Here is a 71,201-nt window from a genome sequence, read left to right on the forward strand (position 1 = left end):
TTTAAATTATTTATTAATCATGGGAAAATTCAGTTTTCACTCTTCCACTCAGGTTTAGTGGATATACAAAGAACAACACACATTTAAAATCACAAATATATGAAACCTGTGCTTCTCAGTGGATTTTGAACTCAACAGTGAAGAAAATAACTGAATTTATATCTGATCTTAGGACATGTCTGGGATTGGCTCAAAACTCTGATGGGTCTCCAAACCGGCAGAGGACTGTATGAGTTGGTTGAATAAGTATCGAAAACTTGATAAAAATGGAGATTCTAGTGCGACTCTTCCCCTATGCTAAGACCATCGCTGGTATGAAACAGGCGTTTGATCAGGGTCGCCTTTTAAAGGACTCAACTGCAGCCAGAGCGAGGAGGAACAACGCTGACCCTGTGCCTTGGTCAACCTCGCCCCTGGTGATGATCATGCCTGGTCGCGGTTGTCGTGGCTACATGAGTGGTGGTGGTGGTGGTGGTGGTGACCCCTGCTATCTCTTTCAGACTCAGGCAGCCCAGACTGTGCTGCAGAGCCGGGTGGGTCCCGCAATGCCGCGCATGGCCATCCTGCTGGGTTTCATGGGGATTGGCATGTCCGGCTACAGCTCCCGTCAACTCACGCTGCACTGCAAGCCGTCGAGTCACCTGCTCAGATGAGATGGATTGAGATGGGACACACACACACACACACATACATGATTTTTTTTTTTTTTTAACCTTTATTCAAGCTCAGGCCAGCTCCTTCTCCCTGATTCAAAGCTTTAAGCTTATTAGCAGTCATATTGTTTCCCAAAATGTCAAAACTAATTATTTAACAGCAACATGGGAAGAAGAGCAGAGCTGAGGGAAGTAATAAAACCAAGTTCTATGCTTCTGTTTTTGTTTTTCTCTTTGCATCCCTGTTAATAATCCCTAATGTGTGGTTCAAGCTTAATGTCAACCCTGTTTTTGATTTATTGTGATTTTGTTGTTGGAGACGCTTGAGATTTTTGCCTTAAGGGTTCGCTACAGCAGTTAAGATATATCTCCCTGTTGAAAACTACCTCTCCTTTAAAGCATTGTGGCGTTTCTTGTATGTGACTAATATGCAGTAAAACAGAAGGGCAGCTTTTGATGTTCCTGCTGAACGTGGTTGATGTTATGCTTGAACCACAGCGTGTTCCCGACGTCTAATGCCTTATCATGGGAGTATTCTGTCTGAAAATTGATTCACAGGCTGAATAGTTAGACAAAAGTATTTTTCAAATACACCAGTGGTCCATAAAGACACTGCAGCTAAACTGAACTTCAAGAAATCTTCCAAAAATATTGGAATCACCATTACTTATCCATGAAGTAACACAGAGCCCCTCGGTCCCCTCCCCTTTCGGGGGACAGGTCGGTGTTGTGATGTCGTGATCTGTTTGCTCTTTTTGGATTTCTTTGGTAAGATTGTAAAAGACAGAACTGGAGAAAAAGAGAGAGAGATATTGCATCAGAAGCAGCTTCAAATCAGAGACTCAAGGCATTTATATTTCCAGTTGAATTCTTGGTTCTGGAGTTGACAGTATGAGTTTTGGATTTCACCTTATCTCACTCCTTATACCAGAGGAGAGAATACGACATTGCTTTCAATCTGTCTGGTTGCATTCAACACCGTGAAAATGCAAAGAGAAAATACTCTTCAAACAGAAGCATGAGAAATGTTTGACCTTTGATATGTGAACAATGCTTCTTTGCACTTTTTGTGTGTGTATATATATATATAAATATATATATACAACTTGTACATATCACTTTGATGCTGAATGAGATTAGTAGGACACAGCATGGAGTGCTACCAGCTTTTTTTGTGAGCTGGACTGGGCGACATCCGGCTGGATTGACACACGGAGCTGCTGTGTCGTTGTCAGGCAGAGGAACCAGGACAGCCACCCTGGATACCACCTGTACCAACAGGTGAATCCACCCGGATGTCTCCCAGTTGCACACCACTGTCAGACAACATGTTTGTAGATGAATGACCAGTATGGTCTCTTAACATAGCTAGATATCCTTTTTGCTGTACATCTGTCGTGCACAATGATTTGTAATGGAAAAGAAACCCAACTTTGACAGCATATGAATGTATCACCGACGAGGAATGAAAATTGGCAGTGAAACTGTGATTGTAAAAAGATGATTATGTCGTAATCGCTGTGGTTGAGACCACAGCTTGAATATATAAGAAAAGATTAGCGTGTAGAAAGGTCACAAGGCAAGTGCGTTGATACAGTGATCCCTCACAGATCCTCTTATGGTAGTCTGGTCTTTTTTAGACCAGCTTATACTTACATATGAGAGGGGTCGATGACCCTGAAATGGAGACAGGTAATAGTGTGACGAGAAGTGGTTTATTTACATCATTTGATCCAGTGGATTCTAATGGATGGATGCAAAGACAACAGGAGAGTGACTTTGTAAAAAACATAATTATTATATATTGTCACTATGTAACCAGTCTTTCATTCTTAGCTCGTTTATCATGTTGATTGACTGTTAATCATCATTGTGGTACAATGGCATAAAATGTCTCAAACACCACTTTAAAGAAGAATGTTTGTATGTTTGGGAATATTCACCCTAATCATATGACCACAGATTTTTGATTATTCCCTAGTTCGGGATCAATAAAGTACATCTATCTATCTATCTATCTATCTATCTATCTTTCTTCTTTAGTATTATGTGTTGTGTAAATGATTTGCATAGATGTATATAAACAGTACGAGAGCTCTGAAATAGTCTGCAATTTGATATTTCATATATATACTGAGTTAATTTAAGTTGTGTTTGCATTATACTTTAGGTTTGCTCTTGGTGACCTGAAGCATTATACAGTAAATGTGTGATAAAGCATCTTTGAACTTTTGAACTCTTTGTATTTGTTTTATGTTTGAATTACTCTGTATTCATAAATAAATCATTAAGATCCTCAAAGAAACAGGCAGATTTTTTTGTGTCTCCTCTCGTAACTTTGTGAAAAGTACAGTGAAGAATATTGAAGATTTCTGTCTTAGTATAAAAAGAACAAATACCTTTTTCATGCACTAGATGTCAGCATCGATTGCAGCCATTTTCTCACACGTTCAAATGGGCATACTTTGCAGTAGGTGACCTGACTGAAACCTGCCAAAGCAGTGTCACATGGTAAAGGATATAATGTAGGGCAATAGTTATTTCAACTTTACACTTTCTTTCCTGAAAGTTAACTTAAAATGATTAGTTAATTATTAGTTCATCAAAGGTTTGATGCTTGGGGCAATGTTTTGGGCAACTGTAAGGGCCAAAGAGATGCTTTGGAGGAGTTGTTTGAATTTTTTAAATTTTTTTTAAACAATGTCCCACTCCTGAGGTGTGTCGTTTATCTCTCTACACCTGGCAAGAAGTATTGTACAGAAGTTTTTATTCTTCTTTTCCTGCTGATTCTCCCCGGCTCAGCTCAGGCAAGTCGGCCTGCTCGTCAGACTCAGAGTTGTGACCCAGTCAGTCGAGGTTACAGTTGTGTCACTCTAGATTTACCGGGCGCTTTAGAGGTGGAGATGTCTTTACGGAGAAAAAATATATGGAAATATACTGGGAGCTCCCAACACCTACGGCGATGAAGACGAACTCGACCAGTGGTTGGAAATTTACTAACATAACATACATCGATGTGGTTGTCAGAAGCCTTTTGTGCGGAGAAATGCCCTTGTTTGCCCTTGTCTGCCCCCCTTCTTTTTTTTAATCAGGTTTCCAGCCACAGGGCAGAGAGGAGTCAGGAGTTACAAGGACAGACACACACACACACACACACGCACACGCACACACACACACACACACACACACACACACACACACACACACACACACACACAGTGACTCCATTATGTGTCTGTTTCACTGCCGTCTCCTCAGGAGGCTCTTGTTACCATCTCTCACAGCCAACAACAAAGAGCTGAATGTCTGTGCTACCGAAGAGATGGATGAGAAGGAGTGAGGGACATATCCACAGGTCTTTTACACATTTTTAAGCTTGATACTAGCGTGCATGCTCCTGTGTGTGTGTGTGTGTGTGCTCATGTGTGTCCATGCAGTGAGTTTGTCCCTTGAGGAGTTACTGTTTTGTCTCTTAGACTGTAACCTGACAGTATCATACCTGTATCAAATGAGAGCAAATACCAAGTGGCCTCATGTGTGATCTACAGATGCTTCTATGTTCATCTCTGTGACAGTTTCCTCAGGGGAACGAGGTCTAAAGAATCACTCCATAAATGTCAGAGTCAGGACAGTAGATTGTTTAGGATCTCAGGCTGAGAGTGAAAATGTGTGCAGTCTGTTGAAAAAATATATTTTTTAAATGATATAGAGGGAATTAATTGTGCTGTTGCAATCTTGGGAAAAACAGGCCTTGTTGACATACGTCAGTGAGAAATGTCTCGATAGATGGCGAGTCCAGGGTCAAGTGTCGTTGAGCAAGACCTCAAACCCCTAACGGCTCGAGGGTGGCTCTTCAGTTGCAGATCTTGACCTTTGACCTCCATATGGAGGTGATACCTGCACGCAGATAGAGAAGATTCTCTCTCAGGGGTCGTAAAGTCCATCCTGATCAATCAAATCAGTTTACTGCAAATGTTTTGAGCATTGTACATACAGCCTGTTTTTGATGGTGTAATGTAAGTGTTTCTGTCAAGAAAGGATGGTTATTGAAAGAAGCTACTTTTTTTTCATTGAGTACCCTCAATTGTGGGTGTTTTCAAAAGGACTTGACTATCTACGTTATATTTGTAATTTTATTAATCTTTGGTTCTCATATATGTTTTTTTTTCTTGGCCAAGATTCTTTTAAAAACTATATTCTTAATCTTTCTTGGAATACACGGTTTAAGCCGTGTGGTGGTTTTAGACAAAACATATGCAGAGAGGATTGGGAAACTTAGAAAAGGCCACGTGCTTCTGTCTCTCATGTAAACACACAAGCAGACACATAAACACACTTGCACACACAAGCTCTGTCATGACATTTCCTTTTTTAGCCCGGCGGGTATGTCTATTTGTTTGTGTGTCCTCATTGACGCAGCACATTCTCCCGCCCTTTAAATGACTCTTCTTGTACAGCGGAACAGCTTAGCCTTATTCCAAAGGAGCTCATGAAAACACCTCTCGTGTAAGGAAGCTAATTATCTTCTCTTTCAGCCAAGCTTGTGCTGTCATGCACACCCGCAGGAAATAAACACAGAGACATTAGCAGATACAATGCATACTATTTACAAAGAAGTAATATTTCAACCAACGATATTAGCTACTTTACTTATCTTTAATCGTCCGAATGTTTTGTTCCTGGCTCATTTATAGGGTGGCATGGGAAATAGCAGCTGGGTAGCTGCGTGATGTTGCCTGGCAGCTTGTTACCAAACATAAAGGAGATGTGTATGCCAAGACACATCCAATCTATTTTAGGACTGCTGTGCAAAATTAATGAGGCGTGACAGACAATTACCTTGTTGTGAACCTGAATTGGGCTTAAGCAGTTTTAATTACATGATAAATATCCCTGTGGAAGTATCAAACTGAGGATAAGACTCCTTCTAGCTACTGAATGGTTTGTCTACTGTACTAAATTACAGTAGGGGTCAACTCTGAAGCACATGTTTTCTCCTAACTCAAAGTTGTAGTAATGGCTCAGCATTTCAAATTCACGTCTTTTGATGCTCCAGCCACCTTCCCAACAGAGAGCAGTGTTTAATGAGCCTGTCACTGACTATTCTTCTCTGAGAAAACTGACAGGGCCGTTGTAAGAAAACAAACAGAGAAGAGTGAAGACAAACATTTTTGAATTCACCTATAGGAACACAACTCTTTTAACTGTGTGAACGTTATAAAAGTTAAAGGGTTTCCAGCAGAAAGTAATGTTTATTGTTAATGATAATAAATCTTTGTGATGTAATTGTCGAGTTAAGTGGCCACAGAGTATTGTTGTGCAAAAGTGTTTGAAGACAGACAATCTGTCAGACATCTCCTGTGGAAACACACTTTATCCTACCGATTAATTATTTTATGTTTTTAATAGAAGATATTTTGACTAGTCTGACATGTCGTGCCCTGTTTAAGGATTTGTGGATGTTAAAATGAAAACTGACTTTACATCAAAATCAATTCACAGAGCAAATCCACCATCATGAACACCATCACACTCAGGAGACTAAGTCTCGAAGCGCCATCGCTGAGAGTTGGCCTGTGAGCATGATTAAAGCTTTAATCTCTGTTCTTGGCCGACGTGTTTTGATGTGGTCCCATGGGTTTGAGAACCCAGTGACCTGTGAATCTCTTCAGATAGTTGGTGAGTCATGGTTAATCTCAGATGGCTCCTTGCCGTTGCTGTGTAACCACGACGAGCCTAGAAGAATGAGATCTCTGTCATGGGCAGGAATGTGTTTATTTAAAAAATTATGATTATTGCCTTCAGTTTTACTAATAATCCATCAGGGACCCAATTAAGATCATAGAGAAAATGATTCAATTAAACCTGCAGTAACTACATTTTTGCCACATGGGGGCAGCAGAAACAAGCTGTAAACATATTCAGTGACATACTGTACATCAAAATGATATTTGGAAGTTGTCAGCAGCAACAATTTACAACATTGTCTTGTAAAATTCCCTTTTCTTTTGTTCTGTTGATTATTTCTTTAATTTTCTGATGATTAAACTTTTAGTTGCCAAATTCTCCAGTATATTCACCAGCTAGTTATTAACTTTGTCTGTCTTCTGCCATTGGGAGCTGGGCAGGTGTTTTTTTTAATTTCCTTCCATATTATTTCCATAATTATTTTGCTGGGGGAAAAAGAGGGCAGAGAGAAGGAGCCAAAGCAGAAAACCCTGCAGACAGTGCAACCAAAACAATGAGCTGAAAGACTCTATAGCCAATAGTCAATGGTTATAGCTGCTTCAAAATTATACACTAACACTTGTGAACTGCAGAACTTTAGAGCTTCATCAAATTTTCTGCCACATAAAAAAACAACAACACTTGTTTTATTATCCTTGTGAAGTTCAGTAAAGCAATTAAATCAAGCCCCCTGCACAGGCACGGAACTGTTCCAGACACTCTTCAGGCCTCGACCAGCAGTTCAAACTCCACAGTGCATCTGTGTCCCGGAGAGACATTGGAAGCAAGTTGGCTAATCCCAGCTGTGTCCTGCCATGACTGTCTGACCCCTCAAGACCTAACCTGCTGTCTCAATCGTCCGAACAGCTGACGTTAGACTGGATGACGTGATGTTCCTTGACAATACACATACAGTACATGCCGACACTCATACAACCGACCAACCGAAAACAACAAAAGTTGAATAACCTTGTTGAACCGGCTGTGTCTTTCCTTTAGTAATCACTATTTTTCTTTGACATGCGCACAAGTGCACTCAGAAAAGACCTTCAGTACTGTCTCCTGACTGTGGTAACTGATAGGCACAATGCAACCACAATTAGATGTTTAATGGGGGTATTTGTTATATAACTACAGTGTTGCACATATCAACATCCAATGTGTTTGAAAAGATCTCTAATAAATTTCTAAAAATAACCACAACTATTACATACTATTACATGGTCTGGCTATGGTTAACTTATCCTGAGGGTAATTCATCCTCCTCACATGGTATGAAGGACAATTTGCTGTCATCCAGATGTATGGCATTCCAATAAGACAAGGGTTTGTAATTTGTAAAAACTGGTCCCTGTTAGGACGAGGACAGGTTAAAAGTAATGATTGGGAATGTAGATGTGGCCCACCAAGGCCACCGCGACTGTAAATAACCCCCGTATAGATACTGTGGGATTGCATGTCCAAGAAAGGCTCTCAAATGAACAGTTGACCCACTGATGACCTTAGGTGTCAAAGGTCACTGACCTGCTATTGACGGGTGATGGACATTTCCTAACAGTCACTCATGGCTCGTGTGACCCGGCACTAATGGAGAGCTGACACCAAACAACACACACAACAATTAATATGAACACTACTGAACTGATGAGCACACGCACGCACGCACACACACACACACACACACACACACACACACACACACACACACACACACACACACACACACACGCACAGCTACAGCGAAATTTTAAGACAGACTATTTTGGGATATTTAACTGTGCTATAAAACCAACAACTGTTTTCAATAAGCGTCTGGCTTGCTGCTCTCTTGATACTGATTGCAGCTGCCGTAATAGAATTATTGCATTGTTAAATCCAGATTACACACTTGAGTGCCGCCTTGCACAACACCCTGCGCTACTAAAAACGCCACAGTCTGAAGACGTTTACTTATCTGAGCAGAAAAAAGACATGAAATTCAAAGTTTTCTGTCTGTGTGTATGTGTGTGTGTGCGTGTGTGTGTATGTGTGTTCTTTGGTGTTTCCTGTACACATCAACGAGCTACTGTATAATGTGGAAATTGAAGCAGGAATTTAAGGGCCTTTGAATCAGGTGAGTGGTCTTAACTGGAGCTAAACTGTGGCTATTTTAAGAGGTCGGCCCACCAGCATAATATGGCGTTTGTTTCCCCTGGCGTCAGAGGTCTCTGAGAGAGGGAGGGGGAGAGAGAGAGATTTTAGAAAAATTAGTCACTAGTGGGCATAAAGTACAGAACTGTGCATTTTCATTTGGTGCAACAAACAGCCTCTGTTTACTGTAAATAGGAGATCAGCCCCTTAAGATTAACCCACCTTCTCCAACATATGACAAGTATTTACTCATGAATTCCTTCTTTGGATTTGTCTCGGAACATCTCACTTGGTAGATAAAAGTCAAGAGAAATGACCTTTGACCAAAACATCACATCCCGGTACTTCCACATTGTTCCAGCAATGACTTGCAAAAATCAAACAAACCCTAAATTTAGATTGGTTGTTTGTTCTCCTTTTGGTGCGGTGCTTTTCTGTCTGTCTGTACTTCTACTAAACGAGTGCCACGAATAGCTCTCTCAATCTTTCAAGAAAACACTGGTCAGATACAAGATTTTTTTCAAGACAATTGAAAATATTTTTTAAACTATAGGGTAACTTACTTCACTTGAGTATTTCAGTTTTCTGTAAGCTCCAAGCTTTATGTTTTGCATCACTGTTTACATGAAAGTTTTTTTTTCACAAACAAAATCTACGAACGCTTTACAAAATATGATACATTTGTATGGATTGGTGGGCCGACAGTCAACCGGTGTCTCAAATTAGTCAAGATTAACTCCACCAGACCAACCTGATGCTCGCATGGTTTGACAGTAGAAATGATAATCCACTATTGCACCACAGGGGTCGTTCTGTTGCATTCCAAAGTATATTGACACTTCATGTAAATTTTGCAAAAACAAATGATATGTTTAAAACCTATAATTAAGAAATATTCCTACTAGTTATTGATGACATGGTTTTGTTCTTCTCTCTCCAGAATAGGAACTGAGCACTTCCTCTACTGAATATACAGTTTATGCTGTGCAGTGATATAAAGTAAACCCAGATTTCTGTGTCGTCCCTGTGAACTGATGTTTGACTTGTTTTGTCCTTTTCCCTCCATCCACAGTGTTGATACAGTTTCTTCGCAAGATGTTCGAAAGCGGAGCTCCACGCGTGCATTTTTCCAAAGATGAGCCCTGTGATCGTCGCCCTCCCCCTGCCATGGCAACGAGTCCGCACCGGGAACATGGGGGATATGGGAGGAGCGACGCGTCGTGGGTCCAGGTGGTCGAGCCTGCGTTAATACGCACCAAACCAAACAGACGCCAGACGTTTACGCAACGAAAAAGAGTGCGCGTCATTAAAAATAATAAAAAAAACACAGGAAGAAAAGAAAGAGAGGACCTTCCAGCTCCTGGCACCCCCGTGAATGAATAAGCTGTTTCCAGGAGAAGTCTTCTAGAAATAACCACAAAGAGCCGAACGCGCCCCGGCACCGTGCGTCGCCGAGAAGAAACCGGACACAACGGGAACAAACTTTTTCTGGGGGGCAAAACTTTGTCGCTTCTTTTCTTTTTTTTTAACCAACTTATTTCCCCGAAGACCAAGACGGCTGGTTTCAGCGACAGGCGGAGATATGTTCAAGAAAAGCAAGAGCAGGGTGCTGGTGGATTACGCGTCAGAGGAAGACGACATGTCCTGGCACCACCATCACTCCTACAAGGTAACAATGACACGGATGGAAGGGAACTGTTGTGTTCCAACAGCCACAGGGTTGAAAAAAAGATTCCTTTTGAAAAACTAAATGATTTGAGAGCTCTACTTGTTCAGCCCATTGTTTATTACAATGTTCAGTGATTTTTTTTCCCTCTTTTAAAACAAATGCATTAACAAGTGTCCGGATATCCATAACGAGGCGCAGGGGTTCAATAGCAAAGGTATATTTCCAAAACAATGAATAGGTCTACATAATCACACACACACACACACACACTCACACACACAAACTATGAATTAAAAGTAGAAAATTATAATTATAATGTAATTGAATAAAGCATAATAAGTTGGGCACTAAACCAAACCAAAACCAGTCTCCAAAGTGGCCAAATACACTCATGCTGTTAAACTGTGATTGTGGAGCAGGAGGAGCAGGAGGAGGTCAAACTCATGTCATGTCAGCTGAGGATGAGCATGACAGACAATGTGGAGAGGTTAAAGAGGAGATGTCAACATTCAGAACTTGTAATTCCACATGGGAACAATGACATTTAATGATATATAGTTAAAAGAACAGTGTGAATACTTCAATTTGAACCCAGTCTCCTCCTGTTTCATACACACTCTCTCTAATAAAACCATAATTTGCAAGGTGAGCAGGAGCAGTGTGAGGTCTAAGAGTCTCTGTATCAGCACTTGCAAGCAGCTGGGTTCTGTCAAGGTGTTTGGGGGGTGACACACACACACACACACACACACACACACACACTCAAAGGCAAAAGGCATCCAGCAGTCCTCCTGGCTCATGAGAAATAACAAGCAGACATGTTTATTTCTTCAGCCTCTTGTTGTGAACTCCTTTCCAATGCAGACTGTTTCTAACCTGTGGATTAGATCCCAAATAAAATCTAACTGGACAAGTTGCAGGTGTTGCCGTCTAGTTAAATTGTGAAATTCGAGTGAACACAGATGTAAGTTTGGGCCGTGAAAACATATCCTCTCATGATGGGAGTCAAACATAATGTGCTGTCATCCTGCTTGTAGTGTTTGATCACCTTATTGTATGTGTGATAAAAGTCTTTTAAAACTGTACAGTGAATCACAGTTTTATGGGGAGAGTTAAGAGACAGGTCTGTTTACAAAGAGTGTGTGTGTGTGTGTAGTAAACCCATCTGTCGGAGGTGTACTAACTTGAGACATGTTACAGTGCTCGAGTAATAAGTGAGAGTAATAATAAAAGAGGCGACAGAGGTATGTCAAACAAAAAAGTCGACACTCTTGGATGCTTTTTAACGGAGATGAAAAGTAGTTTGTTTTTAAAATATTATGAAGTTGTGATAAACCATGGTCATTCACTGCTTATAACTCCATCAGTGTTACAGCAATCACTTGATGATTTAATGTATCATGTAGTTGGCGGTTGGAAAGACCAACCAACTCCATTTCCCAGTATATTTTCATCCGTTGTTGTGATAATGTCAAGATCTGTGACCCTTGGCTGGGTTTTATTGGCCGCGCTTTACTTTCCACCCTGGGAACCATCGCATGTGGTCCTCACCTCCGAAGAGCTGCTTTGAGATCAGCCTCCGTGTCCGTCCCCACCGGTCACCAGGACTACTTGGTTGATAGGGGCTGATTTGAGAACAGAGCAGTTTCTTCTCCTCAGAAATCCTGGGAAAGTCGTCGAGGAGGTCCTCCTTAGCTGCCATTGCCATTAAGCACATCCAAGGGTCAGGAGTGGGATCATAAAATGTCGTAAACACATAGAAGAGGCCGATCAAGCCCAGCAGTGATACAGGAGGAAGCCAGGATATAAAGTTATGATAACACAGTCTGGACATGCAGTCTTTTTCCTACCCAGTATTCAAATCGCACAGTTACACCGTCTGGTCGGCCTCATGAAGAGACTGACGTAGAAAGAGCAACAGATAGATGATCTGTTGCATTTTTGGATCGTGGGCACATTGCTTGAATACCGATTGAGCCTCTTTTGAAATTCTTGTGTAGATCCTGACGTCCCAAAAGTTAATCAAACATGCTCACATTATTCATGTCGTTTATTTTTTTTTATAGCCAACAGTTAAAACACAAAGAGAAGCAGGAAAATCTTCAGATTTGAAAAGTTGAAAACAGTGCGTGTCTGCCATTTTTTATTAAAAAGGTGTCTCTGAGGAAATAATCTTTACTCTGTAGTAATTGAAAGTAATAGCATTCATTTGTACAATAATGAAACAAGCAGGTAAACAAATACAGTAGAGGAGAAACATGTGTAAGCTGTATGTTTATAAAAAAGCAATACAATAAAAAAGGAGCCTATTTAAATACTGTCTATCTTTATAAAGGTTATAACATTTTATTGAGATTGGAGTGGGGAGCTGTGGATTCAACTGTGCTTTATTTGGTGGTGGTGTTGTATTACACTTTAGATCTACGCTTGGGCAACTGAGGATGAAAGGGGCCTTGCTCAAGGGCATCTTGAGCATTGCTCGTTCTCCCTCTCCACCCACATTCACCCTGGTGGTCCAGCGATTGAACCTGCGACCTTCCGCTCACAGCCACCGTGCTCCATATCTTGAGGCCAAACACTGTTATTTTGTCTGACTCTTGCACTAAGTAACATTTTCTTAAACCACTCAAAATGTTATGTGCACCTACAGCCATAGCAAGAAACAATAGGTTCCTTTTGCGTTGGGTTCACTCGGTGTTATCTCACCACACGTGTGTATCCGTACTGTACATCAGAGACCGACAGGTAGAGACAGACAGGCATAAGGGGATCACACAGCCGCAGACACAGATGTGAAGAGGAAGAAAAAAGGGGGAAGGGAGGAGACAATATGCAGGTTTTGAAGTAAATATCTCTAAAGGGCCGACAGCCGGCCCTGCGTCGCAGCTCTGCTTCGCCGCTCGCCCCCTCTCGTGAAGTTCAATGGGCTGTAAGAGGCAGCTGCGAGCTCGCGGGAGGTGCGAGCACTTGTTTGCGTGCGGCTTAAGGCGGTAACTCACCTGAATACTTTGGTAACACCACTATTATTCCGCTGGCGGGGGCCCCGCTTTGTGAAGTGGCTTCATGAGAGCGCAGCTCAGTGCTGAGCACTTCAGACGGCCTCACATCTAAATCATTAGCGGTGACGGAAAAGAAGAAAGAAAGGTAACGCTGAGTGGATCATCTGCTGGGAGAGATGGGCTTAACACTGTGGAAATCAAACGTTTTCAATCTGTGTCTTGGAAGCGAAGATCAAATCATCACGACCCAACGAAACAAAGTCACTCCTCCCCGCTGTATCTTCGTAATGAGTGTAAACACGTGAGAAAGGCGTTGTTCCTCTCATCTAACTCTTTACTACTTCTACATATCAAGTGGTGTGTTTGGTGAAATCCACCAGTACTACTGGCACAAAGCCCCACTGGGTGTGGAGACTGTGCTGTATCGTTGGTGTGGGATGGCTCTTTAAAAATCCTACTATTGGTGCTTTGGTATTGAAATTCACCGGGCGTCCTTTATTGCCTAGTAATCTGACTTTTTTTTTTTTCCCAAAGACAACACTGTCTGCACACAGACACAGTCAGAGAGGCAACGAGAGACAGATAGAGAGGGGGAGAAAAAGGAGCGCAGTTTTCCCGAAACACTACACTCGCTCCCCCTGCAGACCAACCCCCCAACCCCTCCCCTGCCCTGAGTTTTCATCCCCTCTGTTCCAAGTTGTTAATGCTTTTATGCTCTTAACAGTAGTCGGCAATCCGCATGTGAGAGTGTGTCTTTGATCCGCTCAGGTGGCGGAGGCCGAGGAGACTCTGCTCAGACATGTCCATCCGCCAGTTTCTCCTCCTCCTCTCCCTCTCGCATGGAGACGCGCAAGAGGTTTGAAGTTCTTATACGGCTTTGATCACTGTACAGGAATTCTGGCTCCACGGCAATAATCTCCGGCTCAGCTGCACGTCTGATGACTTGTCGCTGCCCTTTTTCTTATGGTTTTAAGTTTTTGTTTTTTTTTAATCCCGTGGGGCAAGTCCAAATCAAGTCAAATATGTTCAGGGGCAAACTGCGGGGCTACAAATACAGTAAATAGAAGACAAAAGCAGTTTGAAGATTCATTTTTTAAAAATGAATATGAGCTACAGTAGGCGTATTTATAATATTTATTATATTTATTCACTGTGGACATATAAATCCAGGATTCATTAAAGTTCAGGACAATCCAAGACTCAAGGATATGGATGTTCCAGAGTATGTGGTTCATGATAACTCTCACTGATTGGGTTTTTGAAAAATCGTTTTTTATTAGTCATGTGAACACAACTATGTTGAGTATTGGTATAAAGGTAATTATGTGTTTAATCCAAAGAAGAGAAACAGAACTAGGAGCCAAGACTGTCTACTTAATATCTGATCATCAATTTCTTCCTGGTTTGTGGTTTAATGAATGCTAGTACAGGGTAATCCAAATACTGTTATATTAAAAAAGTTATGATACTAAGAAATATACATTTTGTTAATGTCTGTGTCAATACAACTCTTTAGTTGTTGAATATTTACCAGGGTATCCTTGTTTACTCAACTCTTTTGCATTATTCTATTGTTTTTGCCTATTTCTGGGCAGCAACAGGTGTCACTCTACTCCGCCACTTTTATTTCTGTTCATACATACAGACAAGTCTAAAAAGTGAGGACGCAAGTTGTTCAGGTCTTTGAATGCCGACTGTTAAAATAACACAGCGCTTGATTATTAATATTCAAATCAATCGTGTCTCTCTCACATCAGCTGAGAAAGATCTGCTCCACGTCGGGGTGTGAAAGACCTACCTGGAGCTTTCTTCCTTCTTATCAGAACAAAATTACAAAGTGCCTGTCTTACAATTAAAAAAGGTAATGAAAGTGGAACACAACTATTTTACAAAAGATATATCATAAAATGGGTAAAAAAGAAGCTTGGGGGACTGAAGCACAATGGAACCAAAATAGCTCTGCCTGTATTGTACTGTTTTTTCGTCGGTCGTGATTTTCTTTTCTCTCGCTCATTTGTCCAAATCTTTCCCCCTGAGCTCAGTGGTTTCCTCCGGTCTTCCCCCAGTCCTCCGTCCACCCACCCATCTCTGCACCTCGCCTTCCAAACACAGTGTGTTTGTTTTACGGCTCAAAAAAGGTTTCCCTCTCTTGAACAGGAAAGCCTGCACACACTCAACACTCGCGCATCCCCGCTCGTAAAGGGCTTGATGTTGTGCGTTTGTGTTTGGGAGGTTGCTATTTGTGTTAACTCACCGCTGGTATGTGTGTGTGTGTGTGTGTGTGTGTGTGTGTGTGTGTGTGTGTGTGTGTGTGTGTGTGTGTGTGTGTGTGTGTGTGTGTGTGTGTGTGTGTGTGTGTGTGTGTGTGTGTGTGTGTGTGTGTGTGTGTGTGTGTGTGTGTCCCAGGACAAAGAAGGAGAGGAAGATGAGGAGGAAACTGCCGCTGGTGTATCCAAGGTAAAAAGCACAGCTTCACAGCTATTCGGACCCGACACACCTGAAACACAGACACAAACACATTATCTGCCTCCAAAGACTCATACTTAACACTGTTTTACCTTTTGACAGTGACTCCGCTGAAGATATGCACCCGCCCGACATACTCTTATCTTCTCCCACACTGACTGAACACTTCACATTTATGACGTCAAACTCATTCTTGTGTGCCTCTGAACGTTTCTATGTTATGTCACCAAAAAGAGCCACGTCCTTTACTGTAACTGAACTCAGCGCCACACATACATGCACACACACATCCAGAGGCAGGTTCTTCTTGTCAGATGACCTGGGTTGCACGTCGGGGCCGAGGTAAGGAGGGTCAGAGGCCAGCTCCGTCTGCAGTGTTTATCTGTAAACAAGCCAGCCGCCGGATACCATCGTCTGCTTTCTCCTCGGGCTTATCACAGGAAAGCTGTTTTGTTTGTTGTTATGGTGCGTGTGTCCCTTTATCCTTATCCTACAACCTCATGACTACTGTAGGCAGAGGGAAAGACTTTGTGAATAATCGGATTTAATTCACAATTTCTGATTCTTATATTCGTAGTTTTGATTTCACCCCCGTCTGTTTGGTGTTGTGTGTCGGTCTGTTTGTTTGTCAGTAAGCGTTTGGCAAAAACTACGAAACAAAAAGCACGAAACTTGGAAGAGCCATACATTTTTCTCGGAAATCTGGAGAAGTGGGCTAACATAGTGAGGTAGGGCGCTTTTTGAGAAGAATCAGGCCCATTTAGCGGCAATGTGGTGCGGATTTGGCACCACAAGGCATCTGTTGGGCCTCACATCAATTCACACTTTACTAAATCCCTCACCAGCTAAAACAATACCTACGTTTTTAAAGGTGCAAACCGATTTCACAAGTTACCAGTATGATACTAGTAATTCTTTAGCGCACACACAAACTATGGCGATTCACAAACACTGTAGCCGCTGCAACCCAGACTTGTCTTAACTATCAACAGCTGACTGTTGATGGTGTGAAACTCAACACAGATGAGTGTCAGAACCAGATCCAAGTAGTATATCTTTAGGGTTAGGTGCATTTTAAAGTTGGCACTGTAAATTGTGAAAGGAGAAAGTGCTTAGCTGGTTCAGCTTAGTCTACGTCCCTGTAACTGCAGCTGTGCCCAGTGTGTGAATACCATTCTGTGCTGTGTCTTTGTTCCCGAGAGATACAGTATGTAAGGTTTGACGTGTGCTGACTACAGTGTGAAGGCTGAGCATGTAAAGCTAAAGAGAGAAATCCTCAAACCCTCACAGTCTATTGTCTTTGAGCTCCGGCCGCCCGCCTACTGTATGCATACATTCTGAAGGTGACTTAGTTCACAGGACATATTTCAGGAGCTGTCCTGTTTGTGAGGATAGGGGGTGGCTGGGCCAGAAAGAAGGGAAGGAAATGCAGCATTCTCTCGAGGAGCTGGGCCTTTAGGACGGGAACAATCGACGTGGAAGAAAAACAAGGCTGAAAATAGCCGCGGTCGGCCCAGACGTTGAGCAAGGCTGCAACTCCTCCACCTTTGGTTGTTTTGTGCTCATATTAGGACATACAAAGTGGCAGTGCTGCAAGTGCTCACCTTAAGCTATGAAAGGCTGATTCAATTCGAAAGCAGATGTCCCTGCGTCCTGTGCTGAGCCATAATCTGATTCACTTCTATGCCAGTGGTCAAACTAGCAATTAAGTGTAAGATATTTATAGGAACACATTTAATGTTTCTTCTGCTGCATACTTTATACGTTGATTAATTGATTTGTCTATTAGAAAAACAGTCCAATTAGATGATAAGGAGTTCGGTTCATCAATTTATAAAGATAATGTCAATCTCGGTAAGAGAGTGAATGAGTAGTACCCAAAATGTCAGACTATTTCTGCAACTCATCTATCAAGTGAAAATACCAAAACATTGGCTCATTCCAACTTCTCAGAAGTGAGAATATGCTGGTGTAACTGCTATGAGAAATTGTGATAGGGAGCTTGAGATATTTTTTGGGATCAATTCTGATCAATTAAGAAAAAGTGACAGAATTGGTGATGGAAATACTTTAATATTAGATACTGCTCAACTTACTCATAGCAGAGAGACACTGGGAAAATCAACAAAGCTACAAAGACTGAATCTGAACCCACAAGCATGTGAGCCATATAACCACCGAAGCCAAGGTTTTAAAAGTAAAGACTGATAGCTGTTTCAACTAAACATGAAGTAATTAGCTCTCCTATCTATGACAATATTTCCAAAATGAAATCCCTCTTTAATCCATAGGTTTTCACCTCAGGGGTATGGATGGAAGAATTTGGCCAAACAGGAGCTCTTTTGTTCTGCCAAGTGTGGAGATGTAAGTAAAGCTCCTCCACACAGGCAGCCTCGGTGAGCTGCTGGGTTTACCTACTTCTTGGCTGGAGAGATTACTGGGCATTGAGCCGCTTTGGGTCCAGAGGCCTGCAGCAGGTTAATGCTGAAGCGAAGTGAATGGTGAATGGACTGGCCTCTGTATGTGCACGCATGCGTGCACATACAAAGCTGGAATTTTGATACATGCAGACACACACACACAGACACACACACACACACACACACACACACTCGATCTCCTTTGGCACTTCTGGCTTCTTGAAGTACAGCAAATCTGTTCCACGGTTTACACCTGATGACAGGAAGCGAGAAAGGGAGTGAGGAGAGAGACAGAAAGTGTAGAAATTGCTGAGATGAAAATATGAAATGTTTTCTTTGACGATAATAAAAACTGGCGGCGTTCTTGTCCAAGGGCATGTTCATTATTATGGGAGGTGAGCAGGGGAGGATATGTTTATTTTCATTTTATCAGCTAAGTGCCTGTCTCCTTGTGAGATACCAAAATGAATAGAGATGTTTTCCCTTCTCGAATCCGATACCTTGCATATACAAAAATAACAACTTATATAACTTATTTTTACCAGCTGTATGCTACAAATCCTCTATGGAAGTGATCATAGCAACTACAAAACTAAATCTACGCACAAATAACAATTCCTGTGTTTACAAATCCGATAAGTGTCACACAGTTTGGATGTGAGGAGAGATCATGAAGTCCATGTTGAAGAACTGTAACATTTTGAAGCCCGATCTGTGACCTAGTCACGGATCGTATTGTTCGTGTTCCTGTTTGGTTTTGAAGTACTTTCATGTCCAGCTGGTTGTTTGCTTGTCGGAGCAGCTGTCACACACTTTGATTTGAGCACCTCCTCAATGGGTGAAACGGGGGGGGGGGGGAAAGGAGCAGTTTAAAAGAGTGTCCAGGGTCATACGTCTTCATGACCTACGGCTGCTAAATAATGAGAATGTTTTGATGGCGTCAAAGCGAAGGCAGGCATGGGGGTCGAGCAGGGGTTGAACGTTGTGACCTTGAGAGACGTCACAGAGAGAAACGGAGCCAACGCTTTGCTCCCTAGCCGCCGAGGAGGGCCGTGTCTGTGTGCCCCGGTGGAAAGCTGTAAAGGCAGGGAGGAATTCTGATGTGACGGGGGAGTCCGGAGGAGTTCCAGAGGGAGTGGAGGGGTCTCGCTCTGGAATGTGTGAGACAGCCCTTACCGATCTCTGCCACTCGAGCTCCTTCTGTCTGCTCCGTCTCTGTCTGGTCTCATCCACTGCAGTGTTGTGCAATTTCACACTACTTTGCGTGCAACATTCACAACATTTCATTTTAAAAGTTCACAGTGCCAAAAGTAACTCGTTCATGTTCATGTCTTGCATTTAAAAAAAAAAAAGAGCTACTCTGAACTATTCTCATTCACTAGAGCCTATTCCTACTCATCCAGTCCCCAATATTGACACTTCCAGACCTAAAATAATCACAGACAGAGATCACTTGTAAAAGCCAAGAAAAAAGTGTCAGTATATATAGGACAGAGGCAAATGTCACTGCCACTGATAAATCAATGTTGTTCAAATGTTGAGCCTGCCTACTAGCATTGTCATGTCCACACAATAGTCCAGCACATAGACGGCCGTCAACAAAGACATTTTCTACCAGCCCCAAAATAATATACATTTCAAATGGATGGATATATGATTTAGGTATAAAGGGGTGCACATTGATCAGCATGAGGCTTCTAAATTCTTGTGAAGCTGACTTTTGAAATCGCCCTCTTGACGAATCACTCCCGAGCAGGCGTCGCAGATAACACGTCGGACATGTGCCAGATGAGCTGCCGCACTTTCCAATCAAATGCTCTCTTGTCTGCTGGTGTCTGTCAGGAGGCCAAGGCGAAGAAGATCGTGTCCAAGAAAGAGAGGAGGGAGAAGAAGATGTTCTCCTCCAAAGACGACGAGCACTTCTTGTTGACTGGAGTGAAACTGGCTGACCGCAGGGGGTGAGGTTGCACGCACTCGGCTCCTGTGGGATTATTATAACTGATACACCGATACATCGCCTGCTTTAATATTCCATTATATTTTATATATTGATTGTATGTTTTATTTGTGCAAGTTCCTCCGGCGTCAAGATGTCTGCTCCACACTCGTCCCCCGACCAGTCAGTCCTATTTTTAGTCGAGATGGTGTTTGGGGTGTACTGGTTATTTATGCTGAACTTTTGTGTCGACAGCAGCTTTAATGTTTGTTTTTCCTGCAAAGGTCTCACAAGAAAATCAAAGACGACGAAAAGGAGAAAGAAAAGAAGGACAAGCCGGAGAAGGGCCACTGTTTCTGGGAGAGCGTTACCATGACAATGAGGCAAATCTCACCCACCAAAAAACTGGAGAAGATGGAGGGCTGGGAGCCGCCTCACCTGGAAGACTCAAGCGAGACTGTGACCGATGACGCCCCGGAGAACAAGAGCCCGAAAGGGGACTCGCCGCCGTCTCTCCCCGAGTCTCTGGGCCTTCCATTGGAATTGGCCTCCTGGGGGGGGCGGGGTCCGGAAGAGGATTCTTCCCGCTATGCTAACCTGTCGGACTCCAAGGATTCAACAGCCGCTGTCACGTGGACGGCCCGCGCCAAAGTCAAACTGGCCGGCATCAGCAGGATGAGCAGAGGAATTGTGTCCGACGTTGCGTGGGAGGGGTTTAAATAGTAGCCGTGTAACTTGTTTACCATCAGTAATGAGGATGAAGACCTGAACCAAATATCTGCCTGTCTTCGAAGCCCAAATTTTGGACAAAACCGGTGTTATTGCCAACTGCTGTTGAGCTGCTGTACTGTAGCATAAAACATGAAGTTTGTCCTTGGTATTTTAGCTCTGGAGTCCTTGAAGACAACAAAATCTTAGTTTCATCAATTGGCCTTTTCGGCAGGACTGCCACTTTTTGAATCACTGGCATAGATTGTAAGCTAAAACAAATGAAAGCCTTAAACTACTGTACCATTGTAACTGTGGTATCCGCTGGCCTGACGTGTAGATATTTGATTGAAAAATGATTTTAATGTAATTTTTGTGGCTGTTAGTATTATTTTGTATTAGAGAACTGATGAAGAATATGCAACCTTAAGATGTTCTGATGTTGGCATGGTTTTCAGTTCTTTTGTGTCTATGCAGTTACAGAGTGTGAGGTTGAAGCCGTAATATGTGTGTGTGTGTGTGTGTGTGTGTGTGTGTGTGTGTGTGTGTGTGTGTGTGTGTGTGTGTGTGTGTGTGTGTGTGTGTGTGTGTGTGTGTGTGTGTGTGTGTGTGTGTGTGTGTGTGTGTGTGAGAGAGTGAGAGTGTGTGTGTGTGTGTGTGTGAGAGAGAGAATCACAGTTGGCATGGCTGAGGAGACTTGGAGTTCTGCTGTTGTATTGGTAATATATTTGGGCAATGCTCCATTCACACCATATCGGTTGTAATAATTATGACTTTCTTAATTTTTATATAGAACTCACAGCATCATCCAAGTGTGATTTTTCTGAAAGCCTTGATATATCCAACTTGCCACTTACCAATAGTTTTTTTCAAATCATCAAACAACAAAACATGAATGTTATTTAACAAATTCACATGTTTAAATCTGATGCTAGATACTTTTTATATGCACCTGTAAAGTGCCTTGTTTCAATAGAATGACATCATGTGTTTGCTGTAAATTTGAGTCAGATCATCTAGATCATCTGAGCACAAACTTGTTTTGCTCATGGCAACACACCCACACAGGTGCAGGTGCGTGTGTACCTGTGTTGCATCTGCTCGGAGACATTACCCAGTTATTAGCTTGACCAGCAGGAGGCGCTGCAGTGTTTGTGTGCATCATAGTCAGCTGGTTAGTTCTTGAATGCAGTGTTTGCATATCTGTATATTGTATAGGATTGAGACAATGTAGGCTGATTTCTTTTAATTTAGATTTTCTTTGAAGTGAATGAGAAAAAAACTTTTAACAACTCATGGCACTGGTCTTCGCGTCTCTCTTCTTTCCTTTTTGTTTTAATCTGTTTAGTGAATTAGCTTGTCACTGAATCCTGCTTCAACACAGACATAGGTCCACTTCTAATGATTCCTGTACCCCTGCATTTATTCACAAACAGGCTGGGTTACAGGTTCTCAGAGCAGAATAAAGCTCCAGTCTGACAGTCTGGCTCTACATTTTTTAACCCTTTTTCAGTTTGGAGTAAATACACAACATTGCTTGACTTAGTGAACTTTAATGTTAACACCCTGATGGGTTTCACTGATACAGTGACCAGAACAGAAATAGTCCATCAACAAAAGACAATTCAAATTGGCCCGTAACTTGTTAAAAAAACTGTACACACATATTAAATCCATAATTTTACTGTATTTTATTTTCCAAAGTACTACCCATCACATTCCTATTGCCTTTTAGGTTAGAGGAAAATTATACTTGAGCGTAATAGAAAGAAAATAAATCATAACATTTTGCTCTTGTTCGTTGACACTTTTCCGCAAAATTGATGGAGGATATACAACTATATCCAGGAGGCCCCAAAAACACCTTCAACCTATTTCCCATAACCCAAAATAAAAATAAGAGCAGAGGCAGTTTTTTTTAGAAATATTTAATTGTTTTCATGAACTACTTCTTCCCATGAAAGTCATTATAGTACCATAAAGAGCAGTTCAACAGTAAAGGATTATTACAAAAGTCAGAGGAAGGATAAAAAAAAATTTCCCCACGTAAATAAAGTTTTACTTTTTTTTCTGTCAGTCACTTGACAGATTTGATAAAAGTAGGTTAACCGTACAAATTTTTTTACAGCAATTTTTTTTAAACACTAGTTCCTTTTAGTCGGTTTTTAATATACGCACAGCAAGAATTCACAAAGGAAAACATACAGTATGTAAACAGAGACTCAAACAAGACATGCATTCGGTTATTGCAGGACAAATGCCACCGAAGCAAAACAGGGGAAAGAGCAGAATAGTCTAACCTCATAAATAAACCATCACCAGGGGTCATCTTATTCTGTCACACTGTAAATAGTGACTTTTTCTTAAAAGAAACTAAAACTTACTTACCACCACTTACCTACTGTAAACATGCTACAACCCCTTTTACATATAATCCCATTTCACAATACTCATTACATTTACATTTTAGTTTTTCTTTTCTCTGTCAGGAGCTGTTTTTTTTCAAGAAGACAAACGTGGAAAGAGGAAAAACGAGTTTCTCTTATATTTCACCTGTTATTCTAAAAATCAACAAACAGACACATTTCACCTTCCTTTTGTCTTATGGAAACATTTGTGCGTAAGGAAGAGTAGACATTAAAAAAGACAATTCTTTCATTTGAAGCCCTTTGTATTTCTGTAAAAAGCCTTGTACACACTCTTGGTTTTTTTTTTACGAAGAGACGCTTCACAAGAAGAACAACACAGAGGGTTTAAAACTTGAAGAGGTCAATAAAGTGCTGCGGAGAGATTGGCATGAGGCAACTGTCTGGATCATTGGCTGTGCACGGATGGCCACAGTCCTGAAACACAGTCGACGAAAAAAATGTTTTTACCAAGCGTGCAGAGAGGAAGTTCCTCAAGCTGTTCGCAGACAACACCTTGATGCATGTCACTGTGATGCATTAGTTGTTAGTGTGTGGAAAGTGGAAAGCCATGCATCGTTGAAATTAGGTGGATCGCACTCGCACCACATTAACAAGGTTTTTAACCTGGAGTGTTTTTGGGCAGTGGGGGAGGCGTAAACAGGATGTAAACACATACGCAGACATGTTATCACCTTTTAACGTTAATATGGTAAAGCTGCAAGCGAGCAGAGTAGTCAGTTCATCCATTTTAACATAAAATTACTATTTACAGCTGCTTTAATTTTAAACCCACCAAGTGTAACTAGTGTAGATAACTGCACCAACTGACACAACAGTCTTGCAAACAAGGTGAAGAGTGAGCTGTAATCTGGTTAACATACTGTATCTGACCTAACTCTTCACTGACATGTTATAATAACTGTTATAAAAATTAAAGCATCCAGGTTTCATAATAATTTGTACTAATGACATTAGACTTACTGACCAAATAATAATGTTGGTTGGGTTGTGCAATAGAAGAGGTCTCTCTTTCGCCAAATTTCATAAACTTCACTTACTCTGAAACATATTTTTTTCTGTGTATGCACGTGGTAAGTAAAAGTAATACTGAAATCTTTAAATTATGTTACATACAGCCTTAGTTGATTAACACTGGCTGATTGCTTTTGATCAGACAAAAGAGCAAGAGAATCATTTGTGTTAAACTAAATGACAACTGAAATCTTTACTTTTAGAAACAAGAACTCAACATTGAGTGAAACCACAATGTGGTTAGAGGCGATTAAGAGAGTCAGCAGAAAGAGTGACACTGTTTACTAAACAGCACCTTGAGCCTAACGTGATGACATCAGGCGGAACAGAGAACAACAAAAGACAAAGCTCGTGCAACAAAAAGATAAGCCCCATGAGACAAACTGTCAACTGAAGAAAAATGAAAGGGCATGATGGGACAGAAAAGTACCTTGAATAACAAAGCCAGGTGACGATCCTAAAGGAATCGGTGGGAAAGGGAACCAGGAGGAGAAGCAGGAAGAAGAGGAGACGAGGGAGGAGAGGGATGCAGAGAGGGCAGAGGTTAAACAGCGTAGGGAACCAACCAAGAAGGATAACCAGATTATGGGTAGCAATTAATCAAAAGGAGGACAAATAAGGATTGGATACTGTAGGAAATGTGGTATTTTAAGTCTTGCCTACACATTATTAACTTAAACTCTTAAGAAATGTGATCTTTGTCTTACAAGTGGTGAGCTCTCATTTGTCACTCAGGTCAAACCAGTCATTTGTTTGACCTCTGACTGTTATGTGTGAATATATGAGCACATTAGTTCACGGTATCCACTGTGTTGGTGCACAACAGAAATTAGCAATATCAACATCATCATGTGCACTTTTATATGTCACTTGTTCCCCCTTGAGTTACTAGAAAAAAAAATGTTTTAAACATTTTTCCACGCTGGCCTCGAGAATAATTTCAAAAAGTGCGAAGGCATTATCTGGGTTCTTCTAATTTCAGCAAACATTGAAAGTATAAAAATGGGATTCAAAATAACACCTTACTGTCTGTCCAAGGCAGCTATCATCGTGAGAGAGCCTGTGTGACTGGGTCAAAGTGTATCTGAGACTTGTCCTCAGTGTACCAAACGATAGTAGTGTTTAGTCTCTTTGGACGAGGAAATACAAAGTGTTCTAGTACAAACTCAATACTCGATTTGATAGACTCTCCTGTCCGATGTATATACAACGTAAAAGATATCAGGTCTGCGAGAAAAATCTCTTTGAGCAGTGCAGGTTTAATTTACTGTAAACTCTTTGTCTTCTACCAAGCTTCAGAGTTTTCTTCAGTATACAGCTGTAAAAGGTGAGAAACGTAACAGCAACAGCAACTTGCTCTGAACTCGTTACTTTCTTTCAAACAACTGGCCATATAGTGTTTGCCACCCCATGGGATATGAAAGTGGTTGTGTGTTATGTTCTTGTTTACCTTCCAGAAGAGGATGCTACAGTGTTTGCAGAAGTGCAAGGTGTCACCGTACTGCTCCTTCATGGGGTAGTGTTTCTGCAGAGTGAAGTACATCAGCTTCCAGTCCACGTTGTCACTCGTGGTCAGGACCAAATTCCTACAGAACTGCTTTTGTGCAAGTGGACACACGCACACACACGCACACACACGCACACACACAAAAAATTGTGTACATGTGTAAGAGAGAGCGAGAGAGAGAGAGAGAGAGAGAGAGAGAGAGAGAGAGAGAGAGAGAGAGAGAGAGAGAGAGAGAGAGAGAGAGAGAGACTGACCTCTGTGAACTGAGTAAAGTAAAGCAATTCTGCACTCTAGTGGCCAAGAGGGGAACAAAGCAGCCTGCTGGGGCAGCCACCTTTTTAAATTCTTAAATATTAACTACAACTACTACTACTACAACATCAACTACTACTACTACAGCACTACTATACATTTTAAGTATGAATGTTCTGTGGTTTTAAAATCACAGTTTCACCTGGAAATGGTCTGGAAAAGTTCCAATACCTTGTTCTCTCACCTGCTTGTCTGAGAAGTGAAAGTGGCACAGTCTTTTCCACAGCATCGGGTCCTCGCTGAGGATGTGCAGCGTGGGCGTGGCCTTTCCCAGGTTAATGATGTCATATGCATCGGAAAACTTGTAAAGGATGTGGTTCTGCATGTATATTGGCAAGTCGTTGAATGACATGCCATTGGACATTTGCTGTGGGAAAAAAAGTAATCACGAATAAATACAATTAGAGATGTTCAGTATGGGAGTTAATTAGCACAGAGACACACACACACACATTTTTTTTTCAGCATTATGGTTTTACACTGAGGCTGATGTTTTACTATTCACATGCAGTTAATTTTTTGTCAGTACATCCCCGTCCATATTTCATGTTGCTCCTCAGTCAGCTTATGAGTGGATGCAGTGCATACATGCACCGCTGTGTGGAAACCACGGCCATGAACCACAGCTGTGAAGAGGCCCAGAGCATCCTGAAACAACTTTTGGGATGGACAAAAACAACACACACATACAGGCACACGTACACACAAATACAACGATCCACTTCCTCTACCTTGGGGATCTGCAGGCTGTTGAGCTGCTGCTGCCACTTGAAGATGTTCTCCAGTCGGCACAACCAGATGTTGATGTTGCCCACGAGGACGCTCCTGCCGACATGGACAGTCAGATTGTGCAAAGTCATGCTCAAGTCCTGCAGTAGCTCTTTGACCAGGCGAGGATTGTAGTGGTCCTCAAGGACTAGAGCCCAAATTTGAAAAATTAACAAACAAAGAAAAAAAAAGGGAAACACATATTTATTCCTTCTTTTCCTTTTTCTATTTCCAGACTTTACTGAAAAGACTGATGAAACAGTGTTTAGGTAGTCATGTCCCTGCCTGCGAAGCGAAGACAGGAATGTGTTTTGCGTATATGTTTTGTGGTACCAAAATGGCCTACAGGTACATCTTGGACTGTGGGGGTCAATGACCTACGAACAGATATATCTTTGGCACCACATCTTGGAAAAGGGGTCAAGAAGATGTGGGACAGATCAGGCCCTTTCTGACTGACCAGGAGGTCCGAGTGGATGATTAGACATGTGGGGCAGGACAAGGCCCTCTGTAGAAACCAACCTATATAGTGCAGGGCTGAACGAAGGAGTGGCAGATCCCAGATCTCATTCTGCATTGCATGCTTTCCCTGTATTCTGGGGTTATTTGTCGTACGATGAATAAATCCAGCCATTAATGACTAGTCAAACTTATTGTTCCTCTCTTGAGTCACCAGTCACAAAATAATCCAGTTTCATTGTGTACATCTGGTGGACTGAACCTCAGTCTTCATCGTCTCTTTGCTCCACTGTGCAAGCCTTGCCATTTGTAAAAGAAATGTTATTTCTTCATAAATATAAAGATACTTTTACTAACATGGTACAGGCCTAAATTCAAGTGTAGGGTCGGTGCAGCTACAGGGTCTGACATTAGAGAAACTGCCTACAAGTCATCTGGCAGCACAGTCTGTTAACAGAATAAAACGAATCTGTCATTGTCATCCGTCTTACCCTTTCGTACAATCTTTTCCAGTATATTGAAATAGTTTTTCTGGGCAGCTCCACTCAAAGAACGCAGTTGATATCTGGCTATTAGCTGGAAAAGCTGTGGACGAGAGACAGAGCAAGAGTAGTTAGAGGAGGACAAGTGCACAAGTCATGCAACAGTTTCAAAAGGCTCGTGAATCAAGAGGTGTGATCGTCATCACTGACTTTTGCGACATAGTTGAATCTTCTCAAGTCTTGGATGGCACTGGAAAAGTCTAGACGGTTGAGCGCTTCTCCTAGCGTGCAGTACCCGTGTCGCTGAATAGACGGTATGCACAGAGTTTAATAAAGAATTTGATAAAAATAAATACTGCCGTTTCAATGGGCAGGTAATAAATCCTTCATGTGAAAATTGTAGTAAAGGCTCCTGCACTCACTTCCTTTGTGCTCCCTCTGTGCACATAGATCCATTTATCGCTGAAGATGACTAAAAAGCACAATGAAATTAAAAAAACTTGTTTGGTAAACATATTCATGTACATACTGCATATTACATGGACAAAAATGACAAGCACCTGTGCAATTTAATGCAAACCAATCCGATACCCTTGCAGCAAATACTACGTTTGAAAAGACGGTCATACGTGCAATTTCTGGTTTGTTCCAGATGTGAACAAAACAGAAAACCAGGGGTTTTTAGGCCTATAATTATACAATTAGTAATTTTTTTATATGCTCTAAAATTGATAGATTGGGGGCATGTTTATAGTATTCCACCTCTTTAAACTGCAACTGTCTGTTCAGATTAAAATTAATGGAGTCAAGCTGTAAGGTTAAAGGTTCTCAGAGACACAGACACATGGACTGTGTTTTAAGAGGCTGACTAATCTTAATAACGTGTGTGATATTTCCCAACCCTGGGACTCCCAGGTGGACAGCTCTGCCTTATTCTACTTGCCCCCAAATTAAATACAACCACAAGAAACAATTATAGATGGTCACAAGTGATGGTGCTTGTTGTTGTGGTGCACAACATGCCGTCTATATTAAACAGAAAGTCTTTCAATGTGTGCATTTGACGGTATGAGGACACTGGGTGACCTAACTCTGAGGGGGTGATAGTGGACAGAGCACAGAACCTGAAATGTCAAACCTGTTTTTAAAAAAGGTTTGACAACGGGGTTGAGTTTGATTTATGGTCAGAAAGTCATGGATGGAATGTTTAAGTCCTGAGCAATATTTCCCACAAGTGTCAGGACGACTCACTCATTGATTTTTAACTGAAACCCCCATATTTAGTTTGTGCAAACACACTCCAAAAGCAAACTATTGGACACTACTAATGTAGAACTTAAAATGTAAAATTCGCAATTAGACGTCAACACTGACAATTTCAGTATGGCACTCTCAGGTGATAAATTACAATGTGGACAAAAAAGTACGTAAATGAAGAAACTTTGGTCACCCCTTCACTGCCGTTATGGCTTGTGACTACTGATGCCTCTGCTCTGCTTATATTTCCATACAACACACGACAAAGTCGTTTGAACATGCAGCGACAGTAAACGTTGCTGAAACTCACACTGAGATTTGGTGTTATTGTTGTAGAAGTCCTTTTTCCTCTTTGTTGTGGTGAGCTCGCACAAATCTCCGACAAACAGATTTTCTTTGTTGTCACTGCAGAGCCTGTTTTTGGAAAGAGGAAGTATGGGGGGAATTTTTGTTAATAACATTGCATTCTTGTGCGACCAGTGCACCTTAAACACAGTGCAATTACAAACCACTGAAAAGAATGTGCTCTGTGGCTGTCTTTCCAGTTTAGGTGAGCTTAGATTGTCTGCATATGGCGGACATATGTCGGAGTCTGAGAGACAGATCGTAGATGGGCCTGTTAAGTATTATTGTCATTTCTGACATGATAGATCTCAGCTTGAAACTCAACTTGATAAGTGATGACATGGGAATGTCATCTTATCACAGAGAGAATGACTTATGAAACGGTTGGGGCAATTGGGCATTTATTCTAAGAAGAAATACAAGGGCTAGGTTCTGTTCTTTAACTTTCAGGAGCTGGGGGAAAAATAATTTCTTCACCATAATTGTCAGTTACACTATTGTGTGATTTCAGCACATGTTGGATAAAGAAACACATTTCCTTCTTCAGCATCATGTGTGAAGTCATGGCTTTGCTTGTCTGACTGCGAAGGGGTGAATGAGCTCCACAGTAATCCCTTGTCTCTATCCATTTATCCAATTGCCCCCCTACACACACACACACACACACACACACACAGATGCAAGCACAGTAATCTGTCACAGTTAATTAAAAGGGAGGAATGATAGCCTGACTTCGTTGCACAAGTTGCATGTGGAGCAACATCCTCTCCAGAGCCAATAAAAGACACCACACAGCAAGAGGTTCAGGGCGGATTTGTGGATATTTAAAATATATCCTGAAATACATGAGCTTATGGAGGAAGTATACATGAACAAGGGAGAATACAAATAAAAGTACGGGGCTGACATTTAACCGTTTCCCACCCTTTTTTTTTTAAAGCACTGTACATAAGTGCAGCCGAGCAGCATTTACTACTGTACTTGACTACGAAGTAATCAAGGCAGTTAGATGATAAAATATCTGTCAGGCAACAGGACAGCAAACTGAGCCGGCACTCACACACATCCCAGCACCTTTTTCGGTCTGTAAACTTGAATGTTTACAGATTAAGGGTGACAGAGGTTTGTTGACATTCAGAGTCGCACCATCATCGAAACTACCTCTGTGACACTTCGTACCATGTCGGTGGTGATAACAATGCTCCTCTTTGTTTTCTGAGCCACGTGTGCTGGTCTGCCAGACGTACCTCTGATGAAGTCACTATCCCTTCTGAGTGAGTTTACATTTGGACAGCAGCCAATTGGAAGAGGAGATGTCACTGCTCATTGTCTTAAGCCATGAATAAAACAGACTGGTGACAAGCTAATGTGATACTGTGAGGTACCGTTTTAGTTGGTTGATCAATAGAAAAGGCAACACTGGACTGAAGGAGACATCACCGACTGGTGCTGAGATTCCACTCTTAACTAGAGCTGCAACAGTTAATCGATTAATGAATTAGTAATCAACTACTAAATTAATCGGCAACTATTTTGATAATTGATTAATTGGTTCAAGTAGTTTTTTATGGAGAAAAAAAGTAAATTTTCTTTGGTTTCAGCTTCTGAAATGTGAATATTTTCTGGTTTCTTTGCTCCTCTATGACAGTAAACTAAATATCTTTGGTGTGTGTAAAAAACAAAACATCATCTTTGTTTGGGAAACACGATCGACATTTTTCACCTATTTTATGACATTTTATGGACCAAACAACTAATCAAGAAAATAATCAACAGATTAATCGATAATGAAATAATTGCCATGCACTGTGTAATCCCAATTTTTGTCAAGAAAACAAACAAACAAAAAAGCACCCTATCTCACAATGTTAAAGGTGAATAAAAGAATCCTAGATCCACCGGATCCATGTTAAAATAAAATGTTTTTTTATCCCCTACTACCCACCAGGTTCTGTGGAAATCCGTTCAGTACTTGTTACATAATCCTGATGACTAACACACAACCCAAATAACGGGCGAATATGTGACCATCCTTCGCAAAGGTAACAATTGCTGTAAAAAGTAACACAATGCACATATATTACATGACGTAGGAGAAGACTGCCTATATGTGACCACGCATCACCATGTTGGCACGCTTCAAAGCAGTTCACGTTTCCTGCAGATAACAAGATGAGCTCTTCTGCTGGGAGGCAACCCAGACTGCCCACAGGCCCGGATGCAGTACACACCAGAAAGACTGAAATAGCAGAACGTGTTTTTAATTCAGCTGCAGTTCGACAAACACTGCTCTTTCAAGTCTGTCAACACACTCGACGCCTTTGGAAGGGACAGTATTACAAAAGCACACAACAGGCATTGCTTGAACTATTATTGTCAAACTACTCTGTTATTCTTGTGCACTTCTGTCAGAAGAACTGAAGCCTGTACTTCGAAGCAGGATTTGTAGTTAGTGAGGTAACGTTGGGTTTAACCATGGGTTTTCTGGCTAAGAACAGTGGCTCACTTCTTACCAGGGTACACAACTTTGTACTCAAAACATATATAATTGTCTACCAAGTACCAGGAAATCTATAGTTTTCCATAATAATAATAATAATAATAATAAATTTCATTTATAGAGCACTTTTCATGGCTAAAAGCAATCTCAAAGTGCTACAATGACACAGGCATTTGCAGGTTAACTGTGTTGCAACTGTTTACACAACTTGGTGTGAATATGTGTGCACAATAAACATCAAAGGTTCATGGAGGACTGCTTGCAGAAGAAAGTGAAACTCAGTTCACACACAAACACCTGACCTTCATACTTTGGTAAATGAAGAAAGTAAATCAAAGGCTAAAAACATCATCCTCAGTTAAATTGTCAACTTCCACTTCAGCTGTTTTGGATCTTTGCTCTAACAGGATACACTGTCAAGTTGGTCTCATGCAAAATTACCCTCTTCAACCAACCAACCATATGCCTACCTCTTTCTGTTGCCATGACGCCCATCTGGCGACAACAAGCTGCAATTGTGGGAATGCAAATGGCCTCATCAAAGACTCTTTGCAATGGCCCTGATAAGAGTTGACTGATATACCACTGGTATGATCTGCTAACTCTCAGCCACATCCTCCTTTTTCACCCTGGTCTGGTGAGCACTTCCACTGCAGGCCACTCACGTAGTCTGCACATATTCAACTTTAATTCTGTTGCTGAAGAAAAAAAAAATGGTTTGCTGCCAGGTATTAAGAAAAACTGAGCTCACAGAGGTGACCAACAATCCATGCTCACTTATTTTATTTTTTTTAAAAGCTTATATTGATCAGAAAATCATTCCCCATCATATACGATAAGTGATGCCATGCAGAAGTCAGAAAAGGGCATAAAATGTACCCCTGCATCCTGTAGGACTATAGACACTACTTGAAACTTATGTAGATCAACCAAGAAGATATCATTAACAGCTTTTATATAAATCATTAGTCTTGTGGTATAAATTACATCCTTGATAAAGTCATTATGAAATGGCATAATTACAATATAAAAAAGTGAGCATAGCCTGAGTGGGGTTCATACAGTCTGTGCACATCGATGCTTTTTATCATCCCTGTATTTCCTGTCAGATGTCTATTTTCGTCAGTTTAATAAAAAGTAGAAATCCTCTCAAAGTTCCTTTGAGTTTTTTTGTGGAAGTTGGACAGTGTCTGACAACCAATGGAACCTTTAGAGCAGGGGTGTGGAATGTCCAGCTCCTGGGCAGTTTACGACCTATGACACAATTTGAACTAGTCTGCAATACAATTCATGAAAAAAAAGCAACTCCAAAATACAAAAGAATTTGAGTTCTCCCACAGATTTTCTTTGTTGTCACTGCGATGCCTGTTTGAAAAAAAAAAAAGGCTGTGGCATTTTGGACAAACTGTGATCAGACAGGTGTGAGTGGAGCCAGAAGAACCAAGATGTTAAAATATAATGATTCACACTGTCTGCCATGGAGAAAACACTGCAGATGGCAGACACAAGAATCTGAGAGACAGAATCATAGGTGTGACCGTCTCTGTAATCTCTGGCTACAATTTGATTGTAGACAATTTGAATTTTAATGATAAAAATAGATAGATCAAAGCATTTTGGCTGAGAGCCTCAACTTGAAATGTTATGACATGGAAAGTTTGAAAATGAGACCCAAATGAAAACATAAGTGGGGGCATGTTAAAATACATTAGACAGAATATCTATGTGTGTATGTTTCATGAGAGTGCAGGACTGTATCCTCTAATACAGGAGAATGACAGCAAGACCACTGTAAGATCATTTAAATATCTCAATTTAATGAATGTATGTGTTTTTAAAACCAGTAGAAAATATAATATCTTATTATGTTCAATAGTTTAGTACAGTCATAAAAACTGCAATGGCCCTTGATTTTGGTTGGTATTGATATTGGTATTCTGTATTTACATGTATTTGTAATAACTACATACTGGTATAACAATTCCATCAGAGGCAGATTAAGGTGACAGTTGTCAACAAGTCATGATCTTACTCGGTCAAGTCTATCTCTCTGTTGTTATCCTCCAGCTCGTGTCCGTAGAAGACAGTACTCTTCCAGCCCTGTTCTGTCTTTGTCCAGCTCAGTCCTGGCGACCTCCAGTCCTTGCCCAAGAAAGGCATTATACCTGGGGGGGGGGGGGGGGGGGGGGGGGGGATAGTGAGTGGAGAGTGTTGCTGCCATGCCAAACACCTTGGGGGGGGTCAACCAGCAGAGGAAGGCCATAATAATTAAAACTTTACAAGTAAGTGAATAAATGAATTGAGGAACGAGAAATGTAATCACTGCTGAATATGTTCACAAAACCTGAGATAGAATATTCAAGTCTCCAATATTCAAAAGTTTCTCAATTCAATCCCCCAAATTAAAAGTCAACATGAAAATATTATTATTCTAATAATAATAATAATAATAATCGACAGATCAGGTGACATTTGATCAGAGTAAGAGGGATACTTTTATCTGAATTTGTAAACAAGTTCTTATTGCACCAACTGGAATTTCCAGAACAACAACAACGCTATTAAACACTGACATGCAAAACCTGCTTAAGGAGCCAGACTGCTTTAATAACACACCCGACAGCAACTGTGACGCATGTTTTTTTCTGCCACGTTGACAAACAAGTCGCTTGTCAACGACGAACGATGGGAAATGGAGAAAAACAATAAAGATCAGATGAGGTTGTCAGTCGACTGTCACTCGACTCTTCGCATATGACAGCGACAGCAGGACATGTAAGAATCTTACTTATACAATAACACAGCCGGAGTTTAAACAATATGGCCAAACAAACCTTGACAGGCAAACGACTCCTTTGTGGTTTCGCCTTTCTTCCACCTCTGCCTCTGGCATCTGCTACCTGCCGAGCTGAAACATTGACGGAAGTAAATACGGTGCGGACGGAGTGCGGACTCTAGAATTCGCCCCCCCCCCCCCCCTGCTTCTCTCTGATTGGACGACAGGTCGGTATTTGTCTTGTTGCTACCCAACATCCCGCCGCTCATTGGCTAACCGCGGCCGTCACTCACTTTCTTTCTTTGTATTTTTCTATCCACTCTGTTTTGTTATGGCTTTCTCCTGCACGTGACAGAGGGACGCGCACATGTACTTATGTTTTGATTTTTGAGATGGGGGATGGGAACGGAAATAATAATAATAACAACAACAAAATGATAATAATAACAATAATAATAATAATAATAATAATAATAATAATAATAATAATGTATTATTCAGCATATGATTAGCATGCTGGTGTTTTCTTTCTGTTAAACGGGGTATTTTATCAAGGTCTCTGTCATTACGTTACTTGAACGCCCCTGTTCTGATGTGCTCAAAACATATGTATCATTTAAAACATTATCATAACAATCAGGACTACCGTATTTCTGTAAAAAAAAAAAAAAAAATACCAACATCTATGCATGTTCATTAGTGACATGCGAAACAAGGTCTGAATAGCTGCTGCCATCAGATATAATGCTTGGTAGGAGAAAAAAATAGATTGCAAAAATCTGATGCTTTGTCTTTCTCAGATAAACTAAAAATAGCACTTCATGCAAAGCATCCACCCAAGACTGGTTTATATGAGGTAGTTGTATGTGGTTTCATTACAGACACATGATTGTTATGACTGGTCAGACAACACAGGTTCAGTCTTGTTGTTAGATACTGCCCCCTTAAGGCTCGGTACAGTAAATTCAAAACGTTTCCACATCTACTGTGGGACATTTTAAATACTCTTATCTATTCAAATTACCTTTCCTTTCAATTGCAACCGATCACTCAAATTAGTGCAGATTTTTGCCAGAACTTGGAAGGAATAAAAAATTCAACACATCCAATAAACTCAAACGCAAGTTTATTGGATCTTCACTAGGCAATTCAAATTACTTGCACCTGCCCAGAATATAGGACGAGATGCGCACACAACTTTTCAACAATGTTTCTGTGGAAAAAGTTAAGCAATGATTACCGTATGCGAAAAAATATTGATAGCTTTATTTGTGTGGGAACTTTATATACTTTAACATACTTCAGTTAAAAACAGAGTTACAGAGACAACACATCCTGTCCATCCTGGACATTTCAGTTGTTATTTTTCTTTCAGTCTGTGGTGAAGTTGTCTGAGAGCTTAGTAACACTTTTACATAAATACATATCCTAATAAAAGATAATACAAGCCCACAACTGTGCAAGCAGTGTATATTATCAGTCACTAATCGCGCATTCTGCATTTGAGATACATGTCTAAAGTACCATTTTTGTGAGAGAATCATCAACTGAATAAGAAGTCACTCTGAGTTCTGGAAAAAAACAAGCGGAGTAGACAGGATATGACTTGCCTTTATGTAAAACACTCTGTCAGGCTCATGGAGCAGGGAAAGGTGTGTCTACAACACAGGCGCAGCTGAGTAATGTGTATCTACTCACATACTGTGGGTTTTCTGCATATGCTAGAAAGAAACTGTGTGTAGTAATTCCTTTCGCTCAAGGAATCAACAAGAGGCTGACCGTTGCTCTTTTTTTTTTACCTTGCACACTCCCGAAACTTAGATCAGCAAAAGATATTTGGCTAAAAAGACAGAAAGCGAGAAAAGGTGTTGAAGAGACAAAGCAGGCAGAGCTCGGGTGTAAGTGGAGATAGAGTTATACCGGGTCACTATGAATGCATAAGATTATAAAGTACATTCCTCTCACACAGGACTCGGGAATCAACTGAAATTGTGGCTGGAAAATCACATCTTTCAATACTTTTGGTCTGACTGCCGTCAAATTTTATGATTTACCAGAAACACTCGACCACAATAACATGTAAAAAGCACAGTCACATCAGTCATCATTAGTCACCCGTAAGTGTTTTTGGCAAGATTTCTCAATGCCATAACATGAGTTCTACATCTTTATTTTGAATTACTTTCTGATAAGTCGCCCTTCATAAAGGGTTTACCCTTGACAACTAATGTCTTTTTAATTGATAATAAAGAATGTAATATTCTTTTTTGTAGATCAGGTATAAGGCATTAATAAAAGTGAATGATTGAGAATATTTGTAGCAGCATTATTACCAAAAGGAAGGATGGATGTATTTAAAAAATTGAAACCCAAGATTTGGCCTTAGAAGCATCTTTTAACAGACCTGTAAATCATGAGTAAAGGATTCATCAACTACGACTAAAGCCACTGGTTGCAACTTATAACCCTCCTGTTTAAAGGTTTCTAATTGGAGAGTAGCACCAAAATATTCAAGTATTACATACTGATATTCAAACATTTTTGAACTGGAAATAGAATTACATTTTCTGTTGTGAACCAATATCAATGTTTTAGTATTTTTGGCAAGTGGCACATTTTTGCTAAGTGTCACTAGGCCTACTGGTCAAATTGAAATTTGAGTCAAGGAATACATTTTAGTTTTAAAGACCAAACAACAAGTAAACGAACATAATCAAGATACACACACACAAACACACACATTACAATGAAAGTAAAGGCATAATTACTTCCATTTGGACAACCACAGCCATGTTTGAGAGAGTCATTGTAAAGATACATACAATAAATGAACATTAAATCTTTTCAGATATGTCCTCAAGAGTATATAGATGGTAAGTATGGTCTTGTTCCTGGCTTTGTTTATAATGTTTTTCATAATTTTATGTTCAGTCTAAGGTAAGCAGGGGTATCTGTAGAAAAAAAAGAAAAACTTAATCCAGGTCTCGTAATTTCTTCCCAGAGTCTATGGAATTTTTGCAGCTGTACAGCCATTTGATAATCCGTGCATTGCGCTCAATGACTGACGTCCCCTGACATATCTTCCCACGCAACTCTTCCTGCAATAATCCATCGCTGCCCCCACTGCTCCTGGAGAAGCCGCCATCTGAAGTGGAGACGCTGGCACTCCGGATGTTTATCGCAATCTCATCCGAGCGCGCCGAGAAGTTCTCCTTCCCCAAGGACTTGATGACCTCACCGTCCAGCCCACAGTACCTGAAGAATGCGTCGAAGTCCGCAAAGTTTTTGGAGTACCTGGAGCTGATGTCAGAGTGAGAACGACTGACACCTTTGCCAGACCTGCTTTCAAACTCTGGGACAGTTAGGAGAGCGGCTGTCACCTTTGTCCCAGGCTCAATCCTCCTCTCTGAGCGGGAGGCAGCTCCGTGCGGGCTACATTCCTTTGCTGGTCCCTGATGTGTGGTGATAGCTTCCTTGTTCCTTTCAAACTCACATTCCTTAAGTAACGGGATATTTTTGTTCACAGTGTTTATCAGCAATTTACGTTTTACATGGTGTTTCCGGTCATTTGCTGCACCCCGCAGTAACTCACATTTCTGTCTGTAAAGTAGAAGAGAGTCTGGCCGCTTTTTGGAGCTGGACCGACGCACCTGCCCCGGTGAGCAGTTCTTTGAACCACCTTCAGCCTCTGTTGAGTTACTCCCCGTGGCTAGGATCCCACCACGGTTCGAGCTCCGGCTTGAAGACCCCATGCTGCTCACAGAAGCCGATCCAAGACTGATCACAGACTCCTGAGTTGAGTTGACCACCAGCTGGCTTTTGACGTATCTCAGTTTGCTTGCAGCAAGCCTCTCCACAGCACTCACACGTCCCTTTGTCTCACTCTCCAGCTCCATTTGCTTTCGAAGGTATTCGGGACCTTTCCCAAGGATTTTTGTGGTGTCACTTGTTGTCTCCATTGTGGCTTTCAATGAATTTCCAATCCAGGTATTTGCAAAGAGCAGGTGATCCTTTACAGCGTACAGCCTCTGGAGTAGGTGTTGTGGGGGTGAAGATTCCATTCAAGCCCGTTCTTTGCCTGAGCACGTATCACAACACATTTCACCTTGTCTGTACAAACACATCACTTTACCCCACCCATCCTGAGTAAGGCAAGTCAAACCAAACACAAGTCTGTTCAAAGTACACCTGATACCATGAAAGCTGACACTGCTGCTTTTTTTTTTTCTTCTTTCGTCCTGGTGGGAATGTGAGTTTTCAACCTTGTTGCTCAATACAGAACAAAACCCCACATTATCTAATAAACCATACTGATGAATAATAATCTGCAAATCCTTTAATGACTCATTTACTAGAGACACTGACTCATCAGATAGTCCTTCTGCTTATTATAATGTTTAATTGGATCCTAAAATGTATTAACTTGAAACACTCATAAAATACTCAAGACCATTAGTGTAATGGGCTTGCAAGCCTGTCCCATTTTCAGGCCATGACCCGGTAATACCAATTTTAACACCTGGTAGATTCCTGCACTCCAGCATGCTTGTTAATATAATGAACAATAAAAGGAGTGAAATAGGAACAGTTTTGTATTGTGGAATGTGTAGTTGGGCTCTAGTGTACTCACACATTGATGAGTGTCTGCACCCTATAATTTACACTGTGTGTGCTCTGCCAATCATGATAAAACCCATTTGAGTCAATTTCTGGATGTGCTTCAAATCTGATGAAACCATTAATTATTATTTTTTAACAAATAAGTGGGTCGCCATGGCAGCAGTGCTACTTTCCCTAAACATCTTGGGGTTCATCTGTGAATATAGTACACAACTGTTAAAAAATGCAATTCAGTATGGAAATATGTTGAGCAGGAAGTACACACCTCAGAATTCATCCTGCTACTTCCATCAGCAGACACATCATCAATTAACCCTAGTGACCCAGATGCACTGGCAGCCATACATGCCCATGTCATAACACTGCCTCCACCATGTTTGACAGATAATGCGGTATGCTTCAGATCACGAGCTGTTCCTCTTCTTCTCCATGCATTTCTTTTCCCATCATTCTGGTCCAAATTATTTTTGTCCAAAGATTCTGAACTGGGCAGGCTTTTTCAGATGTTTTCTGGCAAATTCTAATCTGGCCTTCCTGTTCTTGAGTGTTACCAGTGGTGTGTAACTTGTTGTTAATTCTTCTACATCCATGAAGGATTCTCTTGATTGTAGTCTTTGACGAGGATACGCCTACATCCTCAAGAATCTTCTTGGCTTGATGTTGTGAAGGGGTTTTTCCTCATCAAGGAATGAATTCTGCGATCATCCACTTTAGTTGTCGTCCAACGTCTTTCAGGCCTTTTGGCGTTGCTGAGCTTTTTTTAAAAGAATGTACCAAATTGTTAATTTGACCACTCCTAATGTTTTTGCTATCTCTCCGATAAGTATTTTTGGCCTCCTTCACTCAACACATCGCATCGACACTCTTTGGACCTGAGGGTTTCTATTTAACAGCTACCAAATGCAATTTCAACACTTAGAACCAACTCCAGACTTGGAATCTTCTAAATTTGTAATGGAATAACAAGAACCATGAAATTGCTTGTCAGTCAATTATTGAATTACTTACTGAGACTCTGAAAATGGAGGAACCATGTGTAAAAACAGCTCTAATTCTTAAAAGGTTAATGCAACACTTTTGTTGAACCAATTGAATTAAACCTGATACAATCACATCTTGAGTGCTTCATTTCAAAACCATTGTGGCAGTGTACAGAGGCAAAATTACAAAAATTGTGTCCAAAAACTGTCCAAATACTTATGGACCTGACTGTGTATATGTGTTTGCGTTTGTGTGTGTGTGTGTGTGTGTGTCGGTGGGTGTGTGTGTTTGTGTGTGCTTAGTGAGCGAAAGCAACAAGTGTGTGAGGTTACTAAAGCTTGTACACGTTTTTATAATACTCATTTGAAACTACAAAAATCCCACGCATTAACACGGTATTCAGAAAGTATGTCGAAACCCTCTTGGCTTACAATGGCTGCAAGATCAAGGTTTGAATGCAATGGATCGAAATTAAAGAAGAAATTTGCAAATCCCGTCATAAAAACGAAAGGGTAACAACTGAATCCCTGTTCTCTGCTTCCTTGTGTAATTGGAAACATTCATTGAATGTCAATGTAAAACATCTGCGTCAAACTGAGCCACAAAGTTACCAATCGCCAGGTTGACTTGTTCGAAAGGCAGAGGGCAGCACTTGAATACACCGGGTGAAAGTCATTAGACTGAAGTATTGCATGCCTTCGGCTTGATTACCTTACAAGACTGAATCAGATTCAAATCCTTACCTACTCTCTTTTAAGAGCAAACCTCTCCCACTGAATTTGTTACTGCAATGAAAAGCAAGACATCTTTGTTATTTTTAACAAAAAATAACATTATCTAGTTGTTAGTTTAAAGGAGGACTGACAGAGAAATCAGTGACCTCAAGACCTTTTATTGTTTCCTTTCAAAATCCTTTAAGTGGACACATGTTTTTTCGGTGTTTGTACAAAATCATCATACCACATCTGGCTTTCGTGTTGATTGGATTTGTTCAGCCGTGTGATTTCTTTTGACTGGCTTCCCTAAAATCAGTGCGAACTGTTCATTTGGGGATTCGGCAGTGTTTACTTATACTTTATCCTTCCTTGATCTCCGCTTCAAGTGAATCATGATGTCCTTGAAATAAGTTCTGAAGTCTGATGTGTCTGAAGTCTGATGCATGCAGGAGGTGTCACTATGATTAATGACTCCTCAAAGGGATGACAAGGTTAAGAGGCTGTGGAAGGATCAGGAATATGAGGTGGACACGTATGTTGTTGATAAATTCCTTTAAATATTTTTTTTCAGGAAATTGTCTTATTTTGATATATTTGCCTATTGATTTAGGTGGAATCATTGCTATGAATCACTGCGCAACACACTTGTCAAAAATATTATATAGCTTTATAAACACGTGTCTGCGATAATCAATATTTTTATATTGACAAAAAAAACTGTACACTACCTACCCAGCACCACACAACAGACACACAAAGTCAGAGTCTGATATTTCCCTCAGAGACCAAATTTTTTTTTGCTTAAAGGTGACAGATTATTGAATTTACACCTCCTGTTGTGTTCTTTGGCTCAGGGTTGCGGGCAGACACGCTCTCACAAACTCCTCTGTCACATCTTTTGGAAGAAGATGTTGGAGTTGGAGAAACAAAGTGCAGCAGCACTGTTTACGATCATTTAACATGTCAGACTGATTGATCAAATCTGCTTAATTGGAAAGGAAGAAGGGAGCAGACTCAGGGAGAGAGAGAGAGAGAGAGAGAGAGAGACAAAACATGGACACCATCAGTTATTTTACCCCTAGAGCCTTCTCACTTTTATTCAATTCTTAACTTATGTTGCTGGTTGGGAAAAAAAACATATTCAACACTTGCAGGACTGCGTCATCTGCTAATTGTGTTTTTAATGATTCATTCACAATAATAAACATCCATCCTTGAGGCGTGAATGAATCTGCCTGACTCGAATAAAAAATGGATTGCACATTATTAGACATAATTGCTGCAGGCATCCTTGACTTTTATTGTTTGAGTGTTATGTAAAGTACCTGATAATTGGTGATTATGCATTCAGTGCTAATTTCCAGGAATATAAGGTCAACATCACCTCCCACTCAGTTAGTCAGAGGCTATTAATCAGTCTCATCTTACTGTATGTCTGAAAAGAACTGTTTGGAAAAACACTGAACTGTTTTTCTATTGCACATGAAATATTTTAAATTTCTCATTTCTTATAACTTTTTTCTGTGACAGAGGACAGAAACCCTCATGAAGAGAATACATTTTATTGACAGAAGAATGGACATTAGGAGGTGAAGACATTTAAATCTGCTCTTATCAACATTTTATACTTGCAAAGGATCAAATAACAATATTTAGCCTAGTGTGAAAGATGCCACTCATAGTGATGGACCCACAGAGAATTATCACCTGATGCTCAGCTGTACCAAGCATTGTCTCACAGGTGAACTGTCTTGGTCAGAGTGCCATTACATGCTGTTTTATTACAATCGGGGCCACAAACATCAATTGAATAGATGTTAAAAGTTAAAAGGTCTCACCGGTGCGGCACAGTAATCAGCCAGTGCACCGGAGGTAGACCAACCATGAAGAACTAACATACAGACAAAACCACTTTTTCCACTAACAGAAAATTACCAAAACTACCATGAGTACCACAGCAGACTTTTATGATATTAATCTCCTTGGCAGAGGTAACAACATAAAATAAGCGACAACCAGCACTTTGCCTTGCAATTGCCAACATGGTGCTGGACTATAATGTGCACAGGAATGACCACAGCAGCAGGAATGAAACTGACCCACCTGTGCTCCATGAACCTTGCCAGGCCAAATTTCACCTAGGTCCTTGTGTCACCCGCTACGTTAACGTAACTGTTTTGTTTTTTTCTCCCTGCTCTCATCTGTTTTCAACCAGAGTAGGCTGCTGGTTTCAGTTAAAAAGCTCCCAAAACCCCACTTTTTCGCTACCAGCCCAGCACCAAACAGCAGACAGTGTTAGTGACAAGATGGTGAAGCATTTACCTGCTAAAGAGCCAGATATTTGCCTCAGGAATTAGAGGAAATTCAGAACAGAGCCAAAACGGAGTGATCATTAGACTTAAAGGGGCAGTAAGCGATTTTGGAGAAAGCTTCTCTCTCCTTGTTGTTGTTGATGATTTTACATGCACTGAGCGGCCGAGAACCCACCGACGGGATAGCCCCGATGGGTCTCTGCTCACACCGACCCATGCAAGGTTACCTAAAAGGCATAAAAACCCTGTCGTCCCAGCAGCCTCACTCTCACTCAAGATAGTGTTATACCCCATCTGCTAGTACGCGAGAGACAACTTGTCCACGTGTTTATTTTGTGGACAAGTGAACTCTCTTAGAAGGTGTTCGTGAAGCTCTGTGCTGACGCCTGTGTCCAAAACAATACGCGTCCATGGTGTCCACAGCTGTGTATGTGAATGCTTGCGAGGTAGAATACTTGAGGCCTTATAATTTATGCAAAGGCCCACGAGGGTCTGCGTGACTATGATCTTTAAAACATTATCTGAGGCGCTCAATATTGATTTCCAACCCAATGCAGTAGCAGTTATATTCGGTATCACAGACCGAAAACATTCCATAGTAAGAAAAAAAATTATAAAAACATATTGGGCTTTGTGACACTGCTTGCACGTAGAACGATATTATTACATTGGAAATCAAAAAACCCTCCCAAAGCATCTTTTGTGGATGAGTGACCTGATGCACTTTATACAATTTGAGAAAATAAAATACTCACTTAGGGGGTCAAGGGACAAATTGTACTCCACCTGGGACCTGATTTTGACATACATAGGGAAACTATGTATGTTTCCCTATACATATCGGTGTAGATTGATGCAGGGCATGTCAGCATATAACATATAGTGTTTGTGAGTGTGTATGTGAACAAGTACATAACGACGTTTGGCACGGCTAAGTGTGTTGTCCTTGCTTACTAGTTTATTTATTTATTTTTATTTAAGATGTATCTATTTATCTATTTTCTTCTTTTTGTTATTCCAGGTGAGTGTACTACATGTTCAAATGCGTGGGGTGGTAGGGACGTATTTGTTGTTTGTGTGTGTATGTAAACAAAAAACAACAAAAAACTATGGATATGCTTGCTAAAGTGTTCATCAACATTTCCAAATAAAAAAATTATACAAAAAAAATCAAATAGTCTGGTGTAAACAATAGTTTCATCATTTTCTAATTAAAACAGGTTCGTTATTTATATTTCCATTTATTTTGAATATAAACAAGAAAATCCCAATTTATTAGATATATACATTTTGCAGGCTAATAAGCATAAACACAAGTGCAGTTTCTTTGAAAATACTGCCACTCCACTATTTTCTGTATTCATATTGAAGTGATTAAAATCTTTCACTGTGTTGAGAAATTGCAACACACTGGGGATAAAAACAGTTACATTAAAATATCAAAAACAAACTTTGCAAGTAATGAGAGCCATACTTGAAGGAAGAAAGCAATATATGTAGTCTCGAATTAGTATACATAGCAAATTATTCTTACATCTTAAATTATAGTAGACCTGGATTTCACAACGGTTAGTTCTGCATTTGTACTTGTCTTAGCTTATACATATGTATGTCCAGAACAATTCCCTATACATTTAAGCATGTCATGCACAAATAGTTGGGTTGTTGCTCATTACCAACCGACTCTTCCATTCACATCTGCAACTGTGAGCGAACCCTAAACATCCTATTCTCTTGGCAATTGGGAACTAATGGTTACATGTTGCCCAGATTATAATAACACTTGTGTTTAAAACAAATCCTTGCATGACTAATAGACTTTGAGTGCCGTGTGAATGTAAAGCCAACGGAATTAAATGGAAGCATGCCCAATAGTCAATTGGATTTTCTGTACAAGAACATCTGTAAATTCATCGCTCAAATGCCTCATAATGTGGAGAAGATGAAAAGAAAAAGGTGGAATGTCAAGTCACAAAAAGGGGAATGGTTGTAATTGACTACACATCAAAGCAGAGCCAAGAGTCAAAATTTGATGTGTTTTTCACCATACAAGACAAGTAAAATATTTTCAGAGTGCAAATTCCTAATGCACGGTTTATTCCAATATGCCCCCTTCCATTCATCCATGATCTATTCCACTTATTCTTTGAAGGTGGCATTGACATTGGGAGGCAGGCTACAGTTGATCAGTCCATCACAGAGATGACAAAATGCTTGTGTCAAATAAAGCACTACATTTATTGTCTGCTATTTTATTTGAGTGTCCAAACAATCCCACAATCCCGCAATGCAACATGATGACTTGACAGTGATAAATAGGCGATTTTATTGGGAGTAGTGAATGAGTTTCTTACAAAGCCTACTTTTTTCGTTCCATTGTGCAATTTTTGAGGGCTCTACATAGTGGATGAATTTACTCAGTTAGAATGCAGGTCCGCTGAGAGTGTGCTGTGCTCTGCGTTGCAAGAATGAGTGCAGCCCTAAAAATATAATTTTGAAAAACACACATTTAAAGACAGAAGCTCAGGCAATGTCAGGTGCAGTTACATGTGGATGACACGTAAGGGGTCCAGCTTGCTTTTTTATTGTGGTTGGCTCCCCTACATACAGGGTTATTTTATTCAGTTGTGCTTTGGACTACGTGTTCCACTGGGCTTCGCAACACCTGGTGGCAACACCTTGCTGAGAACCCAAATACATGGGGAAGTTATGGCTAACGAAGCATTTGTTGTTGGTCCGGGATGCTGGTCTATTAGCCCAATCAGAAAGCCAATAAAAGTTGTCAAAAATTGGGGAGCAAGGGGAAAATATAGTTCCCCAGTAACTAGTCAGCATAGGCACCCAAATCCTAAACTATTCAATGCCTCCGACACACTCATGTGTGTTTTTTTTCTGATGGATTAAGCGGATGACTTGTCATTCATCCAGTAGAATAACTCAGAATTACTCATTTAGAACCTTTTGTTTTATTACTATGAACTGAGAAAACACTCATTTCGATCCAAGTCACGAAAGAGGGCGGTTTGGGGGAGGAGCTTGTCCCGAATATATTTACTCTCTCTGCATCTGCATCTCATTGTTAAATGTAAGACATTTCTTCCTCTTACCCGCTCCCCCCCAATCCCAGCACACATCATTATACAGAAACAAACATCCTCAGACATTCCTCGGAGGCTAATCATAGACACAAGCCTCTCTCAATGAAACAGTGACAGTAATTTTAAAAGCAAACATTTAAAAAAAGAAAGAAAACAGACCTAAACCGTAAATCAGCAAATGATTCACTGGGAAATCTTTTTTTCTTCTGCTCTTGACAGTGCATGCACAATCACTCCACAATCCTCTGTCCTTTTTAAGTTGGGTACATTTTGAGCATTTTTTTGTCACAGTCCTCCTTTCCATTCAAGATTTTTCTTTCTTCTCTTCTTCATTGGTTCTCGTTACAAACAGTCCTCAGCACTGGAGAAGCAGAAGACCCAGACTAAAAACACCATGGAAAGTCAGTTAAGTAGTTGCAGAAAGCAACAGATGTTCAGCCTCAGATCTTGTTTGATCTTCTCTCAGTGCATTACACCAGGTAATATGCTGGAGGTTTATTTATTTATTTTTGGTCTTTTTTTTTTTAACTTTTCTTAAAAATTCAGGAGGTTTATTTATTTGGCCTCTACTTCTCTGGTGGTTCTCTTCAGTCTGTCTGCCAGTGCTGCACGTCTAGTACAAGATGATTTTAGGGCTGCAGTTAAGGACATCATGAATTAAATGCTGTTGTATTTATTCAATCGCCAGGACTTGTTGTAGATCATTACAAGTCCAACATTACTCTTTCCATCATGGCTTCCAGTAACCTCCAGATGTGTGGCTGAGCATCATTAGGATGTTGTGGTTGCATTTCATCCTGATTGACATCACCCTAAGGGTGACAACACTAAAGCTACACTTCATTGCTTTTCACGTTTCACGTTTTCCTTTCATCTTTTATTTTTGTTGGCATCACAAACACCAACATACTTACAAGGTAAGAAAATGGACAACTGACATTAAAAACCACACTCCAGTGTAAACAGATGAGGCGTGTAAAGAGGGTTTGTTTGGTCTTACTTGCGTCAATGGGAGTGGGTTAAACTTCCACTATCAACGAAAATAACATTATACTATTGACATCACAGATTTCCTTTTACCCTTGAGGCGTAATGGATTATGTAGTGCATGTGGTTTAATGGACACTTTTGCCTTACATCAAACTTTAAGATAAAATTTGACATTTTTCCCAGTTTGTGCAGCTCTTGTACTCCACCGCCACAGATTCAGGTCAAAACAACTTAATTGTGAGACCAATGCCAGATGAAGACCATTAGCCAAAAGGCTTTGGATACAATAATGTTGTTCTTACTACTGACATAAAAAATGACTCTCTTCATAGACTAACATAAATATCCAATTATCAAACTCATCAAACCTTTTTCTTTCGTTCGGCAATCAAGACTTTAATGATAATGTGAGACAAATGCTCATATCACAGTAAACGCATGAAAGAATGTGATACAACACTTAGTAATCCGCTGGTGAAAATATCTTACTCTCTCTGGGTCCAGGATTTTGTCATGACCTGTGTATTTCAAACCAGGACTCAGCAAAGCATTATAAGGAATCTATACATTACGAACATTATGGCTTAAGGTCCATGGGACTCTTACAGTCTCAAGCACATATTTGCCAATGTTTTACTCTGACTTCTTAAAGTGTGGATTGACAGTTGATTTACACTTGTTAATGGATTGCCTGTAGCCAGGTTGCGTCTCTAATTTTCATCGAGGAGGGATCTAAGACGTTCCTTCATGAGATGATAAAGGGAGCCTTTTCTCCCTGTAAGTTCAACATTTATTATCAACACTTCAAAGCTTGGGGTTGACTAATCTAGCAATAAAATAAAAGTGATTGCTACAGGCTGGTGAGCAAGATTTGCATATGTTTCAGATCACCACAAATTTGTTCTTTCCTGTCTGGCAAAAACATTACTTTTTTATCAAGTAGATACCAATGGAAGGGTTTGTAAGAGCGAGTCATTGCAACAAGAATGAACCTGTGCAGTCTACAGATTCATATATGAACAAAGTGCGACTATATTATCACATATAAGACTGCAATACTATTACTGAGGCATTACCATTTTAAGGTTATAGTTGAGGGAAAGGGACTGAGGTACCTGAGGTGAGGTGAGAGACGTGAACAGATATGTGGGAGAGGGGAAGATGAAAAGCTTGGGCTTCACACTGTTTAAAATAGTGACAAGGAAGAATATTGTTATTTGAGAAGGGAAACTTGAAAGGTGGATCGTCTAAATCTAAATATAGGCTGAATGTATGTGGCGAAAATATAATCATTCGGGGCTGCAATTCAATCCCGACCTGAGGGGGCAGCAGTGTGCCACCATACTTCCGGTCTGCCGGAAATATAGAGGAAGAAGAAGAAGAAGAGTAGGAAGAAGAAGACGAAAAAGAAGAGTGAAAACATGGCAGGCAGTAGTTCGAAGTCGGTTTTATTCGTTTGCCTTGGTAAGGGGACGTATTTAATTGTGCTTACAAGCTGCTTTTTGAAATATTAAACCCACTACTGTACACTTCACTAGTTTATAATGTCGTAGTTATGTATTGGGGCATTGTGAGGTTAGCGCTACCCGACATGTTTTAGCTAGCTCAGTTATGAAACTTTTACTATTATATGAATGACTGTGAACTGATACACCTCGAGTTTGTAGAAACGCTGAGTAACGTCACGCTGATTAATTTGAAAGATGTGCGTTTCGTCACGTAATAATAATCTCAGTTGGCGGCAGGTCAGAGTCCAGCCTGAGGGTCGTTCGCCATGTAACTCTTCGCTGATCCGCAAAGTTCTTCTTAATCGTCAAGTGAAGTTGTCAACACTGTGATGCTCTGCAGGAAACCTGCGCCACTCAAGTGACCAGCAGGCATGCGCTTTGAAAAAGCAAGCAGTGATTTCCCGGTTGTACTAAAAGAGAAAAAACGTGGATGAGTTTATGATGTCAAGTTGTTGTTAGAAGCTGCGAGATTAAAAGGAAATGTGTCGCATTTGTAGCTGGACTGGTGGTGGGCAACATGGATTAGGCTGATTATTGAAGTGAGGAAAAATTAAACTCAAACTCCTGCAGCAATAAAACGTTAAGAAATAAGCGTGCAAAGTGCTGTTTTGTTGTCAGATGTACTGTGTAATGTATCTGAATATTTCATAGTTTAAAAAAAGTATTGCTCTAGGTGAACCCCTGATGTGACTTATTTAATTTGTGTTAAACAGGGAACATTTGCAGATCCCCCATCGCTGAAGCAGTCTTCAGGAAGATGGCAACAGAAGCTGGCGTTGTTGATAAGGTAATGTCACCTTTAATTTATTATTACGTATTCTAAAGCATACATGCTCATTTTGTTAATTCTTTCCGTGGGAGTATATAATTCACTATAACTGTCAAATTGGCAACAGAAATAATATAGAGATGAGAGCACTCAATCAAAAAAGTTTCACAACCAAACCAGTTCTGCATGTTCTAATTAAATTTGTTAGATACTGTAGCAAGAAAGATAATGTGAACCTCGTGGCATTGCGTGATTTTTCAGAATTAATTTGTCATGAAGTGAAAGAAGTACAGACAAACACTATGTGCGGAAGCCAACAATGAAAAGTAGGAGTTCAAGTATCTAAAACCAACACTTTCAATCTTGTTTCATTGATTGGAATTCTTTAACTCCTGATTCTATTTAGTTTTTGTTGATGTTATTAGCCGAGGGGTTAACACATACTTTTTCTAATCTAAAACTGGATGTTTGTTTGCTTATTCAATATGGACACGTACAATATGACAATTTTTGTGTTATCAGTTCGAATCTATTGTTTGGTCATTATTGTATCTCAGATGACCATAGTTTAGACAATTACTATGCCCAAATGTGGATAAGTTTGAATGGCTCACATACTCTTATTTACACTATTAAATTTTGTATATATTACTATAACATCTCTTTCTTTTTAAACAAGCATTCCCCTAAATTTTTGTACTTTTTCTTCCACCGATGTTTTTTGTTTTAAACCTTCTTTTATTTTGTTTCTACTCTGTAGCACTTTGAGATTGCTTTTTTTGGCAATGAAAAGTGCTCTATAAATGAAATTTATTATTATAATATTATTATTTACAGCTGCATTATTAATACGTCACTGCTAACCATTTTTCAAAGCGTGCTTCTGTTAACTATCGTTTACTGATATACTGATTTTAGCGAGAAATGGATTATTATTGGTGCTAGTAAAATCAGTTATTGTCCCCCATGCTCTGCTCTGCCTAGTGGAGGATAGACAGTGCTGCCACCTCCACCTATGAGATAGGAAACCCTCCAGACCACCGCGGCCAAGCCTGCATGAAGAGGCACAGTGTGCCAATGAGGCATGAGGCCAGGCAGGTATGACTACCCATCCTTACACTTCTTAGCAGTAGTTAGCGCCCCCTTTTTTGCTTTATGTTGTTGCAGTGGGTCATAGACAGTGGTGCCACATCCGACTGGAATATAGGCAGCTCACCGGATGCCCGTGGTCTGGCCTGCCTCAGGAATCATGGCACTGAGACAAGCCACAGGGCCCGACAGGTACAACCAGACGTCCCGTGGCTTTTTCTCACCTCACTGTCATTTGTGTGTATGAGTGAAGTTGGTAAGATGATATCTTATAGACATCCACCTGCTCTTGCCCCAACACTTAGCATATGACTAGCACACTACCCATTTGCTTTAAAACAGGATGCGTCAAACTGTTATATTACTGGGCGTAACAAGTTCAACTTGATTGCTCTGTCAAAACGAGCACAAATTCATCTGAAGAAGCTATCTAAAGTCCAGACACAGGTGACTTTTACGTTGCCATAACGTTACAGTAGTTACTCCATGCTTCTTGTTATTGTTTCCTGTGTCTTGCTTCCTTTACCTGTGGTATTGACTGTTTTTATTGGATTTTTGCCTGCTCCCCACTGGATTCGTTGGCCTGTTTTTCGCCGCTCTTTCTGGTTTTTGACTCTTGTCTGCCTCAATTCTCCGTAGGCCCTCTGGCCTTGTCCCTTTGTGTTTTATATTAAATCATTGAAGTGAATATGCTCAGCCTGAACATCTGCATTTGGGCCCTTTCCCTGCGTTTGCTTGCACCAGTTGTGACATTCATAGAAAAACCAAACGCCAGTGTAACGATACCATATGTTCAGTTCCTTATTTTCTCAGCAAATAAAATAAAAAGTAGTACATTTGTAAATTGATTGTAAATTGTATTTTGTTAACACCCTATAACACACAACATAACAGACACTACGTAGACTGTTGCAAGTATGAAAAGATCCATTGAGAGTATAACGCTAGTTATGCCACAGTGTTTTCCCATACCTCTTTGACATTGTCGAATTTGTCTTTTTACAGTTTCATAATGATCTGAAATTGTTTTTACACATCTCAAACTGACATGAAGGACCTCTTACGTGGTGTGGGATCACTAACTTCAACTTGGAGAACAAGAGTAGGCCGACAGCGCCGCACACACTTCTACAAAGCCAATGGCACAAAACAGATTTTTTATTTTATGTTGAGTGTTAGTGTTAGATTTTCGGGTCATTGTGAAACTTTGCCATGCCAAATTAGACTACTATAGGATGGAAGTTTGGTGAAAATCTGTTCATGCATTGTTGAGTCATTTTGTACACGCGTGAAAATGGTTGAAAACGTTACCCTGCTTGCGCAGCAATGCTAGTACACAGGGTAATTATTTAGCAATGCAATCCTTCATTGACAAATGCTTTTTTTGGTATAGCAGTTGTTGCTTATGTGCTTCCTTCTGACTGCCAAGACAAAAAAACAAAACATTTATATTGAATATTGGTGGGAACTAAGATGTTATTTTCCAGTCTAGTTTCCAGGTTTAAATCAGGTTAACCTGGTCTTCAGGTCCGAGCACCAGCTTGAGACACGTTTTGTTTTTCCACCTGTACTTGTGTGATTGCAGGTTTTATTCTACACTGCTATGTAAAATAATGGCACCCGTAGCGTGTATGAAATACTGATGAAGCCAATCAATCATTGTTTCGTATTGCAGAATGTGTTTTAAATCGTGAAAAACAGGCCTGAAATCACACCAAGATGTTTGTCCATGTAGGGCCTTCAGCCGTTATGATGTGCTGGTTTATCCTCAGTGCAACTCCTACTCCCCTGTGCACTTAAAACACTCTTCTTATGTTTCCCTGAGAGAACTCTGGGGTTTCACCCTATGCTTGAGATCTCATCTAATCTCCTCAAAGCTGGGGAGAGGCTCAACCCTTGGCTTAAACCCAGTCAAATCCACACAATGAGCTTTGACAAGCATTTTCTCTTTTCCTTCATCAGCCTTGCTCCCACCCTCCAATTTTTCCTTTCTGTCCCCTTAACTTCTGCAACCACCAGTAGCCCAACATACTGGCACACGGGGGAAATTGTTTTTTTTACAAAACATTTCTCAGTAGATTACATTTGTTATGATTATTTGATGCGTATCAAAAATTCCCAGCCAGACGTTAGATTTAGGAGGAAAGAAATTTTTCATTCCATACACCATCAATATGTTATTGTTGGGTCAACGCTGGAGGAATGAGCATCACTTTTAGCCAAAATACAATTGTATCCCGTTGAAAACACATTAATTTCACATCAGTCTTTCCCACCACCATTACATAAAGAAGTTAAAATATACTAAGTTCTGGGGCATCTTATTATCTGTAAACATTAGGTTCTTTGCCAGGAGATAGAAGTGTCACTGAAAAAACATTGTTTTTTTAACATGTAATCTCCTATTTAACATTTATGTTAAAGGATGAATAGAAGGATGGATGGATGGAGATCTTTATTGCCACTGTTATATGTACAATGAAATTTTGCGAGGAGCACGCCTGTAGATGCCTAATTAGTTAACACACACACAGATTAAACTTTAAATTAAAGGATAAAGTGTAAACTGGAAGCTATGGCTTGCATGAGGATTACCACTTACACAGTTAGTGTGAGAGAGTGAGATAGACAGGAGCTGAGAGATCAACAGCATCTGTGTTTATCAATGCCAGCGATTGTGTGAGACGGAGGGTGTGAGCGAGTACAAATACAATGATCAAGACTCGGGTGACTTACAGCCAGAAACTGTAGACATGGGAGTATAGGCTTTGTGCGACTCAACAGTCATAACAAACATCTGTTTATTCCTCTGCTGTTAAATGAATGTTGATTGAATATGACTATAACTCAACATCTGGAATATTGCACGAGTTCTATTCATGTCTTCCTCTTTTGTTCCTTTCTTCTCCCATGTGTCCCTCACTGCCCTTGCCTCTGTGAGGCATTCCTATAAATTGCCTCTCAAAACCCTAGAAAACTATTATGGCCCGGTACTGTCTGTTGTTGGTTTTTTTCTCTTCATTTTTTTCATTGCTGTGCTTGTTCCATTAAATCATCACCGAGAACAGTGAGCACTTTGCACAACAACTCTCCACATGTTTACAGATGTGAAGCTTAGATCCCTTTCATAACCCGGTTTCCTGGCGAATCCAGAATGATATCAAAGTTGTTATCCTTCAGATTTCAGGCCTGGTTGTTTTGGCCACACCCGTGGTAACCGTGGTGACGGCAAATGTGCTTTTATACCAAACTGTTTCTCTTCCAGAAAACAAAAACAAAGGGGTCACTGGTGTATCTGTTCACTACACAGCCAGACAACCTCAAGTTGTTTGAACAAGTCGTTCAGACGGCAATAATTGCAACCGCGATCCGATTCCACGCTGTGCACAGCTCAAACAGTTTTTCCACAGAACAGCAGAGCAAAGTAAAGTTGGCCACCTTGCTGAGGAGTAACAACTCTTCACGTAACAGCTCACTGTGGCCGCTCCGTCTTGTTTTTTTTGTTTTTTTTCCCCCCATGCAAAAATTGAAAATGATACACTGACGAAGAAATGGCAAACACATTGCACTTCCTGTGACTGGTTTTTGGTGTCACCCCATGTTTTTACACTTGAAAGCTTCAATGTGAAGCAGCTGCAGAAAATCTGAAGTTTGCATCAGCAGTAACTGATATGTGCCTCGTGGAGTATTTTTGTAAACAAAAAAAACGATCTTTACGGTCGGTGTTACTAACCAGACTCTGTTGTTCGTATGCCAGAGGTCTAACGGAGGTGTTAAATGCACTTGTACTACCACTTGTAGATCTTCTTGTGGAAGAGATTTTTTTTTTACTGCATAAGACTGAACCCTCGCTGACGGACTTGAGAGAGGCTCTGCAGGTGGTGCAGTTTCCACACTGAGCCAACATTAATATTTGCCTTGTCCTCCCCACTTCCAGGTGACCAAGGACGATTTCATGAGCTTTGAGTACATTCTCTGCATGGACGAGAGCAATTTGAGGTACACTATCTCAGCCTGCTGCTAAAGATGTTTAGATTTCTCTGTGAGTGTGCATCGTAGTTGGACGCACAGTCGATGAAAACGCTGGTGTCATGTGTTAAGTGTCCTGTCTTGTTCATAAAGGAGTTGCCATGGTTTAAAAAAAAAAAAACGTGTCTAAAAGGAGAGGTCAGGGCAAGTTGTCCTGCTAACGGTCTTGACAGTGATGTGTGCAACTCCTTCACATACACTGAAAACGTTGGTAACATTGAACTACAGCTAACTAGTAGGTGAATGCCTCCTTTTAATGAGCAATATCCTTTCTTAAGCTCTTTCCAAAGGTCAAGGGGGAGGGATATTTTTTGCTACTTTGAACGTTTAGGGATCATTTTGAGATCACATGCCTATGGCAGATCTGGTCTGTAAGCAGCTTACTGAGTTCCTTGGATGCCTCGTCTTTGCTCTTTGGGCAGCCCCCCCCCATCCCACATATTTTTTTTCCTCCACTAAGCTGACCAGACTGAGAAAATGAGACCTTGTCCAAGACAAAAGGCTAATCTATCCATGTTTAATTTGCTTTAACTGAACTGTTTGGGTTTTGTTTTTGGTTGTAAGATATGAGTGACTTTGAATTTGCATAAGCTTTAAGGTGTTTGACTGTTGTTATGTAAAGGAAGTCTGTTCCATATACATAGAAGCCAAAATTGTGGATTTGTTTTATTCCAAGTCTTTTAACCATGGCACAACAGCAAAAGGGAATGCAATTGAAGTCAATCTTCCTCTAAATACAAGATAAAAATATAACATTTGTTCCCTCGCTTCTCCCCCCAGATATCATGTGTTTGGTCCGTGTGTTTTCCTTGTTCCCTGCTCTTGGTAAAGTAACATACTTTCTCTTGTCTTCACAGCGAGTTGAATAGGAAAGCAAAGTCTGTGAAAAACTACCAAGCAAAGATCGAGCTTCTTGGTTCATATGATCCTCAGAAGCAGCGGATCATCCAAGACCCATATTATGTAAGTAGAGAGGACAATGCATTTAATCGTCTACAGTTTTTATTTCAATGCCAATGTTGTTCATGGTAATGAAAGAACATGTCAGTGTTCACCGTGTAACTGTACCACTGTCTGTCCCTTAATCACTGTCTTGCTGCTGCAAAAACTGACAAGTGTGCTTCATGTGTAGAAATCTGCAGCTGTAAATTTTTCCCAAAATACTTTTTCCCCAAACACATGTTTGTGCAGCTTCTTCTAAGAAGTACTGAGCCCAACTGTCTTTCCTTTTTAAAAATGAAAAATATTTTTTCTGTTTTTTCAGTATTACCATACATAATAAGAGCTACACTCAGGAGAGGGAAGTCAAACTACTGAAAGTTTCAATGAGATTTGTTGACAATAAGTATAACACAATGAAATATTTAATGAACCACCTTGATAATCAACATTGAAATGTTAGCCGCTTGAAATCAATGAAAGCAAGGTCGAAAACATCCTTATGTAACAAAGTAGAAGTAAAAAACTCATAAATGCAGTTATTCTACTTCATCAGCGCTGTATGGATGGGGTGTGGTCTGATGATTTGATTGATGGTGACCTGGCAACATACAAGTTGTCATACAAGTATCATCACATTTTCATCAGTGTTGCTAAATTCTGATTGGAGCAGGGAGGTTATGTACCTTTTTCTGAAACCTGCCAAAACAGTCCTTGTGTGGCTGCGCATCGGTTGAACATACTACATATCACCAGAGGGGTTTTTAAGTATGAGGAAAAGTAGATATATGACAATTCTGGAAAGAACATGTCTGTCTTCAGTTGCATGAGACGATTCACTCTCCACAGGGAGAGAAATGGGATCATTTCCGGGCATGTTTCATGAAATAAACAGCACCACAACAAAACAGAGTGGACTGCAGCAGTAAAGCAACAGCAGTCAGCTCCTTGCTCACTTGACCCAAATGCAAAAAATTTCAACCATCCAAAATCATTGTTATACAGCTTTCCCAGCCCGCTAAACAACGCCACGATAAATGATTTAGCTATTATTTAATTATGCGGACATGGTTGTGCAAAGTGTTTTCTGGTTTCCGATCAGTTTGCCTTTTCCCGCTTCATGGCTCAATCATCCCCTTTGTTCCCTATGTGCCTTCTCTGCAGTTAAAAGTCATGCCATTTCTGGGTTTTATCATCATGACGTTTATGAGCGGGGGAAATGGGGAGAGTAAATGATGGGGGCCTTTTTTTCATTAATGATGATAAGTTGTCAATAGACAGGTCATTTAAAAATAAATTCTAACCTCCCAAGGATATGCAATCGTTTTCATAATAAATGTAAATAAATAGTATTGATGCTTGAAAAGTCCCTTTGTGCTCTTGATGGAGAACGTGTGGCTTGAGCTCTGTTAATAACATTGCAATTGTGCCTCTGTTGTGGAACCAGGATCCCAAAATGAAACAGCCATCATATCAGTGATGTGGCTGGAAGATTATTTGTGGTCGACCACAATATGTGACTGGAGTCAGTTGTATTAATTTGTCTCATATTTTGGCTTTGAACATCATGCTTTCTCTTTGTGGTGATCAGCATGTGTATTGTCTTTGTGTAGATATTTTTGCCAACGGTCAGTGCGGTTCAGATTCTTTAAGAATATTGGGAAGTTGTCTCTTGAAATTAACCACATTTGCATGACAGTAAAGTGCAACGCAATCTAACGCCACCACGTGGAACAAGACTGAATAATCTAAACAACTATTCTGATGATCGATTCACCATCGTGCAGCTGGTAGAGCTTAGTGGGTTACACCACGGATTTTGGTGCAGAAGGGGGTTCGGTTTCGCATTCAGGACTTGGCTTAAAAAATCCAGTGTGGGCCCCTTGGCAAGGCCCTTTATGCTACCTGCCTCTGATATGTGACTGATTGTAAGTTGCTTTAGGCAAAGACATCAGCAAAATGAATGTAACAAAAATCAGGGAATATATTGGGGGGAAAAAATAATAACCAATGGAAATAATAATTAGCTGCAGTTGTGTTGTTGTTATTGCACAGGCTTATGAAAATCTTGAAATTATTTCATTTTGAATAATTGAAGTCATTGGGAACCAATACATGATCAGATTCCCTCAGGACAATTTTACAATTTGTGTTTTTTATGAAATAGTAGAAATAATTCACTGGTTGGGTGAGAAACTGACATTTTCACACCACATCACAGAGTCGGGCTCGACATGTCTGCAGCATATTGGATATCTGTTTCTTTCAAGTCTTTCCCACCAGTTAAAAACACACTTGTGTGAGTGTTTTGACCTTTTTATAATGGTAATCAAAGTCCAAATCATTTAAAACAATATTTATTAAGAATGCCTTGCCACAAAAAACCCATTAGGCCATTACCCCATTGTAATAATGTTTTTTTTTTTTTTTTTTTGTAATCTTTGGTCATTGTTTGTTTTTCTCACTGAATGGTTTTTGCCCCAAAAATGATATGTGGGGAGAGCCCTAATGATTCAACAGTTAGGCTGAAATGTATTCTAATCTCCATTTTATTTTTCTTTATGTTCTATCTCCTAGGGAAGTGACGAAGACTTTGGAAAGGTGTACGAACAGTGTGTACGCTGCTGCAAAGCCTTTCTGGAGGCAAACTCCTAACAACAAAGGAAACAGTCCTTCCTAAAATCTATAGGATAAACCCTGAATAATCAACCCAAACAATGTTTTGGCCGTGTCACACAAGCACTCATCACTATCACCCTGTTGTGGATGTCGCTGAAAGGACTGTGTGTCTTTGTGTCATTTCTCCGTGGACGAGTTTGTAGACTTAATGAAATAAAAGAAGTAAGTTCATCTTTATACTTTGAATGTCCTCATTTTTTATATGAATGGAAATTTCCGGCAGATCTTGGGTATATTGATGGATTCTTGATCGCTAGGCGAATTTCTCTGCACTATTTTGAGTTTTGTCTCCAACGGAGATATTCAAACAAATACAAGCCATCGGGAGTGTTCTTAAAAGTTGCTCTGCTGTGCGCTATTAGCCAACTACTACCTAAATGGTGGTAATTACATAAAGGACTCATTGCCAACAGCAATTTGCCATTCTTTGTTATTCGCTTCCACATAGTAGAGTTGTAGTTTCATTGCAGGGCTGTAAAACATTAAAGAACGGTGAAATTAAAGGGAAGATGAACTAAATAGTGACTGGAGGGTTTGTTGAAGAATTTAGTTTGAGGGGTAGTTTTCATGTCCGTGTATGTGCTGCAACTGCAATGTGTCAGGCAGAGCTTGACTATTTGGTTCCAAAAAAGAAAAAAAGGGAAATATGTTTCTGAGTTTTTGACACTAATGTCTCCTAATGCCAGGCGATATAAGCAAGCAAGGTGCCACCTAGCGTAGCAAGCTACCGGTACAAATATACCCACCCAGATATACTATAAACATATATATATATAATTTAGTGTATAGTTATGAGTGGCATCTGGCTCTCTGAAAGAAATCTAATGAACATTTATTCAAACTAGGTCAACCCAGCAGTCTCTTGGTCCCAAATGAATGAATGAATGAATGGTATTTCATTTGAGGTACTCGCATTTCCCCCCTCCCTTTTTTTTTGGATGACATATTTAGATCTTCTGAATAATGTTATCATGGTCGCATAGGGACATCCAGATTGAACTTCTGTTGCATTGCCTCCCTTTCCAAATATTCTCTGATTTTTACAAAATTGTATTGAATTCAAATTGCTTACTGCCCCTTTAATCCACTATGTTGTCAGCAGTGTTTGGTGAGCTGATCCTTTGAATGGAAACTTTGTTTCCCACGCGTGAAGATTTATATGCCTGCAACCTGCTGACTGACATTCTGCTGAGTTTTCACATGAACATGATTTTGCAATAACCTCTATTTTGAAGAAAGCACACCTCACACACTCTGAGTTAACGTGGGAAGTTCACCAAATCTGCAGTCTCAGGACTCCAGAGTCCAGTCATGTGGTCATTCAGGGAGAATTCCTTTCAAGACGGGAATGTAAAAAAAAAGAGAAATTGCCAGCGCACAACACATCAAACACCATTCATCGTTGTACCAATCTTATAATTTATTTAAATATATTTAATTTTTAAATATACAGTATATACTGTATAAATGTATTTGACACCCATTTGATAAATGCAAGTCACTTTAATTTATGGTAGATAGGTGGAGTCCTCTTATGATTTGTTTTACAGTATGTACATGTTTCTCTGGTCATGGCCTTCATTATGTGCAATGAAACCCTGTGACTCTCCGAAGTTCCACAGGAGGGCTGTTACCTACAACCGCCACTTTTTTCTTTAAACGTGTCACAATGATGCAGAGAAATGTAATGCAATTAATAATTTAATTACAGTTCTTTCTCAGTGTGAGCATGAGTGGGTGAAACTAGGCCGTGACTGCCAGCCTGGGGTCTGTGAGAACTCTTTGTCAGTGTAATAGGTAGTACAGTAGTACGTTTGGGCTCAACCCGAAACACTCATACAGAGCGAACCAATCGCAGACGGTGAATCATACTGAAAATAGTACGTTTGGAATTTGCTCATTTCGTAAAGAAATGAACAAAATAAAAAATAGAAATAGGCAATCCCTTTTTTTTTTCGTGTGGATTTAACAACATCTTTTTGAATGCCAGCAGGAAAAAAGTCTCAGTGATTGCTTCTCTCAGCTTCTTCTTTTTTCTTCTTCATTCTTCAGTATCTCCATCTATATCTTGATCTGGTTTTGTTGCTCCCTCGTGGTGACAGCGAAACCATCGAGGCCCAGCCACAGCCACGGTGGGTGGCAGTAATCCACCTTGCAACAGAAGAGACTTCGCTCGATGGCAACACTGTGCATATTATCAGTTTGGGGATGGTGAGCGTGTTTTTAGGCTTCCCTCTTAGTGTCCAAGGCACTTTTTTCCTACGTTTTTTTTTCCTTTTCTTCTGGAGAACACATGTTTGGCTTCAACCTGCAATGACAAGCAAGAGAAATTCAGCAATGTCTCCAACTTGGCAGCACCTGAGAAAATATTTCCTCTCCAAGAACAATTGTGAACAACAAACCACGTAACCACAGATCTGCTACTCTCACTGTACGGCTGCTCTGGGGTCTGTGTATTGACACTGCACGCATATCGCCCCTGTGAACAGTTGTGTCTTGATAGCTCAAGAAAAACACAATATTTGTTATGTGTGTTACGTGCAGGAGTAGGACACTGTAATTGAAATTATCTATTGAATGAAAAGGTGTTCAAATACATTATTAGTAGTTCTAATTATGCTAGAATGGCCTCTTTTTGTATACTATGTTCTAATATATAACACTGGAATACTATTATCAGTGTATTAATGTGTAAGCAGCATTGTAATGCAACAGCTAATCAAACTATTTTTGACTAACCAATGCATTTTTATAAAGTGATCAGTGCTCAGTATCTTTACAGCCTGGAATAGTTTTTCTTTTTACTTCAGTTATGTGAAGACCCTCTCCACCACTCCTGCCTTGTCACTCGAAACTTTGAAAACTTGAACTTTTCAACAATTTACACGTGTCACGTACAATGCCACGACCGGCGCTTTGACCATATGTCCTCCTGTGTGCATACGGTTTCACTTCAAAATTCCACAGCATAAACAGCTTAAATGTTTGAATCAGAGGTTTAACAGAGTACGGTACCTGGTGTGTGCTACCCCTCTGTGCACTGCAGACTGCCAGCTAGCCGTGTGAGGAGCCGCGCGCACCTTTTGAAGTCTGAGAAGAGAGGATGACACGGAGAGACTACTGAGGGGTTGCATTTTCAAACAGTGTTCTGACCCTGAATAATCAAAGTCAATCTTCACAGTTAGAGGGTGATTTGTTATTTCTTTAATATGAGTGATGGCCTAGTGGGAGAACCCCCCCCCCACACACACACACAGAAGGATATACAACATTTCCCTAATTAACGTCTAGTTTATGTCTGAACTGTAGGAGACATAAGGAGGATGAATTGAATATTAATAGATTCAAATCTGTGTCAGTGGTCAGTAACATAAATTATCTTTTCAGAATCGGGAGGAATCTGGTTGAAGGTCACAATTGAATTGAGCTTGTAATTATTACCATTGAATAGTAATTAGTTCTACATTGTGTGAATTTTGACCAGGGCAGTTAGTTTGTGTTTCTGTGTGATTTGTGCAGATCCAATAGGTTTTTAAAGTTTGGGAATGGGGGCTTAACCCTAAACCCCCCTTCCCGTTTAGCTACGAGTGAACTGTGGGAACCACAACCAGGAAAACTTCTGCTCGCACTTATCCGTTAAGCTGATGTCTCACTAACCGAGGCGGGCAGTGCATCTGTCTGTGTTTTTGCTCTCCAGCCACTTCCAGGGCACTGTGCTGTGACTTTGTGCCAGACTACAGTCGGAAGGGAAATTTAGCTATTTTGTATGTTTACTAAAAGCCAACCGCATTGTGCGTGAACAAGCGTTTACATGCACAAAATTACACCTAAAAACCCCCCAAACAAATTAAAATGAAACCCAACTTCTATTGGGACAGGTCCAGTCAATATATGGGCTCTCACATGCCGGCGATTATCTGGTCTCTAAGTCAAGGGGTAGTTACAACTCTGGACTCATTTATCATTTAAAATGTTGATTAGTGGCCAAAGTGGACAATATGGAGGCACATCTCTCAGTAAACAATAACCATCAAGTATTCAGCCAAGCTATGGTAAAAATGTCATATTTGTATAAACACATATTAACCAACCAAACTTTCTCACACTGAGGCTCCTACAACAGACAGAAGCACGGCCCATAGATGAGACGCTAGAGATTTATTTTCCTATTTTCCTATATATATTCCTCAGCATTTCCACTGAGCTCTGCAACACCCATTTACTCTGTGGGCATCACCTGTCTGGGAACTGGGAACACAAGGGGAGGAGGGAGGAGGAATTTGTTTTGGTCTGCGATGCCGTTTGCTAGTGCAACATCTGGTGGCAATAGCAAGATGATCCGCCAACAGAACATGACATTTTTTGCCTGCCAAGATTTTTAAAAGAAGCCTGACACAAATGAAATGCCCTGACATAAGAAGTGACATCTGTCCGACCAAAAACAAGCATGAATTGCCTTGTTTAAAGATAGCAAGATTTTGTTTGCATTGTACCTGCTCTTCCTCTCTCATCTCCATCACCTTCTCTCTTTCTTTTTGAATGATGCAGCCTCTCCTCAGATAATCATGCATTTCTGCCCTTCATACAAACTGAATTGAAAGTATATCAGTCTGACCATCGGCCATCCATTGGGTGGATGAAATGAATGTTATCCAGATAGGTAATAAATTAGGTAAAGCTAACTAGCCAGCATCATGATGGACGGACACTGTTCAACATATGTATCCATGTCTAGTTGGGACATGCAATATGCGCAATGCACTCTTTCTTAACTCAATGATTTTTTGTTTTTGTTTTTTTTAAAGTAAGAATTTCATTGTGCAGTGTAACATTTGTTTTCACTGTACACGTGACAATAAATGACTCTTGACACTTGAACTGCTTAGCGACCGCAGAGGAGCCGTCTGAGGATGAAAAGCATTAAAAGAGATCCCCTTTCAAAGCAGACATTGTGACATATCACAGCGGGGTAAAGCACAGGTGTAAATAATAAAAATGACACATGGCTGAATTCCGTTTAGCATATTCCGTTCCATGGTCCTGGTTTTGTGCACGCTGACTCACAGTCACGCGTCTCGCTGGGACACTTGACGTGAAACACAGCCATGACTAATTATCATCCGGGACACCCGCGGCTTCCCCCACTGAGACATGTCAAAATGTCTGCAGTGAGAAAAAGGCCTGTTCCCCCAGGTCACACTCGGCTTTATCTGAGAATCACTGTGTGGACTCAAGATTGTGTCGCAAGGTTTTGTCTGAACCATTCACTCCACACACAAGCAGCAACGCCCGGAGATAAGAGTCTGTGATCCTTTTTTTCTTTTTTGTAGATCAAAAATTTTAATTTTAGATTACTTTCACCATATACATCATGTCGGAGAAAAAGGGGGGTGGCACGTTAACAAGGGCGTTGTATTTTGGTCATCATTTTGCTAGAGTCCTCCCTCAGATTCCCTACTGTTTCATTTGTGTGAGAGTAATTGTGACGGCAGCTTACATGCAGGTATCGTGCAGTCTCTGGTGTGGTGATAGACTCTGTACACCTGCTTCCTGCACTTAGGACTGAAGTAGAGCGGACCTGAAACAAGGAAACCAGAACATGCTTTAACAGAACGTTTTCAGCTCTGCGGCCACCTGCACCAACATCTTTTTTAAAGCCATCGTCTAAGACATATCATCCATACTCTCTTGTGTTTGACTTCTCTTCAGCCATTCGCTGACCTAAAGTAGGTCAGTTTTTATTCTTCTTCTTTTTCCAGAGACCCACCCTGGACAATGCCTCCCCCCCCCCCCCCCCCCCCATCTGGAAGTAGATACAGGATTCTCAGATGCAGAACAAACAGACTTCTTCCCAAAAGCTGTCAGGTCTGTGACCCCGTCACACACACACACACACACACACACACACACACACACACACACACTACACACTGAACGACTGACTATGCACCCACAAGCACTTTAACATTCCATGCACATTTGCATATGTTGCTCAAATATTGTATATTTTCTTTTTTTTAAGCTTTTTATATTCTATCTTTTTGCTGTTATTTCTTTTCTCTTTTTTTTGCAGTTAATGCTGTTTCTTTTTACTGCTGCACACTGAAAAGCTGCTCACAGACTTCCGTTGCTTTGCCAACGCAATGACAATTATTAAGATCTAGTCTATTCTAAGACTTTCACACTTGACATGAAGAGTGACCCCGGGAGTTTTTTGTAACGACGCCTTACCTGTTATATGTTTTAGGAATTTCTCCTTCTTTCTGAGCTCTCTAGGGAATACAACTGTGGGAAGAGAGAAGAGGGGCAAGCAGTGTCAGGTTGAACGCTCCGATGTGTGGCAATGCAACTGAATCTTTGCGTCTGAATGGCACGCAGTACATTTTTAGAAGACGTGCATTTAGTTAAAAAAAAATGTCTACAGTGTCAACATTGACTTTCTCAGACAACAACCAACACCAAATCGTTAAAGGGTCGGTTCACCTAAATAAACAAAAAAAAAGTCACATAACTATTTAATCGTGTTTCGACAGTTCACCACTTGAGGCAAGTGAGGGGATCTCTTTGGTTATCTGGCTGCCACAACTCTTTAACATCCAGGCGTCTGCACAATACGAACATGAAACTTATTCCATACAACTACATCCTCCATTATACAGCGTCCTCCTCGAGATCCAACGCGAGGCTCGCGCCCCGGCGACGGGCCGCCACTCACCGACAGCCTGAGCTCCTCTGTCCGTTTTCAAATTGCGTAAATCCTTCGGCTCCGCCGGCGACGCGTGAACCGGCGAGTCGGCCTCGGCGCCGTGTCGACCGCGACCCTCCTCCACGTGCTTCACGATCTGCACCATGCGCCTCAAGTCCCGCCGAGCGCGGCCGCCGCCGGCCGCGGCCGCGGGCGCGCTCCGGCCGCAGTGGCCCGTGAGCGCGCACACGAGTAGCACCAGTCCCATAGTGAAGTGCGTGCGCAGTCCGTTCATAGCTCCCGTGGGGTGGGAGAATATAAAAAGAAAAAAAAAGAGTAGAATAGAATAGAAGAAAACAAAAAATACTCCTTATCCAATGCTCCTGGGGGGGTCGGTCGGTGGGTGGGTGGGTCGGCGGGGGGGGGTTAACCGGACACCTGCGGGAGGGATCGAGGAGAAATGTCAAATCAAAGTGTTTCTCATATGATGCTCACTGATATGACCCAGATCCCCATTGCACCCACCGAGAACACAGCGAGGAGGCAATCTAATTGTCGACGGATTATTGTAGAAGCCATAAAAAAGAATAGAAAAAAAAACTATGATCTGACTTGGACTGTGGACCACCGAGGATTCACAAACAGATTTCACACATTGTCCTTGGCCTCATCTTTGATTTGAAACAACAACAACAACAACAACAACAACAAAAAGCCATTTGCACTCAAGTGGCTCACTCAGAAGACAACATGGAGTCTCAATTGATGCAGTTTACGCAACAACTCTGAAGTTTTCGGGGGGGGGCTTCTGTCTACATACCAAACATCGCCGCACCGTGTTGTCGACATGAAAAAGTTTTGTCCACGTTACGATTAAACCAAGGCCACTTGCATTTTGACCACATCGTCGTGTTCAAGACACCTGAAGATACTTAACTCTGGATCGAAACCATGGCGAGTCGGGCTCAGAGAATCATGCCGCAGCGAGACGTTAGTGAGAACCGACGGTGTTTCATCTGATCACAGTGACATTTTTTTTGTCATAGGTGTGTGACGACATCCATCTTACCCTTCGCGTCTATGCAGCCTCCTCAAATGTCCCAAAAGTCCCGTGCGTCCAACAATGATGAACGTGGAGACGGAGAACTGTGCGCGCAACTTTCGTGCAGGTCCCCGCTTCTGTCCGGTGCGAAATATGTCCTCTTAAAGTCTGATCTTCTGTCGGAAGAAGGAGAAGAAGAAGAAGAAGAAGAAACCAATCAAATCTTCAGGAGTCATGTGAGTTCTCCTCGCCGGGCATCCGTGGTCATCCTCTGAACGCCGGGCGACTGTTGCGGAGAGGCGAGGGCAGCTGAGCGATCCGCCGGACCCGAGTCCCGTGTGCGTCCTTCGCTGGGATGGAAGATCAGTCTCCCTGAAGTAACGCTCACTTTTTATTGTCTGGCAGCCCGCGGTGACCTTTCCCTTGTGGGTTACTCCGCCGTGTCTGTGATCAGAACATGACGCACCGCTCGCACTCCACCAGAGTCCACGCGAGTTGGCCGACCATCACTGGAAAGCTGCGTAAAGTTTGCTGCGTCCCCCTCCTTCTCGTGTCTCCATTTATCTGTGAGATACGCGGTTACAGGAAGCCTCCCGTTCCTATTAATGCTTCCACTGAAATTTCCACCGAGCCAAGTGTAGAGCGCAGATGCCCACATCTTAGCGGGAAGACTTCGCCGCCAGCGTTGCGATTCTCATCACCCCCATTTGGAGCCATCGCGCGCTTTACGCCCATCGTGGGAATTGAAACACAATTACGCTTCGTTTATTGATGATTCTTTGAAAATTCGGAATCGCCCATGATCATTGTTCCACAGTTCCTCAGAGCAACAGGTTTCCTTCTCCCTGGGGATTAGTCGGCACTGGCCTGGTACAGCTTTCTTTAAGTCAGTTTGTGCAATTGGCTCCCTTGTCGTCGTCCCCCCACCCAATTATGCCGACAAGGGGGGCTTGAGTAGTTCTTATGGAATACAGAAGCAATCCTGTGTTTCCTCAGTCTCACTGCTGACCAAAAAAACCCCACCAATTGCATTAAAGCAAAGATTTCAAAGTTTGGGTTTAAATAATATTTTTGACATACTTCATTAAAATGACCCCAAATGTGTCCAAATGTACATCTTTCTGCTCAGGTCATTTGTTTTATGGACTTGGTTTGGAGTGGGTGTTTTCACTGGAGTCAAGTGGCCAAACTCTTAGTGGCCGTGCATGGTGCTGAAAGAACAGCGCGCACTGTGTCACCCACCTCCTCCCTGAACCGACAGAGCACTGGTCTGCTGGGGGGGTGTCACCGGTATGATGCCCCTCCGGTGCAGTGACAGGCAGATTGACTTTGCGCTGATCCAGTCCATCGACCAAGATGACGACACAAAAGTGTCGTTCTTTTTTTGTTGTTCGAGTTCATCGAGGTTGCACGTGATTTCTGGTGTTTGCTGGTCTCTTCTGAGCTGAAAGCAGCTTCGGTCATTGACCTTTTGCTGATTGGACAGTTTGTGGAGCAGGTAGAGGTGGACAATCCATCGGCTCCATCCATTCATGTGAGGCGGTGTCCACCCTCATGGAAGTGAACCTCAGGGAGCAGCTTCCACCTGGAGCACAGCTCCTCCTTTGACTTGCCTTTGGAAGAATACAGTGAACACAGTTTTCCTATACAAAACATTAACATTCCTTTATGACCATTCCGACTGGAGCTGGACTGCAATGGCCTCTAAACCCATGATCACATCACAGCTATAAGACGTTTGATTAAAGCACAGTTAGAAGTGTATTTAAACACCTTGGACTTCGGTACATACATTTTCCTCTGGAAGAAAAAGGACACCTTATTTGCTGAATCTGAACTCCCCCGAAATATTCCATAATACATAAAATATGATATGAAATGATATCAAAGTGAATGAACAGCAGGTTTCAGCAGGGGGCGTCATTCTGCAATCACTGCACATTAACAGGATGCCATATTGTACAGACTTGTGCTGTCTCGCTGTCATGACACAGGTCCATAGGTTTTTGTTTTTTTTTCAACTTCTAATTCTGCAGGCGGCAAAGAATTTGCCTATCATGCCTCCTTCATCTGCGACAACCTCCCTGCTGACATCCACTAGTCCGACTCCATTGAGGCATTTTTATCCAAACTTAAAAAATCGTATTCTTTCAACATTGCAGGCCAGGTACCTTTACCTGTTACTATTCTCCCGCATGGTGGGTCAGTCTCAGTCCCAATGAATGTTGTCCTGCGGACGAGTTTTTACGTTAAACCTTCTGATAACCACTGCAGCTCAGTAACACACCGTGTCCTTCTCGTCTCTCTCATCACATGTGATTGATATGTGAACGATGCGCTTGTTTTTTTCAAATTTAATTTTTTATTTGTGTTGCCGTCGTCTGTCCTCTCTCCAGAGCAGGCCGTGTGGCTCAGGTCTTCTTTTGCTTGATGTCCTCTCAGATCCTATTCTTCACTCATGTGGCTATAATGGTTTTGATCCTGTTTGTCCGTACTGTAAATCTACGTTGTTACTCTATATTCTGTACACATGACATCCATTACATGTCTGCCTGTCCCTCCTCTGTTGCTCGTCCCTTTGGTGTCTTCCCATTTTTTCCCCATCTAAGTGAGTCTTTGGGGAATTTCAATGCGGTGTACGAAGACGGTGTGGTAGTGCTTTACAGATTGTTAAGCCCCTTGTTTTGAGATATCAGCCTATATAAATAGAACGGCTTGACTTTTGTCCACCATGAGAAGTGCCAGCATTTTTGGTTTGATTTAACCCTTGAAATCTTTCAATATAGATGAAAATGGAAACTCGTTCTATAGAAGATATTTAACATATTTACACACAGGTGACGGATGAGTATAATAACTTGAACGTGAAGAAGGCAGGAGCACTTCAGACTAATGATTATTTATAGACTGTATGTAAGAGCCTTTCCATGAAATAGCAACTTTTAAGCTCAAAAGCTACAAGGTGGATTTAACCTTTTTTAGATGACTTTCGTGAGAATAGCTGCTCATTCACATCTTTGTGAACTCAGAAGAAATTATGGCATTCTGGGCAAATAACCCCATGTAACCCTGCTCCTATTCTCGTGCAGTTGTATGACCGGAGTCAATGACTCGTGTTCATATGATTTAAAAATAAACCACATGTGGTAGTGCCTTGTGGTGGTCACTGGTTTCAACACACTGCTTGTCTCATTCTTACTTTCCTTCCCAACTCTTACTGATACATTCCTCCTGAAAGATGTTTCACATTGATTAGTAAGAGGGCGATGTGTCATCTTCCCATGAACGTGCCTCTTTCAGTTGTTTTGTTCCAGTTGAAAATTTCACTTCCTCAAGGTGTTGCACAAGGGCATTGTTTTAAACTTTTGTCAAAGAGCAGGGTCCTCTGATTTTGGCCGCAGCCGTCAAAAAAATATTGAAAACGCCTTTAATCGTGAATGTTGAAAATATTTTCATTCGTGAGGGGTCAGATAAACTGACATCACTGATGGCGTTAAACTGACAGAGATAAAACTGTCAAAGTTCTGGGCCAGAAATAACACTGAGAGGAATTGATGTTTCACAAAACAAAAACTGAGAATGATTGAGTGAGTGAAGTAAAGGCACCGCTTAGAAACTATTCTCTTCTTTTTCAATCTTTTTTTGTATTAATATACAGGCATGGAATGGAATATGTACCACATTTACTGTATGTCCCCCCCCCACACGCACACACATGCACACACACACGCACACACACACGCACACACACACACACACACACGCACACACACACACACACACACACACACACACACACACACAAAATCACTGTCCTGCTGCTGATACAAATGCAAGACATTCTCTCCATGTGTTTTGGGTTAAACAAAATCCCAGCAGGGGTTGTAGCCAATTCAGTGGTCTGTCCACTGACCTGTGTTTGACTTATGTTTTGTGAATTGGTGTTGTATCCCTTGAAATGCGTTTAAACATTTTTTGTGTGTGTGTTTTATGGAGTATTATTGTGATTTGTGAAACTAGTTGTATTGTTTTGGTCTGTTAAAAATGTCCCTGTTGGTGCGAGCCATTGTTACAAAAAAGGTTCTATAGTCCGATGGGTCTTAATCGTTAGACCGCTTGTCCGAAACGCTCGTCAACACTGACAAGCGACGAGTTTGAAGTCGATCAGATTTGCGGTTTCTGAGGAAATTGAGCCAGTGATCTCTTGATTGTAGTGGGACGTTGTCTGAATTGCGGTTGAGTTTTGACCCTCAGGGCCACCGTATAAAATACACCCTTCTGAATGCTTTAGATTCTTGTTCTCTTCATCCCCCCCCCACCCCCGCGATGTGATGAAGACTGTAAATTGCCCCAGTAAGTCAGAACATCTGGACATTTTAGCCACACATCAAAAAAAGGAGCTTATTGCTGGATACAGCTGTGTTGGAAGGATGTGTGCTAGCTCGCTGCTGCAGAAAAACAGTAAGGGAGTTTGACAGCTCAATAAATCCCCCCAAATTGTGAAGATTATGTATCGCCTTCACCTATTAGGAGGTGTGATGATGATGGAGCATTGGGGCTCAGTGGAGCTCGGTTCTCTTTCCCATAATGAGAGGAGTGGTAAGTGTCCACCATCATCAAATCACTAAACCGATTATCCACCAAACTACATGGAGCGACGGTGCTTTGATTTGTGGATTATTGTGGCATCTCCGGGATTAAAAAAAGAAGTTATTCAACTATGTGTTATGACAAATACATTATTTAAGTTATCAGACCATTTCATTTTATTATTTTTAATTTCTTCTATAGGAACTAGGCAATCACGTAATGTGACCTTGACCAGCGACCCCTCGAGCAGAGCAGAGAACAGAGGTGTCCCGCAGTGATCTTTGTTTCTGCAGATGTTCGTATTGTCCACACTCATATTCCGGTTCTGATCCGGGCTAGAGCGTGTATGTCTATGGATGTGAAGGGCTGCAATTTTTATCATATAGTAAAACTTTAAGTTAATTACTCAGTTTTGCAATTGGATTTCAGAACCACCACATGGGTTAGAGGATGAGGCGGTGCTCACCAGCGCTGGGTGCGCTCGGTAGTCCTGCAGATGTTCGGCCCATCAGTAGACATTGGTCATTTAAGGAGGCCTGCTGAGCTAAGATTGCATGTTTCAGTTATAGGCTCAACCCAGTTCAAATACATTTTTGAACT

General features: G+C 41.0%; 5 protein-coding genes across 14 annotated transcripts; 2 read left to right on the forward strand and 3 right to left on the reverse strand.

The window, feature by feature from the left end:
• The first annotated feature begins 9,629 nt into the window (after positions 1–9,629).
• Positions 9,630–22,004, forward strand: si:ch211-225h24.2 (uncharacterized protein LOC564539 homolog). Of its 2 annotated transcripts, XM_035617385.2 has the most exons (4): positions 9,672–10,179; positions 15,585–15,635; positions 19,907–20,022; positions 20,285–22,004. In XM_035617385.2, the coding sequence occupies exons 1-4, from the start codon at positions 10,093–10,095 to the stop codon at positions 20,721–20,723; spliced, it is 693 nt and encodes a 230-aa protein (XP_035473278.2). In that variant the 5' UTR covers positions 9,672–10,092; the 3' UTR covers positions 20,724–22,004. The 2 variants fall into 2 exon arrangements, with proteins under 2 accessions (XP_035473279.1, XP_035473278.2); XM_035617386.2 differs by lacking the exon at positions 15,585–15,635 and having other exon boundaries at positions 9,630–10,179.
• A 371-nt stretch (positions 22,005–22,375) lies between these two features.
• Positions 22,376–34,743, reverse strand: fbxo25 (F-box protein 25). 8 transcript variants are annotated; one of them, XM_035617383.2, is made up of 11 exons: positions 34,613–34,743; positions 33,811–33,943; positions 29,244–29,347; positions 28,099–28,148; positions 27,887–27,979; positions 27,686–27,779; positions 26,699–26,883; positions 26,152–26,334; positions 25,599–25,742; positions 24,579–24,605; positions 22,376–23,551 (listed from the first exon to the last, which is right to left on the reverse strand). In XM_035617383.2, exons 2-11 carry the CDS (start codon positions 33,936–33,938, stop codon positions 23,462–23,464), a joined length of 1,098 nt encoding a protein of 365 aa, XP_035473276.2. In that variant the 5' UTR covers positions 33,939–33,943; positions 34,613–34,743; the 3' UTR covers positions 22,376–23,461. The 8 variants fall into 8 exon arrangements, 5 of the variants coding, with proteins under 5 accessions (XP_035473276.2, XP_047184575.1, XP_047184577.1 ...); XM_047328619.1 differs by having other exon boundaries at positions 25,599–25,745; XR_007030089.1 differs by lacking the exon at positions 24,579–24,605 and having other exon boundaries at positions 26,670–26,883.
• Positions 34,744–35,805: 1,062 nt separating this feature from the next.
• On the reverse strand, positions 35,806–38,642 carry fam110c (family with sequence similarity 110 member C). The gene has a single exon (XM_035618376.2). It carries the CDS (start codon positions 38,613–38,615, stop codon positions 37,527–37,529), a length of 1,089 nt encoding a protein of 362 aa, XP_035474269.1. The 5' UTR covers positions 38,616–38,642; the 3' UTR covers positions 35,806–37,526.
• A 9,983-nt stretch (positions 38,643–48,625) lies between these two features.
• On the forward strand, positions 48,626–58,461 carry acp1 (acid phosphatase 1). 2 transcript variants are annotated; one of them, XM_035617952.2, is made up of 6 exons: positions 48,626–48,735; positions 49,493–49,566; positions 50,533–50,646; positions 54,575–54,636; positions 55,524–55,629; positions 58,183–58,461. In XM_035617952.2, exons 1-6 carry the CDS (start codon positions 48,693–48,695, stop codon positions 58,258–58,260), a joined length of 477 nt encoding a protein of 158 aa, XP_035473845.2. In that variant the 5' UTR covers positions 48,626–48,692; the 3' UTR covers positions 58,261–58,461. The 2 variants fall into 2 exon arrangements, with proteins under 2 accessions (XP_035473845.2, XP_035473846.2); XM_035617953.2 differs by lacking the exon at positions 50,533–50,646 and adding an exon at positions 50,716–50,829.
• Positions 58,462–60,510: 2,049 nt separating this feature from the next.
• On the reverse strand, positions 60,511–66,757 carry LOC118290354 (ALK and LTK ligand 2-like). The gene is made up of 6 exons (XM_035617954.2): positions 66,039–66,757; positions 65,000–65,407; positions 64,516–64,569; positions 63,782–63,862; positions 61,300–61,374; positions 60,511–60,592 (listed from the first exon to the last, which is right to left on the reverse strand). Exons 2-5 carry the CDS (start codon positions 65,262–65,264, stop codon positions 61,310–61,312), a joined length of 465 nt encoding a protein of 154 aa, XP_035473847.1. The 5' UTR covers positions 65,265–65,407; positions 66,039–66,757; the 3' UTR covers positions 60,511–60,592; positions 61,300–61,309.
• Between the last annotated feature and the right edge of the window lie 4,444 nt (positions 66,758–71,201).

Source organism: Scophthalmus maximus, chromosome 18 (assembly GCF_022379125.1).
Source record: "Scophthalmus maximus strain ysfricsl-2021 chromosome 18, ASM2237912v1, whole genome shotgun sequence".
NCBI lineage: Eukaryota > Metazoa > Chordata > Actinopteri > Pleuronectiformes > Scophthalmidae > Scophthalmus > Scophthalmus maximus.

Coding starts and splice junctions, on each gene's coding strand:
- si:ch211-225h24.2 (XM_035617385.2), top strand. CDS start 10,093: ATGTTCAAGAAAAGCAAGAGCAGGGTGCTGGTGGATTACGCGTCAGAG. Junction 10,180..15,584: donor ACCACCATCACTCCTACAAG/GTAACAATGACA, acceptor TGTGTGTCCCAG/GACAAAGAAGGAGAGGAAGA. Junction 15,636..19,906: donor CTGCCGCTGGTGTATCCAAG/GTAAAAAGCACA, acceptor GGTGTCTGTCAG/GAGGCCAAGGCGAAGAAGAT.
- fbxo25 (XM_047328619.1), bottom strand. CDS start 33,938: ATGCCTTTCTTGGGCAAGGACTGGAGGTCGCCAGGACTGAGCTGGACA. Junction 27,780..27,886: donor GATTCAACTATGTCGCAAAA/GTCAGTGATGAC, acceptor TCTCGTCCACAG/CTTTTCCAGCTAATAGCCAG. Junction 24,606..25,598: donor GTAGCATCCTCTTCTGGAAG/GTAAACAAGAAC, acceptor CGATTCCTTTAG/GATCGTCACCTGGCTTTGTT.
- fam110c (XM_035618376.2), bottom strand. CDS start 38,615: ATGGAATCTTCACCCCCACAACACCTACTCCAGAGGCTGTACGCTGTA.
- acp1 (XM_035617952.2), top strand. CDS start 48,693: ATGGCAGGCAGTAGTTCGAAGTCGGTTTTATTCGTTTGCCTTG. Junction 48,736..49,492: donor GGTTTTATTCGTTTGCCTTG/GTAAGGGGACGT, acceptor TGTGTTAAACAG/GGAACATTTGCAGATCCCCC. Junction 50,647..54,574: donor TGAGGCATGAGGCCAGGCAG/GTATGACTACCC, acceptor CCCCACTTCCAG/GTGACCAAGGACGATTTCAT.
- LOC118290354 (XM_035617954.2), bottom strand. CDS start 65,264: ATGAACGGACTGCGCACGCACTTCACTATGGGACTGGTGCTACTCGTG. Junction 64,570..64,999: donor CAGAGGAGCTCAGGCTGTCG/GTGAGTGGCGGC, acceptor CTCTTCCCACAG/TTGTATTCCCTAGAGAGCTC. Junction 63,863..64,515: donor ATTCCTAAAACATATAACAG/GTAAGGCGTCGT, acceptor TCCTTGTTTCAG/GTCCGCTCTACTTCAGTCCT.